The sequence below is a fragment of the Cupressus sempervirens genome, chromosome 9 (genome assembly GCF_028749045.1).
Source record: "Cupressus sempervirens isolate cs-2001-9-10 chromosome 9, ASM2874904v1, whole genome shotgun sequence".
NCBI classification, from domain to species: Eukaryota; Viridiplantae; Streptophyta; class Pinopsida; order Cupressales; family Cupressaceae; genus Cupressus; species Cupressus sempervirens.
The window spans coordinates 586,752,237-586,824,325 of NC_143126.1; the positions used below are offsets into that span (position 1 = coordinate 586,752,237).

Below are 72,089 nucleotides of genomic sequence, written 5' to 3' on the forward strand. Positions count from 1 at the left end.
ACTATGGTAAAAAGGAATTTAAACCTTTAAAAAAAAAATAAAAATCTATTGTTATTTAGATCCATCCAAACAAGGGATTATAACAATATAAATGCTAATCAAACTAATTTTTGGGAAATTTTTTGGTTTTACTTTTCTTTGGAAACCTTCCATTGTATAATAGTAATTTAGTTCATCTTAATGACAAACCATAAGTAATATGAAAATATTTTGAATAAAAGTATACATAACGAGGTTCCTTCAACATGTGACAAGTCAAAATTCACTGTAAATCTAGGTAAGTCTCCTTACAAAGAAGATTTGGATTCAAATTTCAAGGTACCAATTATATAAGAAGACGTTATACTAATCTTAAATAATTATCTTAGCATCATCAATTTCATGGTGGCATTTAAAATCTTGATGTAGATATAATTAAAATCTAATCTTATGCACATAATTTAGCTTCAAGAATAGTGGATTCTTTATCATGTGATCAAATCTTTGGCTAAGAACATTTCATCAGAGATTCACACTTGGGTTCATGGAGCTTTATTTTGAAAATTGCTATCCATAAGGATCAATGGTCAAGATCCACAACATTACAGTATTAAATGAGTGTTTTTTATTACATATCTCTACAAGTGGTAAATATTACAATCCCATATTTAGAACCTGACAAGTTTACATCATATTACTGGTTATACAAACATAAAAACTGCAACATTATGTATATTTTGGAAAAAAATAGTAGCATAATATGATGATTACCACATTGGCTATTGAATGTGTAGTTAGCCAAGCTCAAGTAGACATGCACAATCGTGAAACACATGGACTAGTTTCGAACCGTGTAGCTAATATCATACACATGTTCTTAGGAGGACATAAAAAAACTAATTCAACATAATGTAAAAAAAATCCCAATCAAATTAATGCCACTATTATTATTAAGTGATCTCTTGGAGCAAAGAAATGAGACTTGTTTAGTACAAGGGAATCATTTTTTATTTCGTGGATCACAATAGTCTAACATCTTCTCTTCCAACATAAACTAGATTAATATCTTGATCAATATTGTAGACATCCCAAACTCCCTCCTAGTTTCCCCATACTAATTTCTCACAAATTAGCAAAATAAGGCAACATTTGATTAATTACCCTTGTTATGAGCTATTATTGACACAATGGATTCTCTTTTATTCCTCCAAAAGTTAGTTATCTCCAATCACAATTCCTCGAACTTATAAGTTAAATACTATTACAATTATTTAATTAACCAAGCTAATTAAACCCCTACTAATATTGTAAATTTTGACCTCTTCAGTTATCGAAAAAATACTTTTACATTTTTTCTTTCCCCACTCTCTTGCATCCCAATAATTAATCATGTTGCATGAGAAATATTGATGCTTAAAAGTTTGCTACACAATCAAACCCAAAAAACAAATTATACTTTGACATGGATTGTCGACATTTGATAACATCAATACTTTCAATCTTACTTGTCTAATTTAAAAATAAGGACTAGAATATTGACTATTCATCTTCACACATGTGTCCTTCACCCAACCCATGTGCCTACATGTGTGAACATGCTTGATATCCTACTTTATGCTTTAACATGCATGCACATACTCAACTATCTCACTCCACACTCCCATATGCGTTAGCATGCTTTACTCATTTGACTCCTTGGTACACATAAGTATATACTAACTTGGAGGTATCTTGATCCTTTCCCTCATCCCTTAATCTTAATTCAATTCAATTCCTTGTCTACACATGCATGAACATGCTTGCCATGCACAACTCCCACATGCTCATAACACCTTTCATATAATGTAGAATCACTTATTTTTAATTTTATTACTTTACTTTGTTAAAGATAGTTTCTTCTTTAGTGCCCTTCTTTGATATGGTGTAGATAGTCATTTCACTCTTATTTCTAGTTTGTAGGTTTTTGATGGAGTTCTTAGTTAGAGAAGAATTTAATATTAAATCTATATACCAAACTTAGATCCATATTCTTTTGAGTTTGAAATTTATTTAACTTTCATATTGACAACTTGTGTTGGTTTGAGATGATCCATTACAAAATTCACATGTACATCAAAATGCATGAAAATTGTAATAATTACTGTCCATACCTTTCTCTTATGTTATTTGCCCTATTTATACCTGACTTAATGCATAATGAATCTATAATATATTCTTGTGTAAATTTATCATCATAACCATGTATCTTGATTCCATCATCATTTATTAGATATTTATATCCTGATCCACAAATCTCTCATTTGCCACCTTGGACTAGATGCACAACTGTAAACTTCTCATGTTTCTTTCATAGGAGCAAATCTCAACCTTACAATTTTAAAATTTAAAATTTAAAATTACATCTTGTTGATATGTCCACTAGTTGTACCTAGCAAGTGTTTATATTTCTTTGAGTGCTTAGTTGTTGTATTTATAGAATTCATAAATTCATTTTGAAACTATCATAAACAACTTAGGACATTCTTTTTAAGTCCATCTTATGTTCAAATTGTAAGGAGAAAAAAATTAGAACGTAATCATAGAATGACATCAAAATGCATCACTCAAGGTATAAAGGTCTACTATACATGATTTCTAATGTTGAATTATTATTAATGAATTGCTGAACTAGAAGTCTAATGTAAGTAACCTTAACTTTCACAAATCAACATCATTTGTCTATAAGAAAATTGAGACAAGTAGAACTAAATGTACGCTTTTGAAAATGGACCAATAAAAAGACCAACAATGACTTAATTGTTTGATTAAATAGATATTTTTGAAAAAGCTCAAAAAAACTAATTTGATTGAAGCACGTTAATAAAATTGTCATCATGTGCCACTAAAGCTTTTAAAAAATAAAATAAAATAAAACATTAATATCCTTTTTCTTTTGGAAATCAACGGACGCGTGCAACCTCTTCGAGCCCTGGCCGTTTATTTAAAAATAAATAAATTTTATGAAATATTTAAAATTCTAATGCAGCACAGCTTAGGAATGGCGCTCATTTTTCCATCCGTATCTTAGATCTAAATGTTACAATTTTGATGGTGGCAGGAGGGAGTGAATATCCTTGTTTTCACTCTAGTTTTTGCTGACTTGGGCCGATTCTCCCATTTTTACCCTGCTTACCAGATCGGATCTCGCTAAGGTAAGCTGCTATTTTTTTATTTCTAGTCTGCTTTTGGAAACTACAAATTTTGTATTCAGTATATCGAGGGTTGAAAGAGATCTGGCTGATGTAGGCTGTTAGTTTTCATTTATATTCTTTTCCTCATCGCAGTAGCTTGTTTTGTGTACATGACACACTGTTTTTTAGAATTTCTTCCTAGGGTTAGGGTTTTGTCTCCAGGGTTTAATAGATGCGTTACGTAATGGCTGCAGGGGCGATGGCGTCCTCATATTCTACTCCAGTAACTGCTGTGCAGGTATGTTGAAATAAAGAAAAAAGAAACAAAGAACAATTTTGCTTGTGATTTGGGATTTATTCGTGTAGCTAAAATGGCATGGTCCATGTGGCCCTTTTGAACAGGTGGGAACTTATTTCGTTAACCAGTATTACCAAGTTCTGCAACAGCAGCCAGAATGTGCGTATCAGTTTTACACAGAGATAAGCACCATGTCTCGCGTGGATGGGGACAAACAAGAAACGGCTTCTGGGATGATGGTACGTATGAATGGTAGATAGTGCCTTGCTTCGTTACTTAGTCCTACTGCTCTCTGTAAACAAGGAACTGCTTGATAGATATGCGGTAGACTGATGACGCCACAACCAGATAATCTGTAATTGTTGAATCCGCTAACATGAAGCAAACTGTTCGAAAATAATAAAATCTCTGGCTAGCCGCGGAGAGGAATTAGGCAACATTAATGCAAGATACAGGGAAGCTCCATTTCGTCCACTACATTGCTTTTTCCTTAGGAATACAACGTTAACATCCGAGTTCTGAAAAGTCTGAGAGGATTTGTGAATAACTTTGTCTAGGAAAATCGTTTCTTCTGAAGATTCTCATCTGTTAATGCCCTTAGCCATTTCAATCAACTGTTAATGTACGAACTGAAGGATCAAATGTAATGCCCCCTTTAGGAATATTACTATATTTTGCCCTTAAACTATAAATTTAATCAGTATAAGAAATAACATCTAAGAATATGAATTTTAAAATTTACTCATGGAAATGCCTTCTATGAGAGAAAACCCGGTCTAGGTCCTGCACACAATGTTAGTCACTAGAAACTGACACTTGCTCATAGATATATGTAATGTCCCCTGATTGGTTTATAACTGGTTTTAGCCCAAAGTAATTATAGTGCAACATAATTCTTTTACAAATAGTATTCTATCATTAAATTGTATAATATCTATTAAACTTTCAAAGTAAATAGGCAATTAAATTGATTAATATCACATACTTAAACGAATAACTTTATATCTAGTAAGTATCCATAGTAGGGTTTGGAGAGGAATGTATGATAGGGCGCTTGAAATGTTCACAACAACTAAGCCCAAGGGTGTGATATACAAGTGGCACAAACTCTTGTCCATCCAACATTGGTGTGACCTACGTGGAAGGGGAACAAGTCTTTGTGTCTCTGTACCCCCAAGCATGTTTCTTTATTAACTTGTACAAGATTTCTACCTTTTCTTAGTTTTACTTCCAGAACCAACCCTCATAGGGATTGGAGAGGAATGCACGATAAGGCACTCAGATCATTTGCTGCAGCTAAGCCCAATGACACATCTTGGTCTACAAGTGACAAGAACTCTTGTTCATGCAACATTGGGGTGGCCTACTTAGAAGGGTAAGCAATCTCTGCTTTCTTCAACTATTTTCCTTCCTAACCTGATCTCGATTGCTACCATCCCTTAGTATTAGACTACAATGAGGCATCAAAAGGATTGGAGAGGAACACTTGATAGGGCACTTAGAACATCTGTCTCGACTAAGCCCAAGGGCATGATATAACACTCCTTGGCCCACAAGTGATAGGAACCCTTGTCCATCCACCATTGGGGTGGCCTATTTAGATGGGGAACTTGTCTCTGATCTTTTAATCGTGTTTTATCACTAACCCTTACTTGATTGTTTGTGTGAGAATAGACAAATTCAATCAAAATTAAAGAATCTAGATAGATTTGCATTTCTCTTTATTAACTAGATCAAAAGACATTAGAGATTATATATTAAACAGCGTCATCACATTGCCTAGCACAATGCTTATTGGCTCACAAGACTGCTGTACTTTGAATGCAGGTTAGTTATCTCAGATTTCCTTTTTAACTCCCTTTAATGTTTTCCTTCTTCTGTTAGCATAGGCATCCTTTCGTGATGGATGCATTCCTTCCAAAGGATGCACATTTTTTTAATAGAACTTTAATCTGATGGCTATCTTATTATGTCTGCCTTTCAGTTTTGACATTTCTCAAAGAGTAGGTCTTCCTTTATAGTCCTCAAGAGAATGTAGAGTCACAACCTTTACTAAGAATATCTTTCTTCACAAAGAGGCATCCTTTCTAAATTAACTGCCATTTCTACCTTGCTTCAAAATCTGATTTCAATGCCTTATTTTTCTGGCTCCCTCCAAATGACAATCTGCCTTTTATAGTGTTCACGAGGAGGCATTGGGTCATAAGTTTTGTAAAGGACATCCTTATTCATAAAGAGGCATCTCTTTGAAATTTGTTGGTGCTCCATAAAATGTACATGCTTGTAATTGACGTGTTTATGGTTTGTTAATGAATTTTTAATTCATTTTCAGATTAACGTCTTCTTTCTTATGATTTGTTTAAGATTAGGACCCTCATGCTCGATTCGGTGCTAAACATGTGAAGAAGTCCTTTATTTGAAGGGAAGAATATTGTGGAATGATGAAGTACTTTGTGTATTGGTCAATTTTAAACTTGGAGAAAATTGTGAAGTCTTATTAATAGGACAATTTCTTGAATACATTGATTCAGTTTGTTTTCTTCTTTGTTAAGGATGCTTTGAACTTTTTTTATGGCAAGGGCATGGCAGTGAATTGGTCCTAAGATTATTGGTCCCCATGCAAGTATCATGAAGAGAGCTTTCATTGTGTTTTTTAATCAAAAGTCCCCTATGCTCAATTGGGTGCTAAACATGTGAAGAAGTCCTTTGTTTGAAGGGAAGAATATTGTGGAATGATTAAGTACTTCGTGTATCAATAAATTTCAAACTCAGAGAAAATTGTCAAGTCTTATTACTAAGTCATTTTCTCGAATACATTGATTAATTTTGTTTTCTTCTTTGTTAAGGATGCTTTGAACCTTTTTTATGGCAAGAGCATGATAGTGATTTGGTCCTAAGATTGTTGGTCCCCATGCAAATATCCTGGAGAGCCCATGCAAATATCCTAGAGAGCATTCATTGTGATTTTCAATTGGAAGTGGCCTGGTCCTTAAAAACTTATATCTTTGTATTTCATAAACAACTATAATCAATTCCCTTCTACTACACTACTTTGATATTATATCTATTAGCAAATTTGGTTCAGGATGTGTTTTTGTTCATAACTATTGTATTTGTGAGAATTGATTTGGTTGATCCTATGTTTGCACAATGGATATCAAGGGTGAGTTTCCCAAATACTAAGATGAGGATTAGTAGCATGAAACATATCTATATGATGTTCTTTGAGAAAAAGGTTTTGGGAGTTATTTTTTTGTTTCACAATTTTGCTTGTTGATAACAATTGTAATGTTACTTATCATTTGGCTCTCTTGGATTACATTTACTCTTGTCAGTTTACATTATGAGAGGCCTAATACAATTAATTCTTAAAAAGTCAAAGTGCTATATCTTTCACTTCTAAATGTAACACATTCATTTTTATCCTCTATTGTCTTGTGAGGTATCAAACTCATTCATACCTTGACAATCTTAATTGATCAATATCATCTACTTATAAAGAACTTCATACAATGTTTCCATTAGACTCTGAACTATATTTTTAAAAATTTAGAGTATCATTTTCTTTGCAGTCTGGTAGGAACAATACTCTATTACACTAAGTAATTGGTAAACTATTTGATTGAATTAACAAATGATTAAGAGGTCATTATAACGAATTTACAAGGACAAAAAATAAAAAGTTTCTAATAAGAAACTTAAGGAACAATCTTACCTAAAATATGTTTCATAGATGAGCATTAAAGATTAAATAATAATATTGTAATACCCTTGCTTAATGGTCAATGTGTCAACAACACCAAGTTGTCTCCTTAATTTAACAAAATTATGTGGAGTAAGAGGCTTGGTGAGAACGTTTGCAGTTTGATCCTTATTGGACCGTACTGCAAGTGAATTGTCCTGTCTTCAACCAATTGCCAAATTTAATGACAATAAACATCCACATGTTTGGTTCTTTCATGGAATACTGAGTTCTTGGCAAGGTTGAGAGCTCCTTGATATTATCAGAGAGTAAGGGACTATATCCTCACATGTGTATATCCACAAGCATCCAATGAAGCCAAACTGCCTTAATAACTCTTCAATATTTTGCATTTGTGGAGGAGAGAGAGACTACATGCTACTTTTTACTAGTCTAGGTGATGCACCAGTTCCCAAACTGAACACATACCCATAAGTTGATGTCTTATGATCAACTGAACTTGCCCAGTTTGAATCTGTGAAACTACTGAGTTTTGAATCTTGACTCCTAGTGTAAACAAGTCCATAATTAGAGGCCCCCTTCTTATAATGCAACACATGCTTGATCAGTTAAATGTAGCCACTACAAAATTGTGATCAACTCTAGTGATAATGAGATAGATGAGACTACCCATTAGTTGATTGTAAGTGGTTTCATCAACATGAAAACTGAACTTGGGTGACAACTTCTGTCCTTTCTCCATAGGCGTGGAAGCATGTTTACAATGCTGCATACGAAACTTGTTGAGCAAGTTTTTGGCATACTTAGATTGAGAAATAAAGATGCTACCATCATTCTGTGAAACCTCAACACCTAAGCAAGAGTCTTGTTTGGTTTTTGCAATCAAGTTTGCTGAACTACCAATAATGATCAAGTTATCCACATAGACAACAAGAATGAGAATATCATATCCAAAGCATTCGATATACAACTTACTCTCAAAATGGCAATGTGAAAATGATGAGCAACCATGTACTGGTCAATCTTGATGTACTGTCTTGAGGGGTTTGTTTGAGTCTATGAGTGTTTTTTTGAGTCGACATGCTTAGTGGTCTTTGCCAACAACTTTGTAACGAGGAGGTTGCTTCATGTAGACTTCTTGCAACTCATTGTTGAGGAAGACACTCGTAACATCCATGTGATGGACTTTCCATCCAAATTGATCTGCAATGGCAAGAAGAAGACTAATTGTATTGATCTTGATAGTAAGAGCAAACGTCTCTTCATAATCAATGCCCTCTCACTGTGTGAACCCTTGAGCAAATAATTTGACCTTGTATTTGTTTAAGTTACCATTTGCATGATACTTGACCTTGTACACCCGTTTGCAACTAATGGGCTTTTTCCCTAGAGGAAGATCAGAGAGAGCTCAGTTGTTGTTCTGCATAAGACTCTAGTATTTTGTACCCATAGTGTGTTCCCACTCTTGAATCCCTTTTGCCGCTTTAAATGTCTAAGGCTCATAAATACTATGAAGGTTTGAGACCAAAATTAATTGTATTTGGTTGCCCTTATTTCTAGAAGATTTACCCTCAGTGAGCTTATCAGGATGAAGGATACTAATGGTCTTAGCCTACCATTTAGGTTAGAGTATATGTGCCAATATTAGATTACGAGTAATAAATGGAGCTAGAGGTGGAAGATTAGCATCATCCAGAGGAAAGTTAGTTATTGCATCATCAAATCCAGAGTTTACATCATCCCTCCCATTAGGTGGACCTAATGAAACGCGAAAACCCAAATCAAGGGCCTTCAAAGATTGATCCTTATAATTCTGCTTAGACAAGGAAGAGTGAAATGGCCCTCGTTCTTCATCTAAGACAACATCTCGATTGAAGATAAGAAGATCAATATCTACATCAATTAGTCGGTAAGCCTTGTGGTTGTTACTATGTCTTGTAAACGTGAGCTTTTGACTCGTGGGGTCCAACTCGGAGCGTTGGGCATATGGAATCCAAATATATGCTAATGAGCTAAAAACTTTCAGATGATTGATCCTAGGTTTTCAACTAGTCCATGCTCAAGAGTCTTCCCCTTAACAACATGTGTGGGAATTGTTTAAGCAGATTGACCGCAATAGAAATTGGTTTTACCCAATATTTATTAGGAATATTTTTGTGTTGCATCATAAATGGTGCAGTCGCAATGCTTTACGATGGTATTTTGTTGAGGGGTGTATGGTGTGGTTAATTGATATTTTATGCCATGTGTATCACAGAAAAGGTTAATTGACGTTCTATGCCATGTGTATCATAGAAAATGGAGGAAGCAATAGAATAGAATTCCCCCCCATTATTAGACCTAAGAGATATAATAAAACAATTATTTAGACCTAAGAGATATAATAAAACAACTAAACTCTTTCTACTAAGGACTTAAATTTCTTAAATACAATAAACACATCTGATTTCTATTCAAGAAAGTACAACCACATTTTTCTACTAAATTCATCAACAAAAAGTAAGAAATATTTGCATCTACTAATAAAATCGGAACATATACATCAGCATGGACAAATTGTAGTACCTTAGAGGCTCCCATGAGTCACCATCCTTGAACGACGTCTTGTACTTCTTTCCAACTTGACAAGCTCCACAAACTCGCTTTTTGTGAGTTGGAATTTCTGGTAGGCCAATTGCTAAATCATCTCGAACAAGTTGAGCAAGATATTGAATGTTCAAGTGATTATTTTGTTGATGCCAGACACTATTGGTTGATGAAGATTTTGTTGTGAAGCCATGCTCAAGAGAATCACCAGTATCCACAAGTTTGTAGAGACTAAGGTCCTCAACACCAACAACTATAGTAGCTGTGTTGCGCAATCAACAATCAAACACTTCCGTGTACTAAATACTACATCAGATTGAGGAGAATGCCACATGGTCTGACTCATTGAGTGTAGGTTTAGTTCCATGCCAAGAACATAGTATACATCGAGGAAAATGATATTCCTCCCACCAAATTGTATTTGAAAGTTGCCCTTGCTGATAACTGTATGCTCTTCACCTCATCCTGATATAACTGAATTAGTAGGGGGAGAAAAATATGTGAACCAACCACGCTTGTGAGTGGAATGCCAAGAAACACCGAAATCTATATGCTAGAGAGAAGATTTCACATGATCTGTGGTCTTTTAGTCATGAATGTGTAAAAGGCAGGCTCTTGCTGCTTTGTGTGATAAAAAACATTTGGTTTAGGCTGAGACCCTCCCCGCTTCCGCTATTTAGAAGCCAATTGATTGCTGTAATCCTTGAGCAAATGTACATTTGTGACAGTAGTTAGACTACACCTTTTTCTTCTTCTTTGAACCATCTTGAGATCGATTAAAGCCCTTTTGCTGAGATGATTGAGATTGCTGAGATTTACCTTTATCCTTGTGAAAAGATTTGGCTGTAAAGGCTTTGCTTTGAGGAGGATGAGGTGGCATTGTCAATAAACTGTTGTTTCGATGATCCTGCTGCATAAGTTTGGAAATTTTAGATCAACATTAGTGGAAGTAATGTTGAGTCTCTATAAAGTGCTCATAAGATTTAGGTGGACTCTTCTAGGTGATGACTTTAATATCTTCTTCCTGTATTTTATGACCAATAGCTTTGAATTGGTCTTGAATGTCCTTGATCTTCGTGAGATTCTCCTGTAAGGACATGTGTTCATCCATCATGATGGAGAACATCTGGTTCTTTAGAAATAAATCTTGACTCTTGTTGGATGTCTCATGCAACTCCTTTAGATGCTTCCAAATGTCTGTTGCAAACTTGCAAGAAGGAATCTGAGGCAACTAATCATTTGTGATAGAGAGCTTTAGAAGCATAACAACTTCTCAATTCTGATCAACAAACTTGTCTGGTGTACTTGGTTTGTGGTAGATCAAAACTCTATGCCTAAAACAATTGTCTCAAGGCAGCGATATTCAAAGATTGTCAATATGTGTTGCTTCCCGGTGTTATAATTTTTGCCATTGAATCTTTGATTGCCATCCAACATTAGATTGGTCAATGACGCTATCTTGCACGTTTCCTAATTCACATAAAACAAGAAATAAAGAAGAGGTGATATCACAGATTCTGAATTCAGAAAACAGAGGTAAATACATATACAAACTTTAAAAATAGTGAAGTACAATTGGTGCATATTTTGGGAAATTTTTTTGCTTGACCTACAAAAATTCAACAAAGGCCCAAAAGAGATCTCAAAAAACCCAGAAAGAATTCTGACTGTACAAAGTTTAAGGCACATAAATAAGGCAACCAGAAAAATTTGAAAGCGATCTAGTTGAGATCTCAAAAATCCACCAAGAATCTTGAATCAGATTTTTAAGCCACCAAAACAATAGAGTTTCAAACAAAACTCTAGCCAGCTGAAGATTTGCAAAAATCTGAAGAAAAATGGTGGATTAGTGTTGGAGACTGCAAAAAAAACGGCAGCTAACCTTTGTAGGAGCAGAAATACGACAATAGAAAGGGTCGCTTTTATTATATAAACAAAAAATGAGTTACTTTTTTGGAAAAAATGGGTCAAGGATCTGAAAATGACTGTCGTTTTTACAAATGCAGCCAAATAAAAGATCTTTACTACTCAAAACAATCTATTGTTGGTTGTTTCTGTGACATATGTACAACTAATACGCCCAGTTGAAGAAGAGCGACACCCATTGAAAGCCAAAGAAATGAAGAATAACTTGCAAACCAAGTAAAAAAATTGACACCCAAAATGAAAGACGAGTTTTCAAAGAACACTGAACCAGAAAAATTTGCAAGAATGACGTCAAATGAGGATGGAAAAAACCTAGTCGGATTGTGAAAAATGAACTACAAACTTTAGAAGGAAATAATTTCAAAAAAATTTAGACCAATAATTTCAATTAAAAAATAAAAATTATTCAAAAAAATTAGCTCTTGTAGCATATTTCGCTAAGTAATTGGTAAAATAATTGATTGTATTAACAAATGATTGAGAGACCATTACAAAGAATTTACAAGGAGAGAAAAATAGGATTCTCTAATAAGAAACTTAAGAAACAATCTTGCCTACAATATATTAGCAATATTACATAGATGACCATCAAAGTAGTGAAATTATAATATTCTAATATGCTATCCTACTGATTCTAGTGTCCTACTTTGGTATAGTACTATTTTTTTGCCTAAAAGCACACTTTTAATTAGTATAAGAAATCAACAACTTTTAAGAATATAAATTTACTAATAGAAATGCCTGCCTATGAGAATACTTGGTCTAGGTCCCACACACAATGTTGGTAACTGGAAATTGACATTAAATCATAAGCTATATCTAATGTCCATAGATTGGGGTGTACCTGATTTTCACCTGAAGTAACAATACCAAAACACAATTAGTCTACAATTAGTATTCTATAATTAAGTCATATAGTATCTATTGAACTTTGAAAGTAAATAAGCAATTAAGTTAATTAGCATCACAAACATAAATCTGTAACTTCATTTACAATAAGAAATAATAGGGATCGAAAGAAGAACACACAATAGGGAGCCTAGAACATTTGCTGCAACAATGACCAATGGCGTGATAACACCCATTGGCCCACAAGTGGCATAAACTCTTGTCCTTCCAACATTTGGGTGGTCCACTTAGAAGCTGAGCCCTTTTTTGCTCTCCCAATTGTGTTTCCTAACAAATCCATACGAGATTTTCTACTTCGCCTAAGCTGCACTTCCACAACCAACTATCACAGGAATTGGAGAGGGCTGAATGATAGTGTGCCCAAAGCATTTGCTGCAACTAAGCCCATGGGTGTGGTATAACACCCTTTCGCCCACAAGCGGCAGAAATTCTTGTCCATCATACGTTGGGGTGGCCAACTTAGAAGAGGAAGTCACTGCTGCTCTCCCAATCGTTTTTGTCGTACAAATACATACATGAGTTTTACTTCCACAACCAGCCATCAAAGGGATTGAAGAAGAATGCTCAATAGGGCACTTGAAACATTCATTGCAACTAAGCCAAATGGTGTGATTTAACACCCCATTGGCCCACAAGTGGCAGGAACTCTTGTCCACCCAACATTGGGGTGGCCTACTTGTATGAGGAACTTGTATCTCCTCCTTAAATTGTGTTTTCTCACTAAGCAGTTCATGATTGTTTGTGTGAGAAAATAAATTAAATCCAATGTAACTCGGCTGCACGCACCCTCCCCCCCTGCATTGGGTGCGTGTACGTCCTGGATGCAGGGATGTCACACACCCGAGTACCACAGCCGTGGCCAAAACTATATAATATGCCTTGGTGAATTACAAGTGAGTGGAACTTATTGTCTTGATTGCAGGCTTTATTGGCCTATGGTCAAAAGCTTGTTGGGGTTCTAGTTGAAGTATATATGGGGGAGATATATTTATGTTTTGTTTTTTGGAAAACTATAATCTTAGGCATTAATTATAGAGTACTCATAAGCACTATACCATATCTTGTGCTTTTTTCAAGTTTTTTTTAATGGTTGGAAAAATTGACAAATTATTTTGTCATTCATGATACTACAAATGCTATTTATTATTTTTGGTAAATGTATTTGGCAATATTGTGCTTTTTGTTTGAAGTTTTTGACAAAATTTCACAATCCCATTATGGCTGTTGACACTGTTGCATGTGAAAATCTGTCTTATGAAAAGATGGCCAAAGAATAGCTCTCAAGCTTTTTATAGATGTTGATTGAACATGATGACTTAAGTTATTTATAATTCCATGCCTTCAAAGTTCTTTGTCTTGGGTGTGGGTATGTCGCGTACCCAAGTAGGATTATTTGTGGTGATTTGTTCTAGACACAAGTAAGGTATAAATTTATTTCAAGGTCAAATTGTAGTACACATTTTCCTTTCAACACTTGTGCTTATAGAATATTTGCACCATGGCCGCATTGGCACATGGGTGCGTCCTGGGTCCGGGGGTGCAATCGACAACTAGCTGGAAAAGTCAAAAAAAAAAAGTTTTTGATTTTTGTTAATATTGTTTTTAATTCATATTTGAACAATGAATTTTGAATCTTTCATCTTTGTCATTTGAAAATCGATAGTCAATGGTTGACTTACATGGTACTATGTATGGTTTATATTTTTCATTTATCATTATCATTATTATGTTTAAAAGTTCTAGTATTTTACTAAGTTCAATGGTCATTGGTAATGGTTATGAAGCTTCAAGTTTCAAGTTTGAACTTATGGTTCGTGAATCGTATTTCAATTTCCTATATTCAATTATATTTGGTATGTTCTATTGAAGTATCATTTCATAATTAACATTTTCAGTCACATATGTATACTATGCAACCTCCCCCCCCTCCTTCGCTCCCCTTTGCACCCTGCCGCCACACCCATGTTGTCCCCAAATTGAGGGCCTTTTTTTCCCCGTACCCGAAACTTGTCAAGACATCCCCCTGCACTGCCACACCCCCGTGCCGGTGTAAATCAATAGTTAAAGGATCTAGCTAGATTAGCAATTCTCCTTATTAACTAGATCAAAAGACATAGGAAAGTATATATAAAACAATGACATCACATTAACTAGCACAAATGCTTATTAGATTACAAGAGTGCTGCTCTTGGAGGACTGGTTACTTATCTCAGGTCTTCTCTCCTTCGAGCCAGTCTTACTTCCTTCAATAGCTTCCTCCTGTTAAGAGAGGCATCCTTTCATAATAAATGCATTATTTCCAAAGCATGTGTCTTTTTATTAGAGAACTTTATTCTGATTGCTGCCTTATTATATCTGCATTTTAGTCTTGACATTCCTCAAAGAGGAGGCCCTCCTTTATAATCCTCAAGGGACTCATAAAGAGGCACCCTTTCTAAATTAACTGCTGTTTCTATCTTTCTTTCGTATCTAATTTCCATGACTTTTTTCCCTTTCTCGCTCCAAATGAGAATCTACCTTATATAGCCTTCAAGAGGAGGGGCTGGGTCACAACTTTCGCAAAGGACATCCTTATTCATAAAGTGTCTCTTCTAAATTAATTGTTGTCCTTTTATAAAATGCATCTGCTTGGAACTGATGTGATTTAAGGCTTGTTTATAATTTGTTTTCACATTAACATCCACTTATTTAAGATTAAAATCCAAATGCCCAACAGTTCACTGCTCATAAAAAGAAGCCCTTTGTTCAAAGGGAAAGAATATTGTGGAATTATTAAGTCCTTTGTGTATCTGTCGATTTCAACCTTACAGAAAATCGTGATCAACAGGACAATTTTTTGAATATAAAATATTTTCACACTATCCTTTTATATATATATATATATAGAGAGAGAGAGAGAGAGAGAGAGAGGGCAAATTGCTAGCTACCTTTGTATATATTAGAAAGAGAAAATGCAAATCATGCACAAAAAGTGAATGACAGGACTGTCATGGCCTCTATGACCTTATGTGCTCACTCATTCAGTGCAGACGAGAACATTCTCCTGTATATATTAGAATTTGTAACTAAAGAATCAAATGTTGAGGAATTCTCTGAAATCATTTGCATACACATTAATGAATGCTATCTTTACTATCTTGCTGAATTTCTTATGCTTGGAACAGATGATTGAATTAGAAGTTTCAAATTCGATACTATAGATAAGAGAGTTCTTGATTATCCAAATCCAAGTTCAGATGGCCCTTGAGAAATGGATTAAAAAATGTTTAAATGACATACCCACTTCTGTAATTGCAAAGCCATCCACTTGATTTGTAAAGTTGGCTGTTAGATATAGATGATGTCGTAAACAGTCTGAACTCCTGCAGCACCTCATGATGCTTTGAATAATCCAGTTATATTGCTATTAATCTTAAGAAGTAAATTTGTAGGGATTCTTTGATTCAGATTGGGGATGGTGTGTGCCTGATATGAAGAGCGCTTTAGTAGCTTGTTTCAGCATAGGTTCAGCTATGATTTTTTGGTGCAGCAGGAAACAATCTTGTGTTGCTTAGAGTACAGTTGAAGTAGTATATCTCTCAGCTTGTGTGGCTGGAAGAGAAGTCGTGTGGCTTTGAAAATTGCTTGCAGGTTTGTTTGGGCAACCTTTGGAACCTGCAATGATTCTTTGTGATAGCCAAAGCTGAGTGTATTACAATAATAGATAAGACGTCTATTATTAGTTAATGGTTATCTTGTAAATATCTTTAGCTTTAGTTTGCTTTCGTTTTTTGCTTTCTCTGGAATAGAATGTTTCCATTCTTTACGATCGTTTCCTAAGGAAACATCGTCTCTTCCTTTTGTATAAATTGACCTTTCGGTCTCTGTTATTAATAAGCAAGTATTTACCAATTACCTTGTAATATGGTATCAGAGCTAAATACTTAAATTTTTTCGGAATAATTTATAATTTCTTCTTCAAATTATTTGTTTAAATTTTTCCAAAATTATTTCAGCTAATTTCTCCAAAACCCACCTAGGGTTTTTCTGCTTGGAGAAATTCCCGAATTACGGGTCTGCAAATCGCGTGGAAATCGTGGACATTTTTTGAAGACTCGCGTTTTTGGGGTGAAAATCTGCATGTTTCTGTATCAAATCTTCATGCTCTTAGCCGTCTCAGTCTGCCATCGTGCTCTGGGAAGCAGATTCGACCATTTTTCATCAAGAAATCTGAAGTTTTTTCAAGCTTTTTTCAGCTAGGGCCGTTTTTTTTCGAAACCCTAATTTTGGTGGTCCAAAAAATTTTTGTTTATAGATTCTTGGTGGGTTTTTCGAGAGCTCAATTGGGTTGTCGTCCGTTTTTTCTGGGTGCCTCGATTTTCGAGCCAGCGGATTCAGAAAACGACAGCAAATTCCTTCTGGGTTTTTCGAGCTCTCTTTTGGGTCATTCTCTGATTCTTCTGGGTCTTTCGTATTTTTGCCTCGAAGAACGTGCCTTCACAGATTTTCACAATTTTTCATTGAAAAACGTGCCATGGCATCTCTGACAAATATTCTGCTCGAGAATAATTCCAAATTCAATGGTCGCAATTATGGAACCTGGAAGCAGCGCATCATCGCAATCTTCGAATATCGAAACACCGATCAACTTGTTCTGGGTGTTAAGCAGTGTCCGACTTCTCCGGGTCCTGATCAAGATACATGGGATCTGAACAATCGAGAGGCAGTAATGCTTCTCAAACTCTCCGTAGTTGATGACCAGCTTTCTCAGATTCCATCCGGCAAGACAGCGGCCGAAATTTGGACACATCTAAAAGGTCTTCATGAGACTTCCGACAAGAGCAGAGCCTTCTTTCTGAAAAACACTTTGTTTTCTATTGTCATGGATGAGCGCACCTCGCTCCAGGCACACCTGAATCGGATTCAGGAAATCCGTGATCAGTTACTTGCCATCGGTCGCAAGATGGAGGAAGAGGATATTGTGGTAATCACTCTTCGGAGTTTACCAAATTCCTATGAGCACCTTTCGGTCTCTGTTATTAATAAGCAAGTATTTACCAATTACCTTGTAATAGAGTGAAGCTTTTGGTTAATCCAATTTTTCATGATATAACCAAGCATGTAGAAATTAAATATCATTATTTGAGAAATATAGTTCAAAGGCAAGTAGTTGAGCTCAAGTACATTTCTATAGAGGAGCAGATTGCAGACATTCTCACCAAGTCACTTCTGAGAGCGAAGTTTTGTTACCTTAGAGATAAGCTTGGTATCGTGGAGAATGATGCCCTTGCTTAGAGAGAGTCTTAGCTTCAGTAATTCTTTGCATATGATTAATGAGTTCTTCTTTGTGAGAGAAGTTCGAGGTGCAATCCCTTGTTAATGAGTTCTTCTATGCGAGAGAAGTTTGAGGTGCAATCCGTCGTTAATGAGTTCTTCTCGGTGAGAGAAGCTTGAGGTTAAATTGCTTGATAATGTGTTCTCCGTGAGAGAAATTCAGGGTGAAATCCCTTGTTCCACCCTCTAGGAGTAGCTATGATGGAAGTTGTGTGTGACCCCATGACTTAATTTTTTGTTTTTCTGTTTCACCCTCTAGCAGTAGCTATGGTGAATATTGTTATGCTGAGATGACAATTTTTTATTGAGAAATCTATGATGAGATTTTTGTTGACATTCCTTTCATTGCAGCTTATGTGTTCTTACGATAATGTCATATTGAAGATCTCTCTCTTGCTAAGAGAGTGTGTCGAAGATGGTAGCTGCTTTAGAGGTCTTCTAACCTTTGTTCAGTTGCAGCAAAGTTCTCACACATATTTTATGTGCTTTCGTGTTCATGATTCAATATTTTCCTTCGAGTTGGATACATTCATTTCTGTTTGCAATTTCCTCCTCTTCGTTGCTGCTGTTTGGTCTCATTCTTGCGGTCCTTGTTTTTGTTCGGGAACTTTCTTTTTTTCATCATATTAGCCTTTGTTCATTTGTTGAGTCTAATGGTGACTAGGTATGTAAAAGAACTAGTATCCCTGATAGAGAGAGTAGATATATTTATTTTTTTCTTCTCTAAGTATTAATTCTGATTTCTGATATATATCTGATCCTTATATGTAAGCAGACTTGAGTTATTATTTCTGATTTAGCAGGCCTTTATATAAATCTGATTATTCTGTGACTGAGGTACTGATCTCTTAATAGCTCTAATTACTAAGGAAGTAGAATAAAGATTGCTGTGGAAGAAGTAGTCTATATTAGACAGACTGCAAGTTAATAAGAATCGCTGCTAGAGAAAGTATGTTACCTTTGTTATTGATATATATATATTTTTGATTGGTAATATTTGTTATTGATATATTTCTCAGCAGACAACTCTACTATATAAAAAAGAGAACATGTCCCCGTAGGGACATGACTCTACGTGGCCAAGGGCCAACATAGGGTCGTGACCCTACGTGGATCATGTTATTAGTTTTAACTAAAACTTTACTTGTCATTATCTTTGAACAGACTTTCAAGTCTGATACAAATATTTCGACAGTCTGATCAAGAGATCGATTTAATATATCATTTGTGTGTGTATATATATATATATATATATATATATATATATATTGTTGACATAAAGGTCAATTTGTCTATTACTGACTCAACACTTAGTCAAATGGTTACATTGCTACCGAGCTTATCAGTCAATCTGCAGTGTTAACTAAGTGATTTAGTTGTTCCTGAGCCAAGTAGTCAGAATATAGTGTCTACTGAGCACCGGAGTCAGTTTGCAGTGTTTTCTTAGTGCATAGTGTTTACTAAGCTTCATAAACAATGTACAGTGCAAGCTGACTGTAGTAGAGGCTATCGAGCTATTCAGTGAAAGTGAAGAAGATTGTAGTGTTCGAGCTATAGTATGTTAACCAAGTTATATTGTGTCTACCAAGCTCACTGTGTCACAATATGAATCTAATATTGACCGAGTAATGCAGTGTCAACCGAGTGATTCAGCAGCTACCGAGTTTCTCAATGTTCATTGAGTCACACAATGCTGACCGAGTTTAAGCTACTTGGAAGTGATTAGTATAAACCAAGCTTCAAGTTCAACCAAGTGCCAAAGATTGCTGAGCATTGATAGTGTTTGTTGATTATCAGAACATCACCGAGTTTGTCTTTGGAACCCAAGTTACAGCAGTTGGGCCGACTTTGTGAATTATGATGAATTTGGTATTGTAGCCGACTCCAATAAATTGTGATTTGGATTGGTATATATGTAATGCATTATATCATATCCAAGTATGAATGAGAAGAGGTATAATGAGCAGGAGTGCAAATTAAATAAGGCTACAAGCAGTATGAGGAACAACAAAGATTTATCTATCACAATCAGGTGATCATTGTAATACAAGGAATCTCAACCAACAAATCAAAGTTGCGGATCAAAGATCAGCCACTAGTTCATCTAAACAAGTGCATCAGTCAAATCCTTTAACAAGGTAGGCTTAGCAGATTTTGCTAAATCTCCTAACCAAGTGCATACTTCATTGTATGTTTGTAAATCCTTTAACAAGGTGGTCCTCACAGTCCTTATTGCTCCTAACAGGGCAGATCACCAGAAGTGGTCAATTGTAAGTCTTAATAGGTTAACTTTATACTACAGTACCAAAGCTTGTGGATATCATCCCCACCTCAGTTTTACTTTCTAATTGAAAGGTTTCTAGGTTACCATATCTTGTGTCAAAGTGTTATGAATGTTTATTTGCTTTCATTCTTTCATGCATGCAATTAGATCAGAATATTATATGAAGGATTAATTGGTCAAGTAAGATAAAGTTTTATTGGTTCCTGATTCACCCCTCCCCTCTCAGTAACCTTGTCTACCTTATATTTTCAACAATATATATATATACTCATACATGCAAGAGGATGCCAACCGATAGTATGCTAGATAATGGAGAGATATGTTAAAGTATAGCTTCAGTAGAAGTGAAGTACACTAAGTATATGATTTTCTGCTTCTCACACACACACACACACACACATATTCTGCTTTTCACATATATATCTAGCATACTATCGGTTGGCATCCTCTTGCACGTATGAGTCTGATGTTGGCATTGAAAGCTCATGCTTCAGTTATGTTCATTGTTGACTTCATTCTGAGTTTATGGGTTCTCCATTTAACTTTATTATTACATATTCTACCACTGCCAGGCGTCCTTAATTACTGTTGCTGTTTGGTGTCTTGGGACATCCATTCATATTTTTGTATCAATCAATATTATTGATTATGCTTGATGACGATTTTATGGCCTCTTACAGCAACAGACATTTTCTTGGATGCTTGTATTCCTTGTTTATTGTATACAGTGTTTCTTTTTATATATGTGATTCGTGCTAGGCACATATTTTAGGCAGTGTATCTTTAGAAGATTAATGTATTCATCTTACCGAGTTTGATTCTATGCTTGATGTAAGAGCAGAACTTTGTGTGAATTGAAATAAAACTGTGACTAGAGATCTGTGTATTGCATCTCCTGAAAATGATACATTGAATGTTAACAACATCAATAAGGGGCAGAGATTTTTGTTATTGATTTGTTAACTGAATAAAGGAACTATCTTTCTGTGGGTTGGGTTGTTTCCTTCAGTGACGAGGGTTTTTTCCAGGATAACGTCTTCTGTTATCAATTGTTTTGAAATTTTGTATTTCCTTTTGTTGCTAAATTATTTTTCTGGTTCTTAAATATAACGCATACCTTAATTTCCTGCACTTTTCTGCACAACCTCTTATTTTGAGTTTTTGAATATTAAATATTTTAATTTGTCATATGAAAGAAAAATAGTAGAATGAAAAACAAGAAAAAGAGTAAACAAGATGGAGAGATCAAAGAAACCAAATGCACATGGATGATGAATGCCAGAAGATTTGCATGTGGTCTGCATTGTGCCTTTTGATGACATACTGCAAGAATGGTGGATGGATATCAATGCTTGTTGTGTGCGGTATACACTGCTTTGATGTTGAATTTACCGCTTTGGAGAGGAAGAACAAATGAATAGAAGGCAACAAAAGAGGCGCATAGAATCTGCTGTGACACCATATTGAAAAATGAGAAAAACAAAGAAAGATCACAAAGGTAAATGGAATTAAACTCAGTCAGTTTTCGTCAACTCATTTTGCATTATCACATTCAATGGTTTTATATAGCCGTACAGCTTACAACTACCGATCAACTAACTAATAAATAACTAAAAAGTTAAAAACTAACATATAATAAAATTCAAATTAGCATCATCATCTTAATTTATTATCTATTAAATTATTTCTATGTCATGCACTACTTAATTTCAAGCAAGATAGTTTTGAAAGAGAGCAAGGCCATCATTGTGCTGAAACTAGACAGAGGTGCTGCCAGTTCAATGATGGTCATGGAGGTTTACTTAGATAAGAGACCGCTTGAATGATAGTGGCAGCTATTACGGTACAAATTGAGCTTTAAAAGAAGATTGTCAGAGATGCAACAAAACGAATCAATAACTCATGGATCAGTGAGACAAAAGATAAGAATATTTCCTAGAGTTTATGCTTTCAGATTTGTGGTGCACATAGGATACATAAAGAATGTAATTTTGAGATGTATTGTTGATACTGTTAGCTTGCTGTCCCATGACCTAACTAAACGCTACCAACAAATTGGATGCTGTATGTAAAACTACTCTTTATCAAGGATTTCATCAATTGTCAACACCTAGCATGACCTTAAGTTCGAGGCAAAAGATATGTCTGGAAAACTACTTCATAGAAATTCCTTAAAAGGAGAAATTGAGGTAGTTACAGAGTTGACTGATGGGAAAACTGCAATGTCACCAAAATTCTGCCTTAGGCTTAGCTTCAGTTTCTGGAGCAAGATAATATTACAATTGGGGGTTAGCCACTTGATCTCTTTTTATGATTTCAATAAAATTTTTAATGGAAAGATTTGAGTAAAAGGGTTTCAATCATCAATCTTGAAACCAATGACAGAAATATAAGTTGATTTGACAACCTAGATACAGTAACAGATTCTCATCACATCTTAATGCAGAATCAGATCATGCAAGTTTTATAATGAAGTTTAAGAAAATTGTTTTATGTTCCAGAATGTACTCATCTAAAGAACAGCAGATATTTTGTTTTTCAAATGGATTTACAGAAAAAACAAACGAACACATGAAAGATATTAGGAAATGCACATAAAAGTTTAGAGGAAAACTACTGATATTCAAAGCTCAAAAAAATTGTGAGACTTATGTTGCTTATGTACTGTTGAAATTGACAGATCTTTTCTGAAAAAATTTAAAGAACAATTAACATTGTGAGAACACTGAACAATTAGCATGGGAGAGCATGAACACATTACCAATCTCACTATCATCAGTACTATGATAAATATATGGCAAAAAAGGAGATCTTGTAATGTAAGTAGTGAGTATGACTGTAAACCAAGTGACACATCAAAATTGCTCTTCAAACAAACTTGTCAAAAATAATCAAAGTCTCCAAGGGTAACTGGGACTATCTATGTATAGCTATTATATTTAAAATTATTAAATATTTAGTTAAATTTGTTAATGAGTCATTAGTCCAATGAGAATGGCTGAGTGGATGAAGAACCAGGTTTGTTTCCTCCTTAGAACTGCTGGGCAAGTTGGTTTTTAGTTCAGAGACTGGCTCCGCATTTCATTGTAATGCATTAGGACACAATGCTCATAGAGCAACACAAGAATTATGCACTAGCCAACAATTTAATTTATTTATTTGATTGTGAGTTAGTTAATTTTTCTTTTTTGGCTAAAAGTACTGAAAGTTCTATTGAGGACCTCTCCCACAAGATAACCTAATATAACTACATTGATTTTGTATTGATCAAAACCCAATTAAAGGCTAAACCCCTAAGAGCCATGTGGCCATTATGAAGCCCATCAACCCCAAATACAAAATAGAAAGAAACATACAACTAATAATATTAGTTCGCACTCTTAATAGCCGATGTACTTAATTATGAGATCAGAATTGTTGTGAGGTTTTTACACCATTACCCCATTGCAAATGGGGACCTTTTTTATGCTTGTATTTGTTATGTTAGGTAGATTTTGGCATTAAGTTTGGTGTTTTAGAGCTTTAAAAGACTGAGGGGTGATAGAGAAATCATGTGGCCAAGTTGTGCTTTTTAAAGAGGGAACGTTTAAATTGAAGTCTGTCAGGGTCATGTTATAATGGGTTGAAGGTAAAATCCCAAGTGTATTTAAATTTTGGCTAGTCAATTAGTCCAAAGTTCCATATAAAGGCACGTTCCATGCATAAGGGCCTTAAGATCCTTATCGAAATCGATTTTCCACACTCAAAATGATCAAAATCCTAAGAAAAATCCATTTTTCTTTATAAAAATACACAAAAGCTGGGGGCACTATAAATTTTACTTCATATTTTAATCAAATCCAGACTTAAGAAGTGTATAATTAGCATGAACTTCCCCACTTTAAACTTTTTTTTTTTTGAAAATTTCTAAGTATCATGGACAAAAATTCAAGCATACCATGAATTTCCACTACTTTGGATAGTTTTTGATCGAAATTATATCAAGAGTTCAAAAAATCCAGAAAGAGGTTGATTTTCTGCCAAGGATGAGGTTAAAATTTTAAGTATGGGGATTGTCCAGACTAGGGTCGTTTTTCCTTGGAGAAAGTTGGGAACTTGGAAAACTTTTCTAGGTCTAGAAGTTGTCTAGACAAGGGTTGATTTTCCTCTTGAACCAAGTCTGGAATGTTTAAAATTTTCAAAGTTTTAAAGTTGTCTAGACTAGGATCATTTTTCCCTTAGGTGGCGAGTATGGATTTCAATTTTTTTTTAAGTGTCGAATTTGCCCAAACTAAGGTTGTTTTTCCATTGAGGACAATTAAGAATGATGGATTTGTTTTTCTAAGAGTAAAAAATGTCTAGTCATGGCATGTTTTTTCCCAAAAAAAGTTTGGAAATCCAAACCATGAAATTTCCTTTGAGAGTCAAATTGTGAAATTTTTCCTAGTATCAAAGCTGTCCATACTGGAGTCGATTCTCTCCCTTGTAATGGCAAAGTGAGATGAAACTAAGTGCAAGTGGATTCTATGCAAACCTGAATCAATTTTTCTGACCTTGCATAGATGGAGTTTTTGGACATGGTTTTAAGTCCATGTGGTGTGTGGACTTAGTCAAATTTAATGATTCTTGGATGGATCAAATTTCCTTTTTGAGCATTTTTTTATTAATTAATTGAAGTATGAGGGAAACTAATAAAAGTCAAAATAGAATCTTATAGGAGTCAAATATTTTATCCCACATTGCTTGTGGGTGGTGAACAAGAAGCTTAAACTCTTTTATAAGGCTGGCAGCAACATGATAAAACCATAAAGACGTGCGAAATACATAGCCAATGTGGCAAAAATCTGAAGCAAGAGGCCAAGCGGGAAAATGATCCAACAATGGGTGATTGAAGGCTAAGTGAAGAAGGAAATACCTGCCATTAGAGAACAGCTGAAGGTGATTTCGGTAGCCATTAGAGGGCTGAGAGCAAGGAATTTACAGTCAAAATCTGCAGACTCCTGAAGGTGGATGATTTATTTAGGGAAATCTTAGAAACAAGGTTGCATGGACACAGATACAGTATCGGATACGGGTATTTTTTGGGACCTCTCATTTGGGAACGGCAGGATACAACATTCATAAAACACTTATATATATAACAAATTTTCTGAGTCATTAAAGAAGATTTTCATTAAAATCAAAGCATTATGAACACATAATTGCGACATATTCCAAAATATTGTAGTTAGATATAGTTTTATTAATAAAACGAGATTCAAGTACATAAATACTAATAGTTTGGCAGAATCACATGCTATCAAAAATATCATCACTGTTCTCTTGAAACTCGAGATCTAGATCATCAAGATTATCTAAAGAGCTAGGATAGTTGGATTGAGTGCGACCACCACCTAGATTCTCAAAACCCATTGACGATTCACCTAAAGAGCCTCCGACTTTGTCAGAATTCTCAAAATTGAGGTTGAGATGTGTCAATGCATTTATGGATACATCAACTTATCTTTGGTTGTATATCCCAAAGTCTATTGGATCCTTTGATGTAGTCTGTGGAGGAATGTGACAATAGATAAAGATTGGAATGCACATAGACAAGGTCCTCTGCTTTGCTGGCGGCCAAACTATTTTGTTTCACAGAATGGATAAAGCCATATGTACTCCAATTCCTCTAAGATGCAGAAGAACTAGAAACCTGCAATAAAAGTGTTCATATTATAAGTTACAAAGACGCAAACAATCAAGTAAAATTGAAATAAGAAATAATTCTTATTAGAATAATTAGTATAAAATCAGACTTGTGATAGAAGTTTGATGGCTAGCTTTTGCAAATGTGTAGTCAAGGCACTGTGGAAGTTCCACCACTTTATAGGATCCATTTCTTTTTTATTTGCCATTGCATCAATATCTGCATAAGTTCCGTCAAAGGAAGCAAATGTCCCAAACCCATCTTGAATCTCTGCAGCAACTCTAGGATCTGTAAACATTTTCTTGAAAGCTTGTTTATATCCTTGAACAACCTCAACATCCCTATTTGGTGCTGTCCTATTTGGCAATGCTAACATATCAGCATGATAGTACTTAGGGTTTAAAGCATATGCCAAAAGTTGCAAAGGAGTTGTCATTTTATCCCATCTCTTTTTTATTACCTCATATATTTGCTTATAAAAAAATTCAGAGGGATCTTGCTCTTTTGCTACAATAATATCTCTAACTTTCTCCACCATTGTATCTATGTAATCAGACATGTCACATAATATTGGCTTATCAGTATCACACCGACGAATAAGGGTGTATATTGGCTCAGTGAAAGATAGTAAATAATCTATCTGAGCCCACCAATCCTCATCAAGAATTAATGTCCTTACATTATTTGCTCTATCTATTTGTGATTGTCTCCATACTGCCCAAATGTCACTAATCACCATATTTTCCAAAGCTTGTTCGACATCAACAAGCCTTTTGAGAACAATGTAGTGTGTGGCACAGCGTGTTTCAACTTTCAACCACCTTCAATCAAAAAATAATTATTTTTAAAAACATATAGATCATAAATACATTTGAATTAAAAAACATTTGAATATTTTTAATTTTTAAGACAAGAAATTTACCTTTAATAACTCCAGCTTGGTGAATTGTCTATAAATGGCCTGTGCCATGTGATGATTACAAATAAACATCTGAATTTCTTTGCCTTCTTCATAAATCTTTTGTATCCATTGAATTTTGCCAATTTTTTGTAGCATCAAATTCAAAGAATGAACTACACAAGGAGTCCACCAAATTTTTGGATATCTTGCTTCCATGACCAACCCGGCTGGTCTACATACTTTTGCATTATCTGTGATCACTTGAACAACACTTTCTGGCCCCACAGCTTCAGTTGCTTCAATTAGAATGTTAGCAATAAACTGTGTATCTTTCTCTTCAGCCTTGCATTCCACTGCTTTCAAAAACATTGCCCCCTTTGGGCTCATTGCAACCACATTGATTAGTGGCCTCTTTCTAGCATCTTTCCATCCATCACAAATGATGGAAACCCCTGAAATTTTCCATGAATCTCGGATCACTTGCAACAGTCTATCAATAATATCTTTTTCTTTAATCAAAAAAGTAGTATAGACTTTCTCGTACCCTAGGCTTTTGTATTCTTTTGGAGCTTCATAAATAGAACTAACCATCTCTTGCCAATATGGGGAGCGAACCACATTAAATGAAGTTCCATTCGCATATAGACAATGTGCAATACTTTGATCCATATCCTCTTGACTTTGCAAATTAAGTGCCTTTTCAAGAGGTCCTAAATTGCGCCTCTTTTCACTAGTAGATGTTCTTGAAGTTGGATTCAAATGAGGTCTATTGAAACTTGACCTTTGTGTTGACTTTTGAACTTGACTAATAGCTTCGTCCTCTTCCTTTTTATACTTTGCAATCTTCTCACGTGACAATCCCTTCCCTTGTTGACCATCAACCTTTGGACTAGGGCAACACTTCACATCCTGTACCTTTTATGTGACAAAGGTGTCCACGAACCCTCGTATAAGAACCATTATAATCAATTAGACACTCATGACACCTCCATTTAAAACCTCTGCCACCTTGAAATTTTTCGATGATGGTTACATGTTTCCATAATGGATATTTAGCATTTGGTTTGATCCACTTGTCATTCTCTGATGCTATGACATCCCTAATGATGATGCCATGATTACGGTCCTGAAAAAAAAAATAGTAAAATTATGAAATAAAAACAAATTTACATTGATTTTATAAAGTACAAATTTAAAATTATAATTTATAAAATGATTAGCTTAAATATAAGTCAAATAATTCTTATTTCAAATTTAATTTTACAAGAATATAACTTTAAAACTTGAATCTAAATTATTTTATAATTTAATAATAATTAAATATACTTAAATATTAATTAATTTTGTCAAAATATCTATATAATTGTTAATGTTATTTAATGATTTTTATAAATTTTAAATAATTAAATTTTAACAAAAATAAATAAAAATATAAAGATAAATTTAGTTTAAAATTTAGTAATTGTAAAATTGTAATTTTAAATTTAAATTTAACTTAATTCAAAAACTAAATAATATTAAAATTAAACTATTATAATTTATATTTATTTATTCACTTTTCTAAACTACATATTAATATAATAATTTCATTGACTAATTATCAATATTATTATAAGATTGAAAAATAAAATAAAATGTGAACTATATGAAATTGAAATCGTATAAAAAACATTGAAAATAATTTATAAAACTTAGACAAACATTAGGAAAAATAAAAAATCAAACCAAATTAAAAAAAAAAAAAACATTACCTGTGAGCTGCGATGGAAAACGACGGATGCACGCAGACAGACAAAAACTTAGCAGAGAAATCAGACGCAGAACAGGAACAATTAAATCAGACGCAAATCACCAGAGAAATCGATGCAGAACAGAACAGGAACAATCGTAATTCATTATTCAATCAATTGAAGCATTTATTTATAACAACTTGTTCTTTGATTTTTCTCGTTAAATCTATAGTTAATTGAAGATTTTCAAGTTTGATTCATTTATTTTTAGAATTTGTATTCCCTGTTTCCAAATACGACATTTATTCTTTTTTGGAAAATGACAATTCTTCTGTTTGCCAAAGTTACTGCTGTTTAAAACTATAGGTAACTCGTTTTTTTCCCTAAATTCGGCTTTAATTTTTGAGCAAGTTGCAGTCAATGTTTCTGGCACGGGTCTAGAAAAGACGACTCTCAAAATACGGGTGAAAACAAATTTCCCTCGGTATTTGTGCTGTTTCGTCTCCGTATCTGTATCAGATATGGCAATACGCGTGTCTAGGGTAGGGGGTGGCGTTTTGGGTAACCCTGCTTAGAAATTCATTAAGTGCACTTGTCCTAAACCAATTTTCCATCCTTGGACATCAATTTGGAAGCCGTTTGAGGGCCAAACCCAGATATTCAAATTATGCATACAGGGGCGGTTTAGTTTGAAAAATTCATTAAAAATAATTCAATAGTTTAAAGTATCCATACTTGTTTGCAGATTGTTCGGTGACCAAATGCTCACTTTTTCCAACCATTCAGTCACTAGCGCATTAAGGTGAGAGTGCTATGAATGAATGTCTGAGGACTATGTCTGAAAATTACTTTTCGGCATATAAACTGGGCCAATCTGATCCAAAAGTTATTGCAGACCTTTGCTATCATTCTGAATGCCATTTGAGGCCATTTGAAGGTCTAAAATATTGTTGCAGACCCTAGTTGCAGGTCTAAGCCTGAAGACTATATACCGGGGCTTTTTTTTTTTGCAAACAATCTCTTAATTTGCTGATTCACTCAATTACCATTGGAGCTGTTGCTGAGTGAGTATCCAAGGGATCATTTGACATCAAAAGCCCTAAACTTCAATCTTCAGATAGGCGCAGTCCAGACATGTCTTCAGACATTTTAAGGTTGGCTTTAATGCTGAACATTGTTTTAACTTTTAACGCATGATTAATTTGTTCATAGTTAACTAATGAATCCATGGGCATAAAGTATGATTAGTTGGAAGTGCTGGGTGTCACAAAGTAATTGGTAAAATACTTGCTTGCTACTAATAGTGATCAATAGATCAATATATACAAATGAATAAACAACGTTTCTTTAAGAAACGATCATAAAGAAGAGAAACATTCTATTCTAGCTAACAGATAGCTAACAACTAATTAAATATTAGAAACATTCTAATATTGACGATAGATTACAAATAGATAACCACTAAATGTTTTAAAGTAATTGGTAAAATACTTGCTTGTTACTAACAGCGATCAATAGATCAATATATACAAATGAATAAACAATGTTTCCTTAAGAAACGATCGTAAAGAATAGCAACATTCTATTCTAGCTAACAGATAGCTAACAACTAACTAAATATTAGAAACATTCTAATATTGACAATAGATTACAAATAGATAACCACTAAATAATAATAGACAATAATAGACACTACCTATTATCGCCTTAATGGGCAATCTATCTAGGATACCAAGCTGTCCATTGAATTTGACAAACTTATCAGGACAAAGAGGCTTGGTGAGAATGTCTGTAGCTTGATTTGCTATAGGAACATAGTGCAAGTCCATTGTCCCGTCTTCAACTAGCTGTCGTATGTAGTGACAATGAACATCCACATGCTTGGTTCTTCATGGAAGATTGGATTATGTGCTAACTTGATAACGCTTTCGTTATCAACAGAGTGGTCGATCTTACTGGTGATAGGTTCAAGAGGCTTGGTGAGAATGTTTGCAGTCTGATCTGCTATAGGAATGTACTGCAAGTTTATTGTCTGTCTTCAACCAGCTGTCGTATGTAGTGACAATGAACATCCACATGCTTGGTTCGTTCATGGAAGACTGTATTCCGTGCTAACTTGATAATGCCATCGCTATCAACAAAGAAAGTGGTTGGTCCTATTGGTGCAATTTGCATTTTCCCAAGCATCCAACAAAGCCAAACAACTTCACAACCTGCCTTAATTGCCCCTTTGTATTTAGCCTCGGTAGAAGAGAGAGAAACAACTTGCTGCTTCTTACTGGTGCATGTGACAAAACTACATCCCAAATTGAACACATATCCAAAAGTTGATTTTTAATCATCAACCAAACCTACCCAATCTGAATCTGTGTTGCCATCCAATGATCAGTCTTAGGAGTTGTCAAAAAGCGTGAGATTTAGCTGCCTACGAATTTGACATCATGTCTATTAGCAGAGAGGTAGATGAGGCTGCCTACTAGTTGCTTGTATGTTGTATCATCAGCTGGAGGAGAATCAAACTTGGCTGATAACTTTCAACCTTTCCCCATAGGTGTGGATATAAGCTTGCAATCCTGCATACAAAATTTGTCTATGGTGCCTTGGCATTTGTGGATTGAGAAATGAATATCCTAGAAGACTGCTACCAAACCTCAACACTGAGGCAATAATGTATGAGCCCGAGATCAATCATATCAAAAGATTGGCAGACTTTGTTTGATTCCTTGAATAAAAAATGTCAAATTGCCAGTGATGATCAAATCATCCACATAAATGACTAGAAAGATGATGTCATTGTCAATACTCTTGATGTACAAATTTGAGTTTGAATAACTCCTTTGGAAGCCTTGATCACTAAGGTACTTATCAATTCTAATGTAGCATAACCTAGGGGCTTGCTTCAAGCCATTAAGAGCTTTCACTAACATGAGAACTTGATGTTCTTTATCAGCAACCTTGAAAGTAGGAGGCTGTGTCATGTAGACCTCTTCTTGTAGGTCACCATTTAGAAAAGCACTCTTGACGTCCATTTGATGGACTTTCCAGCGAAACTGAGCTGTTGTCGCTGAGATTGATCTTATAGTGCTCATCTTTTCTGTAGGAGCAAACATGTCCTCATAATCAATGTTTTGACGCTGAGAAAAGCCCCTTGCAACTAAACGAGCTTTGTACTAATCCAAAGTACCATCAGGTTTATATTTTATTTTGTAAATCAATTTGCAGCCAATGGGTTTCTTTCGTGGTGGAAGATCAAAAAGGACTCAGGTGTGATTCTTTGGCAGACTTTTGTATTTAGATTGCATCGCTTGTTCCCACTCTGGAATTCCTTTAGCCTCTGAGTATGTTTGAGGTTCAAACATTGTGAATGTTGGCCAAAAGAGAAAATTAACTGACTTTGTAGGTTTTATCTTTTTCCCGAGCAGTTCTCCCATCGATGAGCTCTTCATCTCAAAGATTAGCAAGTGTCTTAGTCCTCCACATAGGTTGGAGAGGAGAAGAACCATCATTAGCATTAGGAGATGCTCTATGATTGGGTTCCTCATCAAAAGAATCTTGATCAGACTCAGATGAAGCTATACAAACTTGGGTGATCTTGCAGGAGAAGGCAAAGTTGTCTATATAGAAATCATTGGTAGAACTAGAGCTGCATGAGCCCTCCTATCTGGTGGACCTAATGGAAGCTGAACTCTCGAATCATGAGACTTTATAGGTTGATCTGTTGGATTAGGAATAGGAGAAATAGGTATGAATGGTTCTTGCTATTCATCAAAGACTACAATCACGATTGAACATGAGAAGAGATGTCTCAGTGTTGATCAAGTGGTAGGCTTTGTGAAGACTACTGTATCCAACAAGCATGAGTTTTTGACTCTTGGTATCCAACTTGGTGTGTGATGCATCAGGGATCCAAGCATAGGCAAGAGAGCCAAAAACATTCAAGTGATTGATTTTGGGCTTGCAACCTAACTAGGCCTCTCTAAAGTCTTACCTTTGACTCCCACGTGGGTGACCAATTCAAAAGGTAAACTACAGTGTTAGCACCTTCTCCCCAAAACTTCTTCAGAACATGTCTGTGTTCGGGCATGGATTTGACCATCTTGGTGATTCTTCAGTTTTGATGTTCAACTACATAGTTTTCTTGGGGTGTGTGGGGTGTGGTCAACTGGCGCTTGATGCCATGAATATTATAGAAGCTAGAGAATTTAGTAGAACAAAATTCTCCCCCTTTATTTGCCCTAAGAGCATTAATCGATTTTCTAGATTCCTTTTCAACTAGAGGTTTAAGCTTCTAACATATAATAAACATATTTTATTTCTTTTTAAGAAAATGGACTCACATCTTTCTACTGAAATTATCAAGAACAAAAAATACCTAGACCCAAAAACATAAGAAGTAGCCATAGGGTTGTAGATATCAACATGAACAAGCTGAAGTACTTGAGAAGCGCACCATGAATTGGTAATAGGAAAAGGTGTGAGATGTTGCTTCTTAGCATGACATGCATCCCAAAATACAAGTTGAGTTTGAATCTCTAGCAAATTGAGGACAAGCTCTTCCCGAGCAAGTTGAGAGAGATAATACACATTTAAGTATCCATATTACTAATGCCAAAGTGAGCTAATAGAACACTACCAAGCAACCATAGCTAGGTCTTGAGAATCACCATAATCAACAAGTCTGAAAGGACCATGATCCTCAAGGCCGATTGCAACAATAGACTGGGTATCCCTAGCAGTGATGTGTATTCAAAGTAATATCCAACCATGGAGTGTCGCAACATTTGATTAACTGAGAGTAGATTTAGTTCCATCCTTGGAACGTAGTACACATCAAGAAAAATGAGATTCCTCCTAGTAAATTGAATTTGAATGTTGCCTTTGCTGACAACATTGTACACTTCCCCTCCACCATAAAACTTGAATCTAAGAAAGGCTGGTAGTTAGTGAATTGATCTTTGCGGTGGGTGAAATGATGAGAGGCACTTGAATCAATGTACTAGGCAGATGACTTCACAAGATCTACAGGTCTTTTAGCCATGAAGGCATACAAGACATTTTGTTTGCTTAGTATGCTTTGCACTATTAGCTTTGGGCCGCCTACTAGATTGTTTAGCGTACTTGAATCTTATTTAGGTGTTCTTGTAGCGATTTCCTCTCATCCATGACAATAGAAAATATAGTGTTACTTGAGAAAGAAGGCCTTGCTTTTGTCTAAAGTCTCATAAAGTTTCTTGAGATTCACTCATATTGCGGCAGTGTTCTTGTTAGATGGAATTTGAGGGAGCTGATCATTAGCTATGGATAATTTGAGAAGCATCACCACCTCTCAATTATTCTGATCCCATGTATTTTTGATCAGACTCAGCTGCAATCGGACGGTGTGTAACACTCAAAACAATCTGATTAGTATTCCAATAGTCAAAGATTAATATTCGCGGCTTTCATGTGCCATAATTCTAACCATTGAACTTCTGATTTCCCTCGAGCAAAATATTTGTGAGAGATGCCATGGCACAATTAAAGGTAAAAAAAAAGTGAATTTATGAAGGTACGTAGTTCAAGGCAAGCAATTAGAAGACCCAAAAAAATGAAGAGGTACCCAAAAGAAAGCTCAAAAGACCCAGAAAGAGTAAGTTACGGATTTCGAGTCCGCTGGCTCAAAAATTGAGGCACCTAGAAAATTCAAAAAATGGATGACAACCCAATTGGGTTCTCAAAAAATTGAAGAAGAATCTGCAATAATTTTTGATCCAGTACAGAAAATTAGGGTTTTGAACAAGAATGGCCCTGGCAGCAAAAAACCTCCACAATAATGGCGGATTTGCTGGCTGCAGATCAGTTATTGAGGGTTTGAGAAACCCAACACGTCACAACAGTAAAGGACGACCAGTTTTTGTTCAGAAAAAGTGGCAAAAAAATGTATTCGTGTCTGTAAAAAATCAAGCAATTTTTTTTTTTGATCAAATAACCACGGCTGAACAGGGCCAAATAACAGGGCTGAATGCTGTTGAGTAGAGCTGAAACAGGCTGCGATCTTGCAGAGAAAATGCATAGGCAAGGAGGGTCGCGCGCTTTTGCAGACAAAGTTATCCGGGTTGCAGAACACAACCGCCCAGAAGTGCTGCCCAAAACTCACTCTTTTGACAAACAATAGACTTGTTTTGTTTTAGAAGCAAGGGCCACAAAAGTTTCAGAAAAAACAAAGCCAATTTTGACAAACTGAAAATTTTCAAAAAGACACTGAAAATTCATTCGAATTTTATTTGAAAAATTTGTCAAAAAAGGTACTATGGTCCTGATACCATATTACAAAGTTATTGGTAAAATACTTGCTTATTATTAACAATGATCAATAGATCAATATATCTAATATACAAATGAATAAATGATCGTAAAGAATATAAACATTCTATTCTATCTAACAAATAACTAACAACTAACTAAATATTAGAAACTTTGTAATATTTACGATAGATTACAAATATATAACCATTAAATAATAATAGACAATAATAGACACTATCTATTATCATATCTATTATCGTAATACTGGGATCATCTTAAGGAAGATTACAATTAAATTGCAGACATGTACTCAGCAATTCAAATTTGCAAAATGATTAATTGGCTGCTATGTTTGATCTGCTGCTTAATTCCCAGTCCATGTTAAAGTTCCAAGTCAAGGTTCTAAAATGGACTCGATGGATTGTAAGGACTGATTTTGATACGTCTTCAGGCTTACCATGCCTTGTCCTCAGAATTTTTTTCAGAATGATGATAAATAGTGTGGTGCCATGTCTTATCTGCAACTTGAATCCCTGGCTTTGGGCCATGATTTGAGATGAGTGTAATGAGATTCTGGGACTGATATGATACGTTTTCAGAAATAGTCATGCATTGTCTTCAACAAATCAGAACCTTGTTTGGCTTTGATTTTATTATTTTGAGTAATGGATCATTGTTCTAATACTTGAATAAATGCAAACTTGTTTTCCAAACTCTCATTTCAATTATAGTGCATGAATTTCGAGTATTGTTTGGATCAATTGTAACTCATTTTTAGGCTTCCTTGTCCTCAGATTTTTTTTTATACCAAAGATGGTTTTTTTGTACCGATTGCTTCACAATTTTAATTGTAGTGTGCAAATGAATCCATGGATCATGATTTGTGATAACTTAGGGTCCGTTTCGTTCCTGGAAGATGACAGGAATTGGCTTTTTCAAAATCCGGATTTGAAATTTTTTGCATTTGTTTCAAAATTGGCAAAATGGAATTAGCATACCAGACTTCCAATTTTGCCTCAAAACCAGGTTTTCCAACTTCCTACTAGCAAGTAGGAATTGAAATAAAAAACCTGGTTATGTTTTTTAAGGAGTGTGAAAACAATAGATAGGACTACTTTTTGAAATTTGCCTTCAACTCCAAGCTTAAGCATAAAAATGTGTCTTCACACGCATCTTCCAAGTGAAACAAATGGTTCAAGTAAAATCCCCAAAATCAGAATGAAGATTTGCAAAACCTTGATTTGGGTAAACCAAGGTTTGTAGAAATCCTGGTTTTTTTCAATTCCATGAACCAAACAGACCCTAAATGAATATTTGGGACAAATCCATAGCCAATCTTCAGATTTGTCCAATTTTGTCCTCTGAAAATCAGATTTGGTGGCAAAACTGGTGTTATCATCTTTTGAGTCTAAGCGTTGATCAAACTTTGTCTTAGGATTCTTATCCAAATGCTTGTTTTACTTACAACCTTTCAAGGGATAGAAGCACTAAGCAGAGAGTTCTTGGACTAATTCTAGGATTGTTAAGATTGAAATTTACCCTTTTGTTTAAGTCCCTTAAGACCATACTGATCTCAAGCTCCATAAGAGGAATCATGTTTAGATCAAAGCAAGGGATAGTCACAAGGAAATGAACAAAGTAAGTTGGAAGACGAGTTCAAGCTCAAAATGCAGGATAACAATGAAAGGGGACTAGCCTAAAAACAATCAAGTTCAATGGACAACACTTTAAGATGATGCATTTCAGAAGTGGAACAAAGGAAAGAAAATTCAAGGATCAAGCTTAAGGAATTATCCTAAAATCAAATCTTCATCAAGCAAGGATATAAGGAAGAGTCTGAGGTAATGAGCAAGAAAGAATTAAAGGACAACATTCCCACTAGGGAGTGATCTTGATGATGATGAAGTCATACAAGGAAATGGATTGAGGAAGATTTAATATGCCAAGGAAGATGTTAATGTGTTCTAGTGATTGCTCCAAGAATCAATTTTGAAGATGAAGAAGACAGAAGAATTCCAAACGATGAAGGCGGAAATGCCAAAGGTTGCAGCATAGTAAAGTCCAACCATCCAAGAGAAAGAAGTCGAAGAATGATGAAGAATTAAGATAAGCTTGAATGGAGTACTTAGAGGTCATGAAATTGCAACATGGATGCATTCCTAGTATTGACATAGAGGAACTTAGTGAAATTTTACTAAGTTCGTTGATTTTGCTAAAAGGGAGAGGGAAGAAAGGAGTACACATATTGCATGATGAGTTGTATGATGACTAGGCAACTTCCTTGTTTCTAATTGGTTCTAAAGCCTTTGAATTTTCTCATTGGCTTATTTTGTGGTTACCCTAATTAGGGTTCGTAATGTATTAATCTAGGGCATTGATTTCAAATCAATCTTGGCCATTCATCATAATTGGGGCTCCTATATAAACTCCACACCTCTCATTAGTAAAACAAGAGTTGTTGGATAATTGTTGCTAATATAATGCAAAACTCGCTGTACTTTTCAATGTTGTGTTTTGCATGGTGAATTGTGATCAAGTTTGCATTATTGCATGGTGATCCATATTTGCTCAGTTAGTTTAGGATTTCATTTCATGTTGTTTAGAAGTAGTTTAGTTGGATAACAGAGTTGTGGATATTCACTTGCTTGAATCAAATATAAGCTAGGCTTCCAGCCTCTTTGCTGATTGTAGGAGTGCCTTGTGTGGTAAGCAATGTAATGCCGGTCTTGGGTGTACATCAGGACTAGTTTCCATAACAAGGGCACAAAGGGCCTCAATTTCAGAACGACGGGGGGCAAGGGTTGTTGTATACTATACATGTAGAACTTGAAATGCTAGTTATGAAATGATGTTTCAATTTTATATATCGAATTGAAATACTTGAACATAGCAAAATCACAACACTAACCAAAACAATCAAACAGTTAACATAGTAACATAGTACATACCCAATAGTAACTTTCAAAAAGCAAAATTTAAATAGAAATTCAAGTACCTGTCTCGGCTGCACCATGGTCGCGGAATGGCAAAGGTGGGTGTAGTCCAGAACTCCAAGTATCCGGTGCAGGGACGTCTTGGGGATGGGTACTTTGAGGTTTTGGGGAGTGTGAGTCCGTGTTTCATTGGTGATAAAATCTTTAGAAGTGCATTGTTGACAATTCTTGAATGAACTAGCGTAGGTCCACTTAAATGATTATGAAAAATCACATTATTTCACTAACATCCACAATTAACAAAACCTTGAAGTCATTTCATTAACTTGCCTTGGAAGCTTAACATGAGATATGGCATTTATCAAGAGAGCATTGAGTATTTGGTGCTTTGTCTCAAAACATTGAGTATTTGATTCTCCATGATGTAGTGGACTAAAACTCACACCGACAAGAATCATCTAAGAGGTAGCCTTCTTATTAGAAGAAATACTCTTATAAGAAATACTAATAGCAGTCAAAGTCCAAATGCACTCAACTAGGATATTTGCATTAGGGTCTGATATCATAATCTTACCCTTCTTGAAAGACACAAATAATGAGGGGTCAGTCCTCATTCAATGAAACAAAATGCCGATGGATAAGCTGAGAGAAAGACATATGGGTTGCATGTACTGCAATCAAAGAAGACACAAGTGAAATGAGGGGCACAAGCACTCTCATTTGATGCCCTAGTGGTGACTTCCAAATCTACTAAATCTTGTTCAACCAGAGAAATTGAAGTCCAACTCTTGATCTGGGGGTTAAGAATTTGAGGAGGTGCAGGCATAGCAGCTAAAGAAGGTCACCCACAAACTGAAGTGGGGAGGAGTGGTTATGTGGGGTTCATATGAGAGAAACTCCATCAAGGGCACCATGAAGCTCTTGATAGAGAGAGGTTTAACATTTTTTCACCAAGATCTCTAGTGATGCTATCAGAATCCAATTGTTGTTCCCAAATTTAAATTTTCACTTTGACCCAACTTTTTGCATGAACACCATTCTAAATATCCATGTCAACTTGGGTGCAAGCAAAGTTGTAATGAGAACGGGCTGCTGTTTTCAAAGAAACAGTAGTAAACTTGCCAACAGAATTTCCAATAGCCTTCAAACAAGAGGGAAGCCAAATACAAGGAGGTTTGATCACTTTGGCCAACCTGACATTATTGAAAACGTTTCAGTCAGAGTTAAAAGCAAGATACAGTGGTTTCACAAAGAGAAGTCCTTCCTGGAAATCAGGTACCCTCTTCATATCACAATTACTAAAACAATGCCCTAAGTGTGGGCAAAGCTAACAACATTGAAGAAAAGGACTTCAATAAAGTCATCTAAGTGTGGTGTTCTTTCTCTATAATATTTCCCTTAGTTTAAGCAGAGTAATTTTCTTAGTGTTTTTCAACAAAGCACAAACTCTCTGAGAGAGATTTGACACCTGAAACATTAGCTTTTGCAAGCCCAGTCTCCTAGGAGGGAACATACAGTACCTAGACATGCAACCCACATGGGAATGCATTGCGGAGGACTGAACTTCAACAATTGAATGTGCAGAATGATCAAACGCAACTGACTGCAAATGGACAGGAAGGAGCAGTAGTTACAGATCGAGCGTTTGGAGACTGCTTAGTTGCATCGGCAACATGTGTGTTGACCACTCTTTGCAGAGAAAAAGTAGGGCACCTGACCTAATATACATAATTGTTGCAATCACTGTAGGAAGTAGCTATAGTCTTCATGCCTTCTATCACTAGCCCTACTTACTGGTTAATTGTTAAACTTAGAGTTGATAATTAATTAATTGATTTGCAACAAATTTATAACTACTGTTATTCAACATTTTTGAACATTCTAGTTTCTATGTTGGGCACAGACCTTTTACTTTCTTAACTGCATATTATTTATGTTATTGTTTTTTGTTTTCACACATGGCACTCTGATGACTTTGCTTAGCTCAAGTAATAGCTTCAATCTGTCAATAACTGAAGCTTAGTCCTGTTGGGGAATATCTCTAATTATTGAATGCAATTTATTTGCAAAGTGTCAAAGCGGACTTCATCTTCAAACTGAGTTTTAATTGCCTGAGTTGAAAATTGCCTACATGGCATAAGAGAAGATTTCAAAAAATGTTGGTACTGTTACTTGTCCAGTTCAGTGTTGAACATATCAACCACACTGTATCTTTATTTCCTTTGTGAGTAATGAACATTGATTCATATCACATTTATTTATGCTAGGAGAAGGAGGCTGTTGCATGCACAGTAAAACTACCTGTATGGTTGATATTATGAGAGCTTTTTAAGATTTTCCAAATTCTATTACAAGTATAAATGATATCAATATTCTTCTGCACAGAAGTGCTTTCTAGATCTCTTATTTGTTGAAATAGTATGATGCACAAAGTTATCCTTGGTGGTATGTTAACCTTTGAACCTGATTTCAAACGCTGGAACCTAGCCTACATCTTTTATATATACTTCACATCTTTTTTTGTTGGAAACATAAGAAAGTTAGAATGGTATTGCCTGTGACCATTTTAGTGGCTTACTTTTCGTGTTGACGATCATGTGATATTTGACCGGTATTATGTGCTTTTCCATTTGACGAAAGGCCTTTTGCACTGAAAAACTAGTTAAAATTAATTCTTGGACTTTACTTGGTTATTGACTTTTTATTTCCTTAACATTGTTCTTCTTGCCCTGTGCCAGGAAATTCATAGCCGAGTAATGTCTTTGAACTACACTGGCTGTCTCATTGAGCTTAAATCAGCAGATGCTCAAGATTCATTAAATGGAGGTGTACTCGTAATGGTCACTGGCTCTATCGAAAGAAGGGACAGAGAGGTCAAAAAGAATTTTGTTCAGACATTTTTCCTTGCACCTCAGGAGAATGGTTACTATGTACTAAATGATATTTTTAGATTCTGTGAGGATGATTCTTATGTAGAGAAGCATTCCAATGCACTTACAAATGGTGATCATGAGCCTCAGTTGAAGTCAATTGCACCTGTGACTGAGCCAGGTAGCTATTTTGTTTTTCCTGGTAAAATAACCTGATTCAATTGGTCAAATTTGGTTGGTTAGGTGGTTTATGTATTACATGGTAGCATTAATTGAAAGGGTTGCAAACCACTGCATTTGCGGGGCTGTTTTTTGAGTTTGATTTAATAGTGGCTCTGCATTGTTAATATATAACTGTTTTAATGCTTAAGAAGCAAAAACTATTTTTAGCTTAGGGTTGGGGCTTTCTTATTTTTAAACAAGGTTTTTCTCTGAATATTATTTATTTAAAAAGTGATTTTTCACATCCAATGAGTTTTCAATACTTTATATAACACTAATAGATTACTTTTAGGTAAAAGAAAGAGACGGCTGCCCCAAAATAGTAGGTTGTGATTAATGATGGTGTGACTCCTTGTTTTCATGCTGCTCCCCTTTTTTCTTAATGAAATCCCCAGTTCTTTTAAAATAATCCTTACATGTTTATTATGAAATGCTACACTAACTTTGATCTCTATCCATTATATTTGAATGAAATAACGAAATCAGATATTGATTAGTTTAACTAGCTTGACAACATTGAATTCTATTTAAACTTTTGCCACACCCTTAAAAGAAATTCTACCATCATTTATTCAAGTCATTAAGGGCCCGTTTGGTGAGCGGAATAAGAATATGTATTCCAAAAATTGTGAATTCCTTGTTTGGATGCACCAAAACGGGATTGGAATACGAAGCAAAAATGGAATACGTATTCCATTTTTGGCCCAAAAATGGGGTTTTGCAATTCCACCAAAATAGGTGGTATTGGAATACGTATTCCTATTCCATTTTTTTTTCTTTTAAAAAACATAAATTTTCGGGTCCGCGAATTCCCATCAAATATTCGCTGAACCAAACGGAGAACAGGAATACGTTCTATTCCAGAATACGTATTCCTATTCCGCTCACCAAACGGGCCCTAATAGGATTGTTAATACTGGCATTGCATTATGATGGCATTTCTAAAATTATGTTGAAAATATTTGTAATTTGGCAGCACTAGAGCCTTCTTCCCCTGCTACAATTGAAATCAAAAGGGAGTTTAGTACTGCTACCACTGCCGAGGAAGAAGCTATTGGTGAGGAATACAATATTTCTGATCAGCAAGAATTTCCCATACTGGAAGATAAATTGGAGGATGTCTCAACAGAAGGTGCAGGAGCAGCCACATCTGCTGCTATTCTGTCTATGGACAGTGTTTCTATTTCTGCTTCAGCTTCTGCATCTACTGAAGAAACTACAGCTGAAGTTACAAAGCATACTTATGCCTCCATTGTGAGTTCGTGACCCAAATCGCCAAACAATTTTCTTCACCTCTTGAGACTTGCTTATTTCCTTTGTTATCTTTAATTTTATCAGATTCCTTATCTAAAAGTGTCTATTTAAAGAAATTCTAGCTTGTTTTCTCTTATATCGATTCCAAAGCTTCATGCTGCTGAAATTCTCTTTTGGAAAATCTGACACCATGTTCTCTTTTATGCTAATTTTGAAGCTTCAGGCATCTAAGGCAAAGAACAAGGCTTCACCTTCTATCACTTCACAATCTTACCAGGCAACATCACATAAGCCTATTGTTGTAGGTTCAGAGCAGCAGCCTGTAGCACAGCCTTCACAACAAAACCAATCATTAAATGCCTCAACGGAAATTGATGAATCACACCCCAATGCTTCTGATGATGTCACTGGATTAGAAAACGGAGGTCCTTTCTTTCAATCCTTGTTGTTTACTTGGTATATTTATGTCTAGAACAATATGTTATAATATTAATGATCTACTGAAGGAGAATTTCTACAAGTGTTTTGTCGACTTCACTAAATCTACTATTTGTGTCATTTTGCTCAGGTGATGGTAGATCAATTTACATTAAAAATCTTCCATTGACTGTTGTTGCATCTGATCTGGAATTTGAATTCAAGAAGTTCGGAAAAATTAAACCTGAAGGAGTTAATGTGGTCAACAGAAAGGTTGGCTTGTGTATTGCTTCTGGTTTCCGTCTCCTTGTTATCTTCTTATGTTGTTTACTTTTCTATTCTCTTATTGGAGTTAACCCGGAAAACATTTGGCTACCATCCTCCAGGAAACTGGAGTCTGTTATGCCTTCATAGACTTCGAAGACTCATCCTCTGTTCAAAGTGCTGTTGGGGTAAGTTATATGGAGACACTTGTCCAGCCTTGCTTCAGCCATTATTTCTGTTGTTTGAAATATAATATTAATTTTCTACGCTGTTTTATAACATGCAGGCATCTCCAATACAATTTAGTGGTAGACAAATATATGTTGAGGAGAAGCGGACTACCAGCACTCCACGTGCGAGTGAGTATTATATATTTGTTGTAATGTTGTGAGCATTTTGTGTAAATTTTTTATTTTCAATTTGAAGACACTGATTCATTTATGTCAAACAGGAAGAGGTGGACGGGGAAGGGGATTTCAGAATGAAGGTGCGAGAGGACGGGGATATTATGTTTCACGTGGCCGCGGAAGTGGACAAGAGGCTGGGAGGGAATATTTTAATAGAGGAAGGGGTGGTGGTGGCCGAGGAAATCTTGGAAATGCAGGTGGAAATTCCTTCAGACTTAGTAGACGGTCTGGTGGAAGCCAAAATGTGCAAAATGGCGCTGCTGATAAAACTTCTAATGAAGCAGTTTAGTACACTTTAGATTGCCTAGTTCAGCACAACACATTTCTTTGTGTGTAATATTTTAGATGCTCGTCCACAGTACGAGCTATTTTTATCCAGCACTTTTCATGTTGCCCGGTTTATGTATGCATACCATTCTAGGTGGTGGAATATTTTTCGTATGCTGGCAGACTGATTTATGGTGGCAGTGGATAACTGAAGTTGGATGCCCCCGAGGCAAAAAGATATGCCGACGATTTTGCATCCATTTCTGTATCCTGTTACCTGTCATACTTTTTATTATCAATGCTTTAATTCTTAATATATGTTGGCAAGCTTAGCAAGTAGATTGTATAAGATATTCGCAATTCTGAGATTTCTTAAGATGCCAGTTTCTATTGATATTGCTTTCGGATTTGGTCTTGTTTTAAGTTTTTTCATCAACATTTGAATCACAATCTGTGATCCATCATCAGGATGTAAATGAGTGCCAGTTTCTGTTCAAAGGTACTCAGTCTACCAGGTCTGTTTATAAACTGAGTGTTTACAGTCTACTAATGAGGTGTTTTTGCGAGTGATTGGCAGTATTTCATCTGTCTGCTTATTTTGAAATGTATTTTGAGTTGATCCATTGTACCAGTGCTCTGTTCCTAGATTGTGGCATCTGTAAACAATTCCAAAAGTGGTGTCTGGTAGCAATTTTAAATTAATGTGAACAAATGCTTAAGTTTTGAATACCAGCAAAGATTCATTGATATTGTCATTTTCATTTGGTTGGTAAGATTCATTAATTTTGTCATTTTCATTTGAGCTGGTTCTTGTGAATCTGTTATTGAACTTGGATGTCTAATATAATGAATGGGGGTTGCAGGATAAATTATTTAGATTGTTCCATGGGACTAGTTCCATGCGTTTCTGAATTGTGGTATTCATAAACACTAATACGTTTTTAATCATTTAATCACTTTGTTCAAGTTGGTTGTGGGACATTTTCTGTGAAAAAAACAGTAAAAATTTGAGGAAACACTATCAAGGACTGAAATAATCTGTATGATAATAAGAGGTGATCAAAGTAAATCGATATAAAGTAACAATTGCATGTTTTTGTATGTGCAACACTGAGACTACGGGAGTTCTGATTCTTAAGGTGTTTTGTTTTACATACAATGTTAAAAAATAGATCATAAAATTAGTCACGTATTCTCAGAAGCTAAATGGGGAACTATAAAAAATTATCACAAACATTACAACCCTACGATGTTCACTGAATTTGGAAGGCTTCATCTTCTAAAGTTTGTTTGATTAGGCTGAATTCTGTTATTCTATTGCAATGCACATCTTTCATTATAATGAGATGTAAGAGACAATCCTTAGTTAAGGACACACAAGCCACACACTTGGGTCCAGAGCTATGGATTTTTCAAATTTGGTAAGAATAATTACATCATCTTCAGGTTGGTTTTGAATAGCATAAGAACAAATATAATCAAAAGAATAAATATTGAGAAATTGGTTCTTTTTAATAGGATTTAGATATAATATGACTGTACAACAATTAATTAGTAGAATGTACTAAATATGACAATATATCTGATCAAATGCGATAAGTTTAATCTGAATTTCAAGAATAATAATTAATTATTAGAATGTACTAACTATGGCAATATATCTGATCAAATGTGATTAAGTTCAATTGAAATTTCATGTGTTAGAAAACTGGTCCATAACTTCTTATAAACAAGATAAGATCCAATATAATTTTAGTCGTTGAAAATTTAGGTTCCTTCGCCTTTAAACACTCTTTAAGCACGAAATAAAGTTGCACACTCGCTTATTTAACAATATACAGATCAAAGTTGCACATTCACTTGCTTATTTAACAACAAACAGATCCTGTAGTATTGAACCGACGGGACTGAAATAAAGAAATAGTTGAACAAGTAACGAACAATATAAAATTGGTCACTTTTCATTCTTCGTAATTGTGTACAACCTTTTCAGCTTTATGAGCAGGAGTTTTTAAATATTTTTTATAAACTATTATTCACGGCATTAGTTGTTCTCTTAAAACTTATGATGGAAAAATGGGGAAAAGTAGACCTCAACCTTGCACTTATAGCAGTGTTGGTATATTGCATGCAACCAGCTAACTGTTTTCTTTATTCTTTAGTTGTGCATTTTTGCAGACAAGTTTATTTCACTCAGTTGATATAATAGTTGATTGCAATGGTACAAATTGGACTTACAGTCAATTAATAGGATAACATTATTGAAAAGTATTGAAAAGAAGGTTCTAGTTCTGTTTTTAATTTTAATAGGTTGGAGTACTTGACATGCAAAATTATGTAGTATTAAGTAGATGATAGCTTTATAATATCTCCATTATTGCGATTGTACCTACTTTTCCCATGGTGTGTTTCAAGGAGTACAATGTTTTAAAATTCAAAACGTTTTGAATCATGCTCTTGAACATGTTTTTAGGGGTGACGAGTCAAATGGCCACGTCACAATAATCCTAGAACTAAAAATTCAATGTCATGAGGTCTACAACAATTAATTCTAAACACAAAAACAATTAAATTTCAATAAAATATTGACCAATTAAAACAAACACACAATTGATGGCCAATACTGTTTTTTTAACATGGTGAAATGATCTATGTTCTTGAGTGAGTAAATAGGAGAATTTTTAAAATATTTTTGGGAAAAAGTATATTCTTAAGATAAATTCATGTATTGATTCATAACATTTTTTTCTCTAAAAATTACCACAAAGCTCTAATAAAAGATCTCTCTTGTCAAGTGACATGTATTTTATATTATTTTTGAACATGAAAACAATTGCACATACAATTGCATGTTTTTGTAATTGCATGTTTGACAAGGCTAGGTCTATGGGGAAACAAATTAAGAATAGGAAGGAGGGAAAGAAGGGCAGAGGGGACTTAGAAGAGTCGGGAGAGGACCATATCCCTTTTGATACTGTGGACAACCTTGAAATGTACATAGACTTGGAGGAGGATGAGCCCCCGCGACACAACTCTGGTAAAAGAATCATTACAACAGAAAAGGAGAAAAAAGCACTATTCAAACCTAAATAGGGTTTTGACACATCTTTGGACATGGACTATAATGAAAGGGCTGAGGGCATGGATACAGAGGAAAACAATGCTAAAGGTGAGGAAGAGACTTATCTCAGAGAAGGGGAGGGCACAAAGAGGAAGAGGGGCAAGAGAAACATCACCATCAAAATGCTGACCAACAAAAAGGAGGAAGTCCTGATCTCTAGGGGCCAGAAAAGAGGGAAAGTCTTTGATTCCAAGGAGGAAAAATAGGGGATGGGGAAGGATGAGGCAGAAGGGGAACATTAATCAGAGCGAAGGGGAGGAGTAGGAGTAGGGCTATGAGGAATTCAGAACCAACAAATACAAATGCTCGATTATGGGCAAGGATAGGAATGTGTTGTGGAGAAATTTTGACATTGTTTTTGCTAAAATGGGGATTAGCATAGAATTGATCAGAACTTTGGTCAAAGAGAATGAAGAGGGAAAAATCCAAATGGAAGAGTTGATTGACCCAACCCTTGTGATTTTTAGTGAGACCACTAAGGAAAATCCTTAAATGGATGTTCTTGACAATGCCAAATATAGTGCGGTGGACAACTTTCGCACCATCAAATGAATTTTTCATGAAATCCAAGAGATCAAATACAGAGTGAGCAACTTGGAGAGAGAGAACTATAGCTTGAAGAACAAGATAACGAAGGATGAAAAGAGCATGGACAACAGAGTGGAGGAAGTGAAGAACAAGGTCCAAACTATGGAGAGCTTAATGCATATTATGGTTGAACAAAGCTATAACATTCTCAAAGAGGCTAATGGGAGTATAAAGGTGCTCATTAATAAAGTAGAAGATCATAAAGCCAGTAAGGAGGAGGACCCTTGTCCCAACAGTGCCAAGGATAGGTCACCTGAAGATAGTTTGAGGAAGCGTACTAGATCCAACATGAATAAGGACATTTAGGAACTTGACAAAGATCTCTCAAACATGAAGGAGGTGGCTAGTAGATTGTTGGTGCTGGAAATTAGTGTAGTGGAAATACTCAAAGAAATCACCTAAGTGACTTTCCTGGCTTTTTTTGTCAGTCCTGGTTTTTCCTGCCCCCTTGGTTTTTTTAGGTTTCTTTGTTTTATTTGTGGGGGGCTGTTTCAATTGGTTGCTTTTAGTTAAATTGTTACTCTAAGCATTTCATTTTTATTTGTTCTTAGTTATGTAAGGGTTTCAGGGCCCCGTTAAAACCTATTTTCCTTGATAAAAATCTATCTAAATAAGTTTACATTTCCATTACAATGCACAACCAACACAAGTATGCACTTCTATGCTTCTTTAAAAAACTCAACCCTCTTGAATACAAAAGGTCTTCTTTATTTATACTAATATTCAAGATTACATTTGTCAGCCAATAAACAAGATGTGTAACATTGCTAATGCATCATTTTAATTTTTACATTTAATTACAAGCATCAAACCTAAATATGGGAGAATACATCACCACATCACTTTATTATAAATAGGTAACTCATAAGATATATCAAGTTTTATCAAAACTATCAATACCATAGGAATACTATAGAAAAGTTCAAAAAATGGGAATCTATGATCATAGGATGAATTGATGACCCCAATTATTAAGCTAATGAAGTTGAAAACCAAGAATAATTGTGTCCAACTGTAGACACTAAAAAATGGTTTGCATCTACAGTTTCATCACATTTTCATACTAATTCATCCCATTTTCTCATTCCACTAACTCTGATCTTTTGGCCAACCTGATCATATCTCAACAGTGTCTGTCATCATTTGTATCCTCTTTCACATCAATTGCAGATCATTTCAGAACCATTTCAACATCATCAAAAATCATATCAAATCAACTCAGAATCATATCAAATCAACCTAGAATCACCTCAAATCTACTTAGAATCACTCAGAATCAGTCTTAATCAACTTGGAATGTGTCAAAAATCCCAAATCTGTCGTCATTTGTCCAATCCTAGGCATTTTTGTGGCTTTTAGTGTCTCAAAAACCTATCAATCTATCAAACCCATCAATCTGACCTTTCTATTGTCATGACTCTTAGTGCCAGGTCAAACCATCATTCTTGTCATTCAATCATGGACATTATTGAGTCCCTTAGTGTTAGATCATGACATCATCAAACCATCTTAATAACACTGATAGCATTTGTTGATGTTATTATGATCAACCATATTAATCAATCTCGATCCTGTAGCATTTACGATGTCGATTAAGTGTTACATGTCCTTAATTCATGTCATGTGTCCTTGGCATGTTTTCAATTTTAATCAATCAATCAATTTGACCATGACTTTGGTCTACCTGTCATCATCCTAGTCAATCTCAATAATCATCACATTTTCATCAAAGGATATTGTCACACTTATTTAATCAAATTGGCCAATCATTTACTAATTTTCTCTATAGGATTGAATAACCCAATTTAATCCTATGTCATTTTACTAATTATTCGTCCTAATTATCATCCTCAATAAATTAATTTTATTCATTAATTGATTCATCATTCACAAACTATGGAAGTTCTCAATTTCCTAAGTCATATTTTCCACCATTAATTTCCAAATTCCAAATTTCTATTTGTGTGGATATATGGATTTTTAATTCAGATATTCCACATAATATTGACACAATCTTGACATCATCATGACACATGGGCATTTTACATCATGGATTCTGTCCTTACACTTGGATAAGATATTTCATAATCCATATATTCTTATTCCTTATGCATGTCCATATTTGGCTTCCATTGTCATAGATTCTTGGCTTTAAGTGGGTTTGAGGTGTCACATGACATGCCATAGATTGAGCTACAAATGAAAGAGGGGGTTTCTAACTTTATGTTGCTTCCTTTTATTTATTTGGCTTTCATGGTAGACTAGAGGGTGTCAATGTATGCTTATTGAGTTTGTGATTTACTCATAGTATGTTAGATATTAGCCTGTTTTCTGGTCCTACACCAACCACCAAGACAAAAATATCTACTAGCACCGATGTCAAACATACAAGAACATCTAATCAACCATCACAAGTCATCCAAGAGACTAGTAAATATACCAAAAAGTAGAACAAAAAAGAAACTGGTACACATGCTTCAAAAGTTTCAAGATATGAAAGATATTATCTATCAGAAATAATCTTTCTCATCGCAAAACTGTACCAAGAAACTGCACCACATGTAATAATACCACATAAATGAACTGACCAACAAAACATAAGATGTAAGATATTTGTATTTTGAAGAATGCTCCTATCAAGATGCCAATAACATTGCCATCAAAACATGTCACATAAAAGCCAATAGCAACATGGTGTCAGTATGGATGTTTTAACATCAATAACAATCGATGCAAACACCGATATGACAAGTATAATAAACATATTTCCTATCTAAATTGAATAGGATATTTAAAAGGCGAACCCACATTGAACCCAAATTGAGTTATTCAATAAGAGGATAAGATAAAATTGTCTAGGGTTTGGAAAAAAGGGAGTGATTCTGTTGAATTAATAATTTGTTCAAAAATAAATCATGCTCTTCCATTATAAGAAAAAAATAAAAATTCCTTAGCAAAAGGGTAGAGCTTAATGTCACTTGATACCAAATGTATACAAGAGTTGGTTATGTAGAATTGTAGATTTAGAAGAGAGGGTCAAAGGCATATAAGTCTACCAACTAGCCCACAACTCTAGTAGATATCTACATTATCCACCACTTAAGGGCCAAGAACCACCATAAGTGGAGTCTTGGCACAAGAAATGAAAGGAGCTTTCACCTCTGAGGGGATGTCATCGATAAATTTGGTAGCACGATTGTAGTTCCTTTCACTAGTAGTAATAGATTTTTTATGGGTATCCTTCTCCTTCAACTTAGTGTTGGAACCACTAGCACTAAAAACTAAAGAAATAATAGATGAATGTTTCCCAATAGAGGGATCCCTAAGACTAGGGCCAAAATCCAAAAGAGATGGAGTAACATAATCTATAGGAAAGACATGAGCATTTCCATCATGTTAGAGAAAATCGTAGGGCTAGGGTATGTAGATAGGCCAAAATTAATACCACAAGGGGAAATGCCCAAAATAGGAGGAGCTCCATACATCCCAACACAAGCTTTCTTCCAACATCATGTAAAACAACCTCCGTCACATGAGTGATAAACAATAGTTTTACAGATAAGAGGGCATTTGAAATATGCAACCGGATAAATTTTTAAAAATATAAAAACTTGTATGACTATAGACCATAATATAGTAAAACACTCACATTGTTCAAAATTTATCATCAAATGCTATAGGAAGCATAAAGTATGCAACAACTTGTGGAATCAAGAAATGTGTTATCATTTGAAAGGTATAGATATTTTTCAGTTAGCCTATCAATAAGTACTTTAGTCTTAATGAGCATACAAAATTAATAATAACTATTAATTAAATTCAAAATCAGGCATAATTTAGTTTGGTGGAAATCTTAAAATTTCCCTAATGAACTCTTTCATTTCATCAAAATTGGATTTGAAAACAAAGTCATTAGCCACATGGATAAATCTTAGAAAAACAAGAAAAACTTGTAAACACATTTTCTTTGTTGTCTTTCTAAGTTTGACACCCTTAAGTGGAATGCAAAGTGATCTTAAGACAAAAAGGGAGGAAAATGCATTATGTTTGAAAAATAAATATATGTTACTAATGGAAACCTATTTACTCATGTTTTTCTTAAATTTTATGTTTTAAAAAAGGATATTTGTTTGAAATAATACATGTTTGAAATATGTATTTGTTTTAAATGGATATCTATTTAAAAAAAAAAAAAAAACACATATCTGAGTAAAGTTGACATAACTTTAATATTTCTTATCATATTTTGAGTTTTTTAATACGCATTGGAAATATGCCATCCATTTATCACCGTCCATGTTTATTCATCTCTCTCTAAACCTATCCATCTTTGAAGATCAGATGGATAGTATCTTCAAAACTTGTACTAAATTTGTTTAACCATATTGATGATATTCAATTTTTTAGTCAATTTCCAATATCCCATATGCAACAGTTGAAGTAGTTTTAAAATATTTTCCAAATCCATGGATTATGTCTCAATTCCAATAAATTGGTTTTTTGTACTATATCATTAACCTTTGTAGGAAATCATATCCTACCAGAGGTCATATTGAAATACAAAACCACATTCTCAAAAGGATTGAACAAGTCAAAGTGAAAAATAAAAAATCTTCAAGAGTTTCTTGAGCTAGTCAATTATATAAGTGGATTTTATGCAAGATGTCATGACCACTTATATAATGAATTTTGAAATTGACATATGAATTGATATAGTTTTTAATGGAATAAACTACACATTTTTTTATCATCTAAAGACAATATAAATAAATAATAAATAATAGATATTGATAAAATATCAATCAAAATTAATACATTTTAATAATATTATTTCTAATATTATTAAATAAGAATAATGTTATTTCTAAATAATGTTAAGTGCACTAAATGAATGAGTCGATCGATCACCTCACACATGTGTTAAGGGACACAACCAACTAAGAAGGTGTTAGATATTATATTAACTTCTTTAATTTTCCTACAAGATACCCCATGTAGAGGTAGGATCCATTATTCATTATACCTACATTTATATAGTGATATTAGTACTCTAGGTATGCAAGGGAAATATACACATTTTATTAAGTGAATATCTATTATGGAACAAATATAAATATAGAATAAATTTCTTTAAATTTTTACTAAGATGGATAATATAATCTTAGTACTATTATTAATCATAATTCATAATATTGGAGGATGATAAAGAATGAAATCAAGTTCTAAATATTATTAAAAATAATGATGCAGGGGACTTCCCTTAATACCATAAACTCATAACAGAAACAAAGAAACAACAACAAATGTGAGAACAAAATATGGACTTCATATTATCACTGCAAATGCGAAATTATAGAATTCTCAATTACAATATGCTAACAGAAATGGGTGCCTTCATTACAGTAATCTGCAAGACAGTGCTACGAACTATCACCTAGAGCTACTCTAGATAATGTTCGAGCCTTTCTTAAATAGGTAGTTTTATGCCGCCCGATAAGGTTCTAGATGCTCAAACTTAATACCTAGGGCCAAAGACCCTAATAATACACATAGAGTTGACCAAATACAACTTTGACAAATTATTTAAAAAATTTTGGTAGCCCAACTTCTGAAGGCCATAACTCACGAATCGTTGCTCCGATTGGCTATTATAACCACTTTTCAAAAATGCCAGCTCCTAATCTACAGGCTTAGAGCCGCGCTAGCACTCTTCCGTCGACTTTTCAAACCTCATCCAGACACTCTAAGGCCTCCAACAGTGAGCCTGAAGATTTTTCTACAAAATTTTCCACCGAAAATCTGCAATAACTTCTCTGATACTTAAGATGGAGCATAGAGATATTTATGGTAGGCTTATATCTCTAAAATGAACCTTCCTATAGAAAATGTGAACATTCTGAGATTGTATGAAAAAATTACTAAAAATAGCAAGTTCCCATAAATAGTAACCACTCTGTCTACTAGTCCTTATTAAAATAGAAAAAGGCTGAAAATAAAATATTTTTGGGTGATGCAAGATTTTCCTTACACCCAAGATGCTCCTGCATCAAATAATTATTGAAAGTATATCATTCTCAATATTACTATTATTTTGTCCATTTGATCAAAAGTATATTTTGTCATTGAGGAAGGGCTTGTATAAATCTAGTCTAATGGATCTTATCCCAATAGAGGGTAGGGGTGAGTGTCCCATTCATTAAATGGGCTTAGATTTGTAAACTTTGAGGGAGTCCATAGACAATGTCTAGGAAAATTGGATAATATTTGTATCCTTTGATCATAAAACAAAATAATAAATATCATTTGATAGCTGAAATGACTATCACAATTTATTAAATTATTATCAATTTTGACTAACCCAAAAAGGGGACATTATACAAGAATAGTAGATGATAAACATAAAATGAACAAACTTATTAGAAATAACTCACCTCCTTGGAAAAAGGAATATAACAAGTCAATTACTAGAATTAAGGTACAATGCAAGAAGCTGCCACCACTAGAGATACCAAGTGATGGGTCTAGGATTGTTGAAATTGACGTAAGTGAAATTGCTTGATTTGGTGTCTTGAATGAAAGGATAAAAGAAAGGAATAATTTTTTTGACATGCATAGGATTTTAATGAAGTTGAATGAACTATCACAACACATAAATAACTATTAGATGTGGTAAACTCTTCCAAGAAGTTTTAACCATTGATTGGATATCAACCATTTCTTATGTGTAATCTTCTAGGATTTTTTAAAAAGGGAATCTAAAAATAAAGTTGTTCATGGGAGATTACTTATATGTGATCAACTCTTGGATATCTCTCAATTTTATGTAAAACATATAGAAAGTGACATAAATATTCTTGCATATTTCCTTGCTGAAGAAGGGGAAGAACATAGTCTTTAAATCAATATGATTAAAGAAAAGGTACTTGTGGATAGTTTTCAACTTGGTTATGGGAAATATAATCACATTTTTTTCTATCAACAAGTAAAGAATTATGACTACATCTAAGGAAATTATTTTTCTAGGAAAGTAAAACTCAGTCAAGAAAGAGCTATATTCTATTATCTTCCACAAAGAATGAATGAGCAGATAAATGATTACCTCATACATATATGGGTGCTAAATGGTAGCCTCTATTAGATAATATTATTTCAATTTAATGTACTATAGATATAAAATGGACAACACATATAAAAAATTAGGAGGAATGGTTTAATAACCATATTGCCACTTTTGAATAATTATTTGAAGGACCATACTTCATCCAAGATTATGAGTTTCCTAGTACTTTCAAAGTTTAGTCTTATCTATTTCAAGTCATATTTTCTTCCAACTAAAGTTAGTATATTAGTGGCTATTCTAGTAATTAAGTCCCCCTAAATGTGAAAGTTTGGTTGAACATCAATGCAAAAATGTTTGGATTCAAAGTTTACAATTAGTATGGCTCTTATTAAGAATTTGAGTAACATGATTGTTGTGGTTTCACAATGTACACCCCATTTCTCCTAGAAATGGGGACCCCCTAGTATAATTTTTTGATGTCTAGACCCCTAGTCTGGGGTCTGAGTCTTTTTTAGGGTTCTACTAGGTGTTTAAGCCTAGTTTGGCTCTTTTGCCTGAAAAATGCAGTTGTTAGAAACTAGAGGTTTTAAGGAAAAAGTGAACTTTGGATGTCAAGGTGAGCACTAGCACACCTAGGACACCTCTCAAGGTGCACTAGAATGCTAAGGGAACTAGTTTGGGAGCACTTCCCTTTAGAAGTGCACACCTACATACATGCACTGGTGTGCACCTCCAAAGGTGCGCTGTATCTTGGGCTTATAAAGGCCGAGGACCCCACCCCTTCCTTACTTCATTTTCTTCCTCTATCTTCTAGTGAGCACACCTCTGCACCCATAGAGGTGTGCTTCATCTTCTAAACCTACAGACAACACAAACAAACATAAAAGGAAAAAAAGGTGTACACATTGTGCACCTATCGAAGGTGAGCAAGGTGCACACCTTTTTTCACAAAGTTTAACAAAATTTAATGAAAACTTTAAAAAAAATTAAGCATTGACCTAAGCGAAAGGTGTGTATGTGTTCACCTATCCAAGGTGCACACATGCACACCTTTCAAAGACAAACTTTTCTCCTTAGTGTTGTAAGGGTGCGCACATAGCGCACCCCACAAGGTGCACTATGTGCGCACCCTTAGTGTTGAAGGTTTACTAAAGGGGAAACGAAAACCTAGTGCACCCTTAAGGTGCAACATAGATTTGTCTAAAAAAGTATAAAATGATAAGTTTTCTAGCTGTTTTGTGGTTTTCAGGTTTTAAGTTTGATTTTTTCCTAACTAGGGTTTGTCTAAATTGATTTTTTCCACCTTTTGGACTAATGTATGTTTTTTGGTATAGATAAAATGGCTTCCTCCTTGTCCTCCCTCACTGCAAAGATTGCTCTAAAAATCGTGGTCTTCAAATTTCAAGATGTTCCATTGAAATCATGCTTCTAGGATGCACATTCAAAGATTCGAGACACTAAGTTAGGCTATACTAAATGGAACACATTCTTGGTTCTATGCAACAAACTAAATGAGAGACCCTCAATGGTGTCTGCACTTATAAGATCAGGGTTAGTAAATGCAGCTTCATACCCAGTTTTAGTACAATATTCTGAGCCAATTATGACATTGGCAGAGAATCATGTTTCAGAGGAAAGAGTGGTGAAAAGCATAACAGGGGAGATCATCTTAGATCTGAGGCTTGAGAACATCAAGAAAGTTTTCCATCTTCCAAGGGTATATTAATATATAAGACTGACATACCATTAAGCAGAAAGGTGGTGTAGAGATCATGAACAGGAAGCCACAGAGATTATTCAATCTTCATATCTCATTGATAGAACACCTCTTGGGTGAAAAGTAGGGAAAGTAGATATGATAAGAGGTCATATGAAGGATGATATCAGACATTCCATAGTGCTCCTGAGCAGAATCATGGGATCACCAACATTGGGACACTTAAACATTTGGATGGTACACTTCATTGAAATCATTAGAATGACAAAGATGCCAATTGAATGGGCCATAATTCTCAATAAGAATTTGGATGAACAGCTAGTGGTGGTAAAAAATGACCTAAGGTTCTATATGACATATTATTTGGTGTATCTATTAGCATCAAGAACTATAGATTACCTAGGGTTGTTTAAAAGGGACAACTTGCAAGATGCTAATGCATGGCCTTATGTGGTATACCCCTAGCTGGTGAAGAAGAAGTTCTTAGATCACAACAAGGAATGCAAAATAGTGAATGATGCCTTCATTTTTGAAATCATCCAATTCATTGAGGGAGACTATGCAAAAAGGATGTCAGAAGAGGCAACAACAAAGATTACCAAAATATGCACCCACTACATCCAATTCAAGACATTCACTTACTTAAGGGTAGTAGGCACAACTGTAAATCCTAAGAACCTCCCTAGGTCTCCATGTGATAGGCTCATTTTGCTAGAGATTGCATGAAAACTCTTGTTTGTATATGATAGAGTAAGGAAGCAACATAAGAAGACTTGGGTATGGCCCATCACTATACATCTATTTGGTGTCAATCAAAAGCAGGATATCATGACTTTTGAGTCAGAATGGGATTAGTATCCCTTGGAGGATTATAAATCCCCTCATCCATGTTTTGATAACATTGGTAGAGTTTAGTAAAGCGGATCATTGGATGAATGTAGTAGATAGCTACAAGATCTAGATAAGGGATTATTGTAGGATGACTCTTTATTTGGTAGGTAGTGCCTTAAAAATGAAGGTCCCATTAAAGATTGTGCAACAAGATACTAAAGAGGTCTTATATCCCTTATATAATCGAGATAAGATATATGATTGGCCTATCATGAATGCAAAGAGTGATAGAGAAGAAAATATGGATATCAATCATAGGGCCAGACATATCATCTAGTTGACCAAAGAATGAATTAAGAGACCATTCAAGTTGGATTTGATTTCATAAATAATAGTTTTCCAAGCTACAAATCGCCGAGAGAAAGGTAGAGGATTAAAAGTGATAGTGCCAACATTCATAGACCAATCTCCAATAAGGCCAGAAATAGTGCATCAACTTGATAGAGAAGTTGGATAATTCAGGGCATAGAAGGGTAAGAATAAAAGGAAAAGAGCTTATCCTTAGCAAGCTAAGCCTAAAGAAGAGGCAACTCAAGCACTTGAGAACCAAAGGGCAAAAAATGTAAAAGTCATTTAGACTCAGGATAATTTGCTAGTGCCACCGCTAGAACAAGGGTAAGAAGATGAAGAAGAAGCACACAAAGTGTCACCGCCTTCCCAAGAGGAAGAAGCCTCTCCGTTAGCTCCTAAGAAGAAAAAGATGAAAAATATAGTTAAAAGGACAATGAGAGAAAAGGTGATAAGAAAGGTTATTCCTTTTTTGTCAGTCCCAAAAGTTATTCCAGAAGAAGAAGAAGAATATGATGATGAAGAAAAAGAAGATAACCTTCCCTTGAGTCAAAGGACTCATCTTGCTAGGGCTAATGAGGTAGAACAGAGAAGGAGCTCCACTATAATGCCATCATCCATTCCTACACAACCTATTCAGGTTATAACTTCAGAGGATGAGTTACAACAACAGATTGATGAGAAAGAGGATCAAGAAGTTGATGTCTTTAAGATGTCAAATCTTGATTTCATGCCTATCAACATTGAACTTGTAAGTGATCAAATAAGGGATACACCAAAAAATCAACCTCCACAAGAGGATTGAAGTCAATTGCCACCATAGCCACAAGGACCTTTAATTGCTCCACCATCACCAAGTCAAGATTTATCTTTCTTGGATAAAGGTTCAATTACTCCTCTCCCTCCAGATAATGAAGAACAGGTACAAGTTGAATAGGAAGAAAAGCCACAACAAAGACCTATCAATGAACTATCATAGGAGGGGAAAATAGATGAGGAACCTCAATAGACTTCCCAAGATATGGAGGTGAGGAATATGGACTCAATAGACATAGAGATTCTTGATGTAGATCTCTCACAAAAGGAGAGGACTTTGGAGAGGAGCGATAAGGGAAAGGGCCTAGTGGTACAAGCCCCCTCTTCATCTAAGAATAAGTCTCTGGCGGAAGATACTCCAAGATGGTTGAGAAAAGAGGTGATGTTTAGGCATAAAAGGAAACTGCATTGTATTGAGGAAGAGGGAATGAGAGAATTAATTGAATCCCTCAAGAAACCTAAGCCACCTGTGGGTGATACACGAACAATGGCCTTTGTTATGAGCAACCAAAATTAAGACTTGTTCGCCTATGTTGGTATCCCTCCTCCACATTAAGATATTGAGGAGCTGACCCCAAAAGATTATCAGATTAAAGAGGTCTTTCTTGGAAAACCCACTGTGGATACTACCAAATTAATGGTTACTACGAGAACCAAAGAAATGTTTAAGCACTTAGAACATGATGAGTCTACAGTGTTAAAGCTTTGAGAGTAGAATGAATTCCTAACAGGTTATTTGCATGAAGTAGTTGGTCCATTGGATCCTAAAAATCTTGAGGAGATTTTAGGTACGACACTCGATAAGAGGGATAAGGAGAATGTACAATTAGATCCATTTTTGAAGGCTTGTCAATAATGGCAAGAAAGTTTTGAAGAAAAAGGTGTGCAAATCATAGAAATCTTATACTGCTACACCACATGTAGAATAATGCAGACAAGCTGGTTGCTATGTTGAACCAGGATTTTGGGTTGATGGATGAAATACATACCTGGGGTAAAGACCTGAAAGCATTGCACTCAACAAAGGGTTAGAGGTACGAGATGTTGATGGATGTATATATGATAGATGAATAATATAAGATAGATGATTGGATTGAGAAGATTGTAGATGGTAATAAAGTAATGGAAACATTACATGCGAATATTCATAAGCTCAAGTATCAAGCCCAAGAGCAGATTTTTGAAGTAGAGAGACATTACAACAATGCTTGCCTTGACATTTTTGAAGATAATTCAAGGGATAAAATCATGACTGCACAAGTAGTTGTTGAACAATTTTGGAAGACTTATGACGAAGCTTCCACTAATGAGGATATTAGACAAGCATTTAAGATTGAAGAGGCATTGCAAGAATCAGATGTGAAATTGGAAGATTTTGTAGAGACTCACATAGAGGTAGGAAACTATTGACAAAAAGTAAAGGATAAATATGATGCTTTAGATTTTCTGGATGCAACTCAAGTAATGGAGATTATAGAGAAATTCAAGAGCAAATACCCAGACATAGCTCTGGTATGAAGGGGAACAAAATCGAAAAGCTAGAATTTCAATTTTAACACTTGGGAAAATTTTGCATTTTTTGAACCCTGTCTTCTAAGATGCACTTCTCCCAAGGTACACAAGGTGTGCTTCTCCAAAGGTGCATTGAAAGTTTTGAAGAAATTAGAGGTGCACCGGTAGTTAACTGTCAGTTCCAAATTTAGAGCTTTCCATGCATCAAAAATACATTCTGATGGCAGTTTAACTCCTACAAATGTCCAGAGAAGGTTGAGCTTCTATTTTTGGCATCTCCAAAGACTCCTACATCATTTGTTAGCTTTCTTCTTCTTATTTTCTTTTGATTTCTTTGTTTTGAGACTTGTAAAGGCTCATGCACCCATTAAATGATATAAACAAGGGTGGAGTCCTACTTAGCACCAATTAGAGAGTCACTTTGTACATAAATAGATTTGTTTTATTAGTTTTAAGAATATATTTGCATGAAAAAATCTCCAACTCTCAACACAAATTGAAGAGAAGATTTCCTATAAATTGAGGAATTGAATATGTATTCTGGGCCGTTATTTTGATGCAATAATATATGCTATTGGTGCTCTCATTTAGAGTGTTGTATTATTGCTTGAGTGTGTTATATTTGGTGAATATATGTTCATGGAGTGTAATGGAACCAATAGTTTTATTGTGTTATTTTTTTGAGTGATCTTTTAATTCTAGTGTTTGCCACGTGTTTACAAATTCTGCTGACATACTTAGTTGGAGAAGAGATCACCCTATTGTTCCTAAATAGATTTTTGTCTTGCATGAGGAACTTTTTGTGGCCTTGAGATTTGATGAAAAGTGAAACATCTTATGGTTACTGAATTCCCATCGATGATTGTATTAGTGGAATTAAGAAAGCACTGCTCCTATTTTCATTGGTTACCTACCAATCTTTTCAAAGGCTTAACACACAGACGTGTTGTTTCTGTGGTTTATGTCCATTAGGGATTTACTTTTCAAGTCATTTTTTAAAACTTCTTGTTACCCTATCTTTGCTATTTTTTTTTACAAACACTTGGTTAATTTAGGAATTCATATAGTTTCATAGTTAAAACTACATTCATTATAAATAGAAAAATATAAAAAAAATAATTTCTTTTGTGTGGTTATTCTTTTGAGATAGCAAGAAGATTCAACATCTTATCCAAAATTGGTTAGAACCAACAAAGGCCTCCTCATGAACACTCAGATTTATCTTCTACTGAGAAAATTCTAGTAGGCTGTAAGATCATGTAGAACCTTGGAGTTGATCCCATATTAGCTTTTTAAGAGAGGAGTTCGAAAGGATTCCTGCTGTTAAGCATTGTGCAAAATGACAACTCAACAATGATCAACTCATGTAACACATGATACAACTCCTCAACCTATGATAAATACTCAACAACTCTTTATTAGGAGGATCTGCCTTCATCTCCAATACCTTCAACTAACACTAGTTTTAAAAATTATATAATAGAGAACTTAATGAAACTTCCACCATTAGAGAAGTAAAATTTGATCTAGAAAGTGAATATCCTTATGGTAACTGGTAACTCTTATTTTCTATCTTGGTAATTTAGGTATGGATTATGAAAACTAGGAATAGACCACAACTAATGTTCAAAAGGATTTTTTTCCCACTCCTTAAAGGGACTCGTGCTATAAAATCCATAGTCAATAAGAGTTAAGTTTCCCATATGCTTTTGTGTGTAAAACACTCGATACACTACGAGAAATATTTAAGTTTTTTGGCCACTACACTATATTGTGACTATTGGGGTACATAAAAACCCTTTGGTTTATGTGGTAAGTCACTTTAGTTGGTATTCCATATGCTTTAACACATTTTAAATATAAATGTCCCTCATCTAATGATGGAATTCAAAACGTCTTTCATCTATAACAAAATGAAGTACACCCTGGATTCTATTTAAGGGGGAGATCTCCTCCCTTGAGTGAGTGTTCTATGTAATGCCCTGCCAGGGAACCCAAAAGAAATTAACCTAAAGTGTCACTAAGTTTGGAATTTTTTTTTTGAAAGATTAAAACAACAAGAGATAATATAGCAGAAGCAATAACTCACATACATACAAACAATCCATAAACATATTACATCTCTTAAGGTTCCACGATGTTGAATCACATATATAAGTTTATTAATACTAAATCTGATACATAACAATTCCATATCATAGAATAATTACAAGTACAATTCTAGGTAAATAATATAAAATTACATAAGATGCCACAATGCATAACTCGAATACATAATCATCCATTGTACAAGTCATAGGGTATGAAAATCTCAAAGAATATACATCATGAATAAATACATCATCTCAAAAGATCTCCAGACAATCAAGTACAATACATCATCAAATAACCATCAAACATAAACACAAGATCATAAAGAAAAGAACAACTGCACAAGTACATCCAACAATGACATCTAACTGTCAGATCTCAATGGTATAAGAAACATTACCACCCGGCCTCATGGAACCTAAATGGTCCACTCCCACAATGTTGGGGAGATAATTTCAAGTCCCATGCGGATATCAATCCCAAAAGTCATAACCAACATCTAGGTCAAGGAATCTTGATAACAATCTATCTCAAAGGGTATCAAGACACAATTAACATCTAAACCTAGAGGTAACAAAGACACATAGGAAATCTACTATGTAAGTGGTAAGTGTCATTGCTTGAGTTAACTCTAAAGTTACCTTTGCAACCTCTTTGGACTTCGGCCCCCTAGTGACTCTATGTGGCATCAATATCCTTTCATATAGACAAGGCATACCAACAAGTTAAGGTCACAACCAAGCATACTCTCTACTCCCATCCTAGCCTTTACTAGCACTCGAGGCATGGGCGAGGTAAAACACTGACTCTTGTTAATTCATTTAAACCTATTTAATGAAATATTATCACTTATTAATACTACTTACAATGGGTTTCCCAGGCAGCCTCTTTAGGGCTCCAACCTCCATTGCAAGCCACTTCCCAATATACACATAGATAACCTACCCTAAGCTCATAATAGAATAAAATCTCATAAGGTCATAATGACCACACCATTTCCATACAAGAATTGGAAAGCACCAAAAAGATAACTGATCAAAACTCAAACGTTACAACAAGAAAATCAAAATATTCACCTTAGTCCTATACAAACAACTAGAAAGTATCAAAAGATAACTGACCGAAACTCATATATTTTACCCAAAAAATCACAATATAACCATTGATCCATAACTCAGAAATCAAAACATATAACCATGACATCTCATATAATATCATAAAACATTAACTCCAAGTCCTTTGGTAAACATCCAAAATTGGTCAACATACTAAGTCAACCCAAATCCCTACACAAAGTAAAACATATATCACAACAAGTGTTGTTTCATAATTTGTTTGGTTTTGAAAACATAAGATTTTGATTTAAAAAGGACTCAAGTTTTTGCTTTCAAGTGTCATATTTGTTAAGTTTTTTTCGAGTTCAGAAGAATCTCAAAAGTCTAGACAATTCATAAAAAGTCATCTAGATATAAAAACCAACATTTTTCTTTTATATAAAAATGTTTTACCCTTTTAATAAAATCCAACTTCATTAAAAATAATCCTTCAATTTTAAAAAAATTGGATTATAATACAATTTAATGATAACTATAAAAATAAGTTGGTTTAATAATATTATTAACATTAAATAAAAATATATTAAATTATATAATAATAATTAAATTATTAATAAGATAATATTAATTTATTTATTAATAACAATAATTATTAATTTAATAAAATAATAAAAACTATTAACAGTTAATAATAATATTTAATATTAATTATATTAATTAAAAAATATATAATAAAAAAATTGCATGACAATTCATTTAAGGCTCGTTGACTGTTGCGAACAACAACCTTGGCCGCTTAAGCAACCTTGACAACCATAGCAGCTATGACTACTATTGGCAGCCTTTTCTGCCTTCGCAGCCAAGCTATGATGCAACATGGAGACTGAGAGGTAATGACCCCGATCTCCTTTCTAAAAAAAAATGTATAAAAAAAAATTAAAAACAATATCCCCCCCCACCAAATCATATATGGAAATAATTATTTTGTATAAAGAAAAATTACTATTTTGATATATATATATATGGAAATGATTATTTTGTATAAAGAAAAATTACTATATATATATATATATTACAAACTTTCAGTATACATCTAATAGAAAAACAATTACAAACTATCAAATTTGTTAAATTAAATTTCTAGTATTCTTTTTCAAGCCCCATCCCGAATCCATAATTTTTCTAAATCAATCTAATTACAAATAACAAGATTTCTCAAACAAGTGTTTCCAATTTGATTTCATTCATAGACATTTTCAATAATGAAGAACAATAAATTTTTACAACAAGGGTTTCAACCAAAATTATTTCTGAAAATAGATCCATAATAAACAAAGAGAAGATAGGAAAATTATGGTGCAAATGTCAACAAGATCCTACCTCAATCTAATGCTAACAAGATGAATGCTTAGAGCTTGCAAGAATTCACGTCTTCTCAAAAATTCTCTTTTTCAAAATTTGCTCCTCCAAACCTATGTGTGGAGAAATGAGCTCTAATTTCTTAATAAAGAGCTTTCTCCCTTAAGGGTTTTGATTTTACAATCACACAACCCCTTTTCTTTATTATTTTAATTTCATTAGAAAACTTTTTGCATTTAATTAAAATAAATTTTATTAAATTTATTTTCTCTCTCTTTTATTAAATCATAAGACATCTTTAATAGTATATTTATTTATTTAAATAATAATAATAGTTAGGGTTAATTAATTAAAATGAAACTCCTAAATTGATTAATTATTAAATTAGATAAATATTATTATGCCAAATTAGAACTTTAATTAAACCTTTAAATTTAATAATTCTTCTATTTAATTAATTAAATATAATTAAAAATTGATTTTTCTTTATAATTTTTTTATTAAATTAAATCATTAATAATATTTTAATTTGATTAAATTATAACTAAAAATCACAACAGACCCACAAACCTAAATAAGAGACTCATTTTAAAGACAAAGTACTAAATCAATCTCAAGGGTCAAAATCTTGAATTCATGTCACTTGACAAATTTTGAAGGGTAAATAACTTAGATACTTGTCCTACTTTCTAGGACAATTGCCTTACGGTTAGGATTTGGCCTCAAGAACTATCTCCCAGCTTTATCTTTGAGATATTGCGATAGGGAACACTCATCCTGGCAATTTAGGGAAGTTGACGCCTAGTACCAACAATCTACATAAAATTTGAGCATGTACATATACCTATAAATCTAAACTAAATAGGCAATGGTGGGGAGTGGTGCATTTTGTAGATCCCAACTAGCAGGTGACTACGAATCCCTCCCTTAACCACATCAGAAATATCAAACATACAAGTACACTGTACACATGTAAGTATGGGGTAAGTAACCATAGAAATTGCATAAATTCATCCATCTATCTATCATCATGAGATAACTGAAAATTACTAGTATATGAACATACATGTATCATCATTGAAGGAATAAGCATGAACACATGAAATAAATAAGTATCAAGTAGCTCATCAAATATATAAATTGAGTATGAAATAACATCCAATCAAATCCAGTAACCAAGTACCACTAATCGTAAAATAACCATAAAGTTGACCTAAAAGAATTTTAAAAAATAACATGAAAAGTAAACTAGGGGTAGGCACTACATCCATCCCTTGAAATTAGGCGTACTCTTGGAAGCCTACAAACAAGATAAAAATCTAGCACTCAATGTGTGGGTCCCATTGGACCATTTCCCCCTATAGGAGGATACGACTCCACTAAAAACACCCTTTGCGGTCTACCGCTATCTCCAACTGTGGGTTCTAAAACTGTAGGTCTGTGATGGAAGAACTACGGTTTCCATTGAGAACAATGGGATGATTTATGCCCACATTATCTACACGAAAAACATTTTCCAAAAAAATTCCTTGCATTCTAGGTGTGCTAGACTGTTGATAAGTACCCCCACTAGCAAAAGAATGAGCACTCTAAGTTGGCTAGTCATACTAATTGTGCCTTTTGTGCTGAGAGTATTGAGAATTCCTAGAGTGTGAACCTCTTCCACCACTCTATGCTGGAGGATAGGATCCTCCCTATTGCTACTGCTATTGATTTCCTTCTGAAGAAGTAGGCTTCCTATTACTTCTCATTCATTGGTTTTGTGTGCCCTTGGATCTAGATGGTGCATGTCCACTAGCAGATGCACCCACAAAACTATAATGTCATAAAATGACATTCTTCTTTATGAGAATAGCCTAATGTACCACATCCTTGAGGGTTTAGGTTGAAAAACCTTTACACCCCCAATGAGACAGTTGTTCAAACCTCGAATGAAGAGCTAAACCATCAGTGGTGAACTTTCACTAGTCCTTGCATAAGGCATGAGATCATAGAATTTCTACTCGTACTCTACCACGATCATGGTATACTACCTCAGATTATGGAATTCATCTTCCCTTTTTTGGTGCCACTCCTCTGGTAGGAAGCGATCACAAAAGTTTTCAAGGAATAACTCTAGAGTAATAATGTTTATATTCACACCGAATTTCTTCTCTTCAATGTTCCACCATGTAGCCCCACAGAGTTCTAGGTGTGTGATGGCATACCTTTCTTTGACATTGGAGTCAAAGTCCTACATAGAAAAACATCTAAGGCAATTAACCATTGCTCTACCACATATTCTATACCAACTCCGTTGAAAGGTTTGATCTTAGACCTCTATAGGTCCCTCATCTAAGTGGCCTTATCTAACCTCTATCTATCATTGTGGAGGTTGAGGACTCTTGGATCTCCTCCTCTCCTCATTCCCAACATGATGTGATTCCTCCTGATTAGCACCACTTGGAGGAGGTAGGCACTCTAAGATCATCCTCATCAACTGTCTCAAATTAGCCTCCTCTAAGTCAGCATGCTCTTCTCTATTGCTCTCCTCCTTATTCTCTTCCTAAACATGACTCTCTCTATGAGTCAGAAGAGTTCTATCATGTCCACACATGAACTCTACCTCGATCTGCACTACAACCTCTAACAATTGATCTACTTGTAGACACCATCCTCCTACAACACCCAAGTAAGAACAACAAAAATGCTTACAAAGTCAACAAAGGCATACTACCTTAATAGAGCATAATCATAAGAAAATATGTTTGAAAACTAACTCAAGAGTTATTCAAGATTTTCCTTTTTTCTATGTTCAAGTAATCACGTTAGTAGTTCAAAGTGTTCAAGTTGAAAAAGATACATGTAGCATTTTAAGTTTCATTTCAATTAACTAGTTGTCATCTAGTAGTGTTCCAGTATACCTAGAGCTCCCAGTGTAGAAACTCAGGCTTTGATACCAGATGTAACGCCCTACCAGGGAACCCAAAAGAAATTAACCTAAAGTGTCACTAAGTTTTCCAAACATTTTTTTTTGAAAGATTAAAACAACAAGAGATAATATAGCAGAAGCAATAACTCACATACATACAAACAATCCATAAACATATTACATCTCTTAAGGGTTCCATGACATTGAATCACATATATAAGTTTTATTAATACCAAACCTGATACATAACAATTCCACATCATAGAATAACTACACGTATGAATCCAATTAAATAATATACAATTACATAAGATGCCAAAAAGGCATAACCAGAATGCATAATCATCCATTGTACAAGTCACAGGGTATGAAAAGCTCAAAGAATATACATCATGAATAAATACATCATCTCAAAAGATCTCTAGGTAATCAAGTACAATACATAAAAAAAAACCCATCTAACATAAACAAAAAATTAGAGAAAGGGACAATTGCACAAGTACATCAAACAATGACATCCAACCGTCGGATCTCAATGGTATAAGAAACACTACCACCTGACCTCATGGAACCTAAATGGTCCATTCCCACCATACCAAGGAGATAATCTCAAGCTCATATAGATATCAACCTCAAAAGTCATAATCAACATCTAGGTCAAGGAATCCTGATAGCAATCTATCTCAAAGGGTACCAAGACACAATTAACATCTAAACCTAGAAGCAACAAAGACACACAAGAAATTAACTATGTAAGTGGGCAAGTGTCATCACATGAGTCAACTCTAAGGTTACCTTGACAACCTCTCTAAACTTTGGTCCCCTAGTGACTCTATGCAACATCAATATCCTTTTGAACAAACAAGGCATACCAATAAGGCAAGGTCACAACCAAGCATCCTCTCTATTCCCATTCTAGCTTGTACTAGCACTTGAGGCATGGAAACGTAAAACATTGGCTCTTGTTAATTCATTTAAACCCATTTAATGAAATGTTATCACGTATTGATACTACTTACAATGGGTTACCCAGGCAACCTCTTTTAGGCTTTGACCTCCATTGCAAGTGACTTCCCAATAAACACATAGATAACCTACCTTAAGCTCATAATAGCAGAAAGTCTCACAAGGTCATAATGACCACATCAATTCTATATAAGAAACTGGAAAGCACCAAAAAGATAATCGATTGAAACTCGAAGGTTACAACAAGAAAATCACAATATTCATCTTAGTATTATACAAAAAACTAGAAAGCATCAAAAGATAACTGATTAAAACTCATAGATTTGACCTAGAAAATCACAATATAACCACTGATCCAAAACTCAAAAATCAAAACATATAACCATGACATCTCATATAACATCATAGAATGTTAACTTCCAGACCTCTAGTAAACATCCAAAATTGGTCAACATACTAAGTTAACCCAAATCCCAACACAAAGTAAAACATATATCATAAGTGTAGTTTCATAATTTGTTTGGTTTTGAAAACATAAGATTTCAATTTAAAAAGGATTCAAGTTTTCACTTTCAAGTGTCATATTTGCTAAAGTTTTTTCGAGTTCACAAGAGTCTAAAAAGACTCTACAATTCATAAAAAGTCATCTAAATATAAAAACCCACATTTTCCTTTTATATAAAAATTAACTACCCTTTTAATAAAATCCAACTTCATCACAAAAATTTCTCCAATTTAAAAGAATTTGGATTATAATACAACTTAATGATAACTATAATACTAAGTATGTTTAATAAATATTATTAACATTAAATAAAAAATTATTAAATAATAATAATAATCAATAAAATAATAATAAGTAATTTATTATTAATAATAATTATTAATTTAATAATATAATAAAAATTATTAATAATTAATAGAAATATTTAATATGAATTATATTAATTAGAAAAATAATAATATATAAAAAAATTGCATGACATTTCATTTAAGGCCTGTCAGCTGTTGTGAATAATAGCCTTGGCTGTTTAGGTAGCCTCGACTACTGTAGCAGCTACGAATGCTATCGACAACCTTGGCTGCCTTCGTAGCCAAGCTATGATGCATCATGGGGATGGGGAGGTAATAACCTTGATCCCCTTTTAAAAAAAAGTGTAAAAAATAAAATAAAAAACAATATCCCCCACCAAATCGTACATGGAAATGTTTATTTGTATAAAGAAAAATTACTGTTTTGATATAAATATTATCATAGTAATGATTTACTGTGGTAATATATATATATATGTATATATATATATATATATATATATATATATATATATATATATATATATGTATATATATATATATATATATATATATATATATATATATATATATATATATATATATATATATATATAATACAAAATTTCAGTATAGATCTAATAGGGAAACAATTACAAACTATCGAATTTGTTAAATTAAATTTATTGTATTCTTTTCCAAACTCCATCCCGAATCCATAATTTTTCTAAGACAATCTAATTACGGATAACAAGATTTTTGAAGCAAGGGTTTCTAATTTAATTTCATTCACAGACGTTTTGAATAACGAAGAACAATAAATTTTAACAAAGGTTTCAACCAAAATTATTTTTAAATTTAGATCCATAAAAAACACAGAGAAGACAAAGAAATTTCGAAGGGAAATTACTGTGCAAATCTCAATAATACCCTTCCTCGATCTAATGCTAACTAGACTAATGCTCGAAGTTCGCAAGAATTCACATCTTCTCAAAAACCCTCTTTTTAGAAATTTTCTTCTCCAAACTTGTGTGTGGATAAATGAGCTCTAATTTTTTAATAAAGAGCTTTCTCCCTTTAGGGTTTCAGTTTTACAATCACGCAAACCCTTTTCTTTATTATTTTAATTTATTTTATTTTCATATGCAAACTCTTTACATTTTAATTAAAATAAACTTTATTAAATTTATTTTCTCTTTCTCTTATTAAATTACAAGACGTCTTTAATAGTATATTTATTAATTTAAATAATAATATTTATAGTTCATTAATTAAAATGAAACACATAAATAAATTATTATTAAATAAAATAAATATGATTACACCAAATTAGAACTTTAATTAAATATCTTAAATTTTATTCTTCTATTTAATTAATTTCTCAATTAATTAAATATAATTAAAAATTGATTTTTTTTAATAATTTTTTTAAAATTAAATAATTAATAATCTTTTAATTTGATTTAATTATAATTGAAAATTACAACAGACCCACAAATCTAAATAAGAAACTTATTTTAAATACAAAGTACTAAATCAAACTCAAGGGTCAAAATCTTGAATTCACGTCACTTGACAAATTTAGAAGGGTAAATAACTCAGATACTTATCCTACTTTCTAGGACAATTGGCTTAGGGTTAGGATTTGGACTCAAGAACTGTCTCCCTTCTTTACTGTTGAGATATTGCAATAGGGCACACTCATCCTAGCAATTCAGGGAAGTTGATGTCCGATACCTGCAATCTTCATAAAAGTGGAGCATGTACATATACATATAAATCTAAACTAAACAAGCAATTATAGGGAGTGGTGCATCGTGTAGATCTCGACTAGCAAGTGACTACGAATTTCTCTCTCAACCACATTTGAAATGCCAAACATAAAATAAAACATACAAGTACACCATACACATGCAAGTATGGGGTAAGTAACCATATAAAATGCATAAAATCATCCATCTATCTATCATCATGAGATAACTGAAAATCACAATATGAACATACATGTATCATCATCAAAAGAATAAACTGTGAGGCCTCACCCGATTCATCATAGTATAGATAACATATTTGCATTATGACAGTTCTTATTTGATGTTTTGATATACTTTCAAGACTATAAGGTTATGTTATTTTAATAACTGCATTTTGATGATCCACACTTATGTCTGCACATTAAGACCTAAATGATATAATTGATGATTTTGTTCATGTACTAACCTTTTTCAATTGCTTTGATAGAAGTTAAATTGTAGAAATGCTTGTAATGTATAAGTGGGGGTATGTTACTTACTTTTTGATATTCGGGAATTAGATATTTTGAAATTATTCAAGACTTATTAGGACAATGGCTTATTCTAACTATTGATTTTGACAATTACAATAGTGTTCTGCATCTATGATATGTACTATGAACCTGATATTGTGAATGGGATGATCGAACACATATGGATGCAACTTTGTGAAATGATAGAATTATGATATGATGATTATGATTTAGTGCAATATGCTAATAAATGTTAATTTGATCATGATGGTTTATGATTTAATGAGATATGCATATAAATGTTAATTTGATAATGATGATTATGATTTAATGAGATATGCAGATAAAATGTTAATTTGATAATGATGATTATGATTTAATGTGATATGCAGATAAATTTTGACTTGATTATGATGGTTTATGATATGCAGATTGTGATATTTTAACATTTTGAATGCTTATTTAAAATGATTAGGAAAGGAAATTCAATTAAAGTATATTAATAAGATTACATAACAATTGAAATGATATGCATTTATGATATATATTTATATGACCTCCTTGGACTACTGATGTTCGAGTGTAATGTGCAGGAAGTGGAACCATGTAAATTTTTGGGGGAAACAAGATCCAAACCTATGTGAATACAGTTTAACCAAGGTGAGTCTTTGGAAGATTCGAAAGCCTCATTGTGATGTATTTTATTTCATAAATGTAAGTTTGTTTGTATGTGAAAATATTTATGCATTAGGGACATGTCATGGTGATGTGGAATGTGCTTTTATGTGTCACTTGACACTTGTGGATTTTGGGTGTAATGGCATGTCAATTAGGGTTTTGGTCATGGTGGCATTTTACCCTAAACCTAATTACCTTGTTAATGAGTAAGTAAACCCACTTGACAAGGGGTAAGATGGGTCACAATCAAAGGAAATTCGAATTTGAACTTGGCTAGGGATTTGAGGGGTCATTAGGTGGCCCCAAAGTGACTTTTATGTGAAAATGAGCTACCCATGTGATGGTATAACATTTTAGGGACCTAACTTTGACCATGATAGTGACTAGATAGCCTAGGGAGCCCCTTTACCCATGCATTCTTCCACCAATTCGAAATTTGAGTTGTCACATGTGCTCTCTTCCATGTTTCCCACTAAGTCAAATATAGAAAATTTAGAGGGAGACACATTTGTAAGAGGAAGTGGCTTAGTGTCTTTGCTAAAATAGTTAGTGAGAAGGCCTTATTAGAGAGTCTTGGACAAGCTAGTGGGGTGTT

The 72,089-nt window shown here is 34.2% G+C and overlaps 1 protein-coding gene across 2 annotated transcripts; it reads left to right on the top strand.

Annotated features, from left to right (window-relative positions):
* The first annotated feature begins 3,016 nt into the window (after nucleotides 1-3,016).
* Nucleotides 3,017-43,962, top strand: LOC149540044 (nuclear transport factor 2-like). 2 transcript variants are annotated; one of them, XM_089801235.1, is made up of 10 exons: nucleotides 3,017-3,170; nucleotides 3,404-3,447; nucleotides 3,552-3,686; nucleotides 40,421-40,733; nucleotides 41,751-42,028; nucleotides 42,246-42,453; nucleotides 42,597-42,718; nucleotides 42,832-42,897; nucleotides 42,996-43,068; nucleotides 43,161-43,962. In XM_089801235.1, the coding sequence occupies exons 2-10, from the start codon at nucleotides 3,409-3,411 to the stop codon at nucleotides 43,403-43,405; spliced, it is 1,479 nt and encodes a 492-aa protein (XP_089657361.1). In that variant the 5' UTR covers nucleotides 3,017-3,170; nucleotides 3,404-3,408; the 3' UTR covers nucleotides 43,406-43,962. The 2 variants fall into 2 exon arrangements, with proteins under 2 accessions (XP_089657361.1, XP_089657360.1); XM_089801234.1 differs by lacking the exon at nucleotides 3,017-3,170 and having other exon boundaries at nucleotides 3,382-3,447.
* Nucleotides 43,963-72,089: the final 28,127 nt, after the last annotated feature.

Bases quoted from the DNA above. Each gene is read 5' to 3' on its own strand.
- LOC149540044 (XM_089801234.1), top strand. From the start codon at position 3,382: ATGCGTTACGTAATGGCTGCAGGGGCGATGGCGTCCTCATATTCTACT. The intron at 3,687-40,420 runs GTACGTATGAAT...GCCCTGTGCCAG, and splicing joins AAACGGCTTCTGGGATGATG to GAAATTCATAGCCGAGTAAT. The intron at 42,454-42,596 runs GTCCTTTCTTTC...CATTTTGCTCAG, and splicing joins CACTGGATTAGAAAACGGAG to GTGATGGTAGATCAATTTAC.